Source organism: Podarcis liolepis (genome assembly GCF_965112155.1).
Source record: "Podarcis liolepis genome assembly, chromosome: Z".
NCBI lineage: Eukaryota > Metazoa > Chordata > Lepidosauria > Squamata > Lacertidae > Podarcis > Podarcis liolepis.
Window position 1 is genome coordinate 21,986,041 of NC_139570.1, and position 72,089 is coordinate 22,058,129.

Sequence of the window (72,089 nt, forward strand, 5' to 3'; positions counted from 1 at the left end):
AGATGTTGAGAAGACACATACCCCAAAGAGGGCTGTAAAATTTTGCATGCTGGGGAAAACAGATAAAAGACAATAGATAAAAGGTAAAAGTAGATTGCATAAAAAAATAAATCTTATAATACTAGGGTAAGGTAAAAGAAAAAGGACCCCTAGACAGTTAAGTCCAGTCAAATTCAACTACAGTGGACCCTCGGGTTACATTACCTTTGGGTTTCGCCACGTGCGCATGCACAGGAGTGCTCTGCACACCACGCACATGCGCAGAAGGGCACCTCTGGTTACGATGATTTTGGGATATGGCCAGGCCTCTGGAAGAGATCCCGTTATTAACCGGAGGTACCACTGTATGGGGTGCAGTGCTCATCTCGCTATCAGGCCAAGGTAGCCAGCGTTTGTCCACAGCCAGTTTTCCGGATCATGTGGCCAGCATGACTAAACTGCTTCTGGTGCAACGGGACATCATGATGGAAGCCAGAGCGCACAGAAATGCCATTTAGCTTCCCACCACAGCAGTACCTATTTTTCTACTTGTGCTGGTATGCTTTCATACTGCTGGTTGGCAGGAGCTGGGACAAAGCAACAGGAGCTGATTCGAACTGCCGACCTAATGATTAGCAAGCCCAAAAGGCTCAGTGGTTCAGACCACAGTGCCACCTGCGTCCCTTTCTATAATACTAAGGCCGTCCAGTGAAGCTGAATGTTGGAAGATTTAGCAGAGTGTGTTGTGAAACTATGGGTTTTGTTCTCTCAGAGCTGTGGTGCTTTTCCCCTGGTGAGCTATGATTCTCTTTACCAGGAAAAGCTATAAAGTCTTCCTGTTCAGGCTGGGATTTCATCTGGTCAGCAAAAGTCTCTCCTGCCTCTCTCTCTCTCTCTCTCTCTCTCTCTCTCTCTCTCTCTCTCTTTCTCATTCTGACTCTTAGCATGGTCCATGGGTCAACCTCTTGGCTCTGATCCCTGGTGTGCCTCTAGCATTCTTACTCCTTGCTCCCCCTCAGTCACGCCCAGACACTTAATGCTTTCATTTGACTTCCTTCTTTCATCCCTGCTGCTATTTTTCCACCCTTATTTTCCTACTCACCTGACATCCCGTCCTGTTTCCTTCTGTATTTGCCTGGTGTTGTATGATTGACCCTCTTTTGAAACGGCCTGGGGAATTTGGGGAATTAGGCAGAGTTCCACAAGCATCAGCCTGGCACCTACTCAACGGCACATTGAAACAATGGCCCTGCCTAAGTCAGAAAATTGCAGGGCAGAGAGAAAATTGTCGAGTAGAGTGCAAATTGTGGATCCACAATCCTACTGCACCTGCAATTTCCTGTCGGCAGCAAGGCTTATGACTGACAGCAGTTGAGTGAGGCACAGACATTGAAGAGTGTGAGCTGAACCTGAAGGCCACCAATTCTGCTCAACAGCAGGCTTCCCTGAAGAAAATGCCTCTACTGCTCATGCTCACCAGCTTAACACCTCATATTAGAGTAAAACGCACTTCAGAGTTACATGAGAACCTGTGTAATGTAGTGGTTAGAGTGCTACTGGGCTGGAAAGAACTGGGCTGAAATTCAGGAACTTAAAGGAATAAGCCATAGCTCAGTAGGAGGGAATATGCTTTGAATGCAGAGGATCTCAGGTTCAATCCAGAACATTACCAGGTAGGTCTGACAAAGCCTCCTATCTGAAACCCTGGAAAGCTACTGGCAGTCAGTGTAGATCTGGAGTAAGGAACCTATTTCTGCTTGAGGGCTTCATTCCCTCGTGGCCAAGCTTCCCGAGTTTACATACTGGTGGTGGGCAGCATGAGAAAAAAGTAGGCAATGGAACGACTTAGTACCATTGTAGAGGAGGGTACATTGTAGCCACAAAAAATATTTGTTGTGAGGGTTTGGGGGGGTAGGCTGTATGCCTGAGTCCCTTCTAATTTGTGGATCCAGGAGGCATTCAATTGCTGAATTAGCCAGGCAAGGGCCATAGTGGCCCCCAAAGTATGAGTTGCTAAGGTTACAAAGGAAGTGTCTCTATGCCAGAGAACAAATGGGTGGACCTCCTTCCTTCAACTGTCAGTTAGAAAGAAAAGCCAGAACTCAGGTGAGTGAGCTGGAAGCAAGCTGGGCACCTGAAAGTCAGAATCATGCCTGATTTCTGCTGGAATCCAAGGTTGTGGCTATGGGAGAAGCAAGACCATATTGGGAGTGTTAAATGCTGGTGAGCCCCTCCATCGAAGGCTCAAGTTGTATATATGTGTAAATAAACCATATACCATAACGATACCACAGTCTCCATGGTCCCTCATTCCAAAGGAAGGCGGGAACGCTGAAGCTGCCCATCAATAGTTAGCACCTTGACAGTAGGCTGAGCAGGTCGATTTCCCCCACGTATTTAAATTATAGTAATTATTTCTATATTTGGAGTTGATCATATGCATCATATGCAAATCTGTGTCCTTTTTTCGTTCTTTTTTGTGATGTATGAGTAGTTATCCAAGTGGGCTACCCTAGACACTTCAGCAGTAGGGCTAGTCTCTGCATACATTGCTGCCTGTGTTGTTTTCTCCTCCCCCCTGAATATGGAAATCCTTGTTGGTTTCAGTACTGGAGTTCTCATATCCTGCAAGGAACTGCTGAATCATGTTGAGCAAACCAAGACCCTGACTCAGCAGATCATTAAGGGTCAAATAGTACCATTTGATACCACCCTTTCCACGTCTCATTTCTGCCCAAATGCTGCACGATTCTCAGGAGGAGGAAGGTGAGGAAGGTGATGGAAAGGAAAATGCCACATTCCTGTAAATGAAGGGATGAGAAATGCCCCACTCATTGATGCAAAATTGCCGTTATTCTTCCTCCTCCTCCTTCTACTTCACACAGCTTTATACAATGTGCACCACAGAGGAAGGGAGGGGGTGGGGGACGCAACCAAACAAGTGACACATTAGTTAAGAGACCTTCCATTTTACGTTGACAGTTCACGATAATGGAATTTAATTGTGGGAAAAAAGCTGAATAATTTTCGCTGAATGTCATTCAGTTCATTCAAACTGGGAATCAGGGACATTTCTAACAAAGGTTTTCAAACTTCTTTTGAAATCAGGAAGCTGCTGCACACAGATAAGAGGAGAGGTTTGAGGATTCTCTATCGGAAATTTCAAGGTTTTCTTCCCCCCCATCTGCTTTTTCACATTAACTGGTAATTATCCAGAAAGGCACATAATAGTGCTGAAATGACAGAAGCTGACAAAGGTTTTCCTAAGATATGTAAATTGTCAGTGATAGGCAAGGTGCAACAGAAAGGCTTTCTACAGCACAATTATTTATGCCAGTTTCATTTGCTTTTTAGGTAGAAATGATGGCACACAGCTTCAGGAGCGTCTTATCACATGCGCTGCACATTAGCTTCATAACCATGTGCTAAGGACATGTGGCAAAAGAAACTTAGCTTTAAGATAGGGGTCTCCTCCACTTCTTCTATAGCTATGCGCCATATATATATATATATATATATATATATATATATGAGAATGATTTTAAAAGGAAAACTCATGTTGGGGTTAAAATAAGAAAGTGACCAACCATATTATAAACTAACCCATATTTGCCATATGAACCTGCACTTCCCAAAGCTGGATTATTGTGTGATGGTTGATTTCCTGATGGCTTTCAGACAGGCAATTGCTGGTGCTCAGCTGCTTGTATACAATTTTTCAGTGGCCTCGTGCTCTGATCTTAAAATTTCCTGCAAATAGCAGGGTCTGTTACAGACGCTAAGCTAGGAAATGAGGGACACCATCTAGATAGCAAAGCTTCTGATGCATGGTTTTAATCTGGCGTGTGTGTGTGTTAGTGCATCAGGAACCGCTAGATAAATGATTCTGCTACTGCACTCGTTCTTAATATGTAATGTTTATTGCATATCTTTGCCCAGTAAAATCATTTTGGATCCATGTGCTTAGAGAGAAGAAACTGCTTAATATTTTTTTTTGGGGGGGGGAATATCTAAGTGGTGTACAATATAAAAACAATATAATTAAAACAAAATCTCACCATAAAACCAATAAAGCAGTAACATAAAGCTTATGCAAACAAATGAACCAGGGATTGAAAACATGGAAAACAGAATCCAATCTCATGAACCAGGGGAAGACTGAGGGAGAATCTAAGAGTTTTATCCAGAGGTGGTGCTACTCCAAGCAGACACAGTGAGATTAATGGTGCACTGATTTTATTTCTTTTTAAATAGTTGTTATTAATTTTCAATTCCAAAATATCCAATATATGCCACATTGTATAGGTGCACTGATTTCAATGGGTTCACTCTGAGTAAAATTTAGTTGGATAAATCTTTGCATAAGAAGGACATGGACAGCACTGGGGGTGGGGGCAAGTGCACCCCCCAAACAAGGATACTTTCCACTTGCCCCACCCCCCATTTCTAGACTTAAAGGTAAAGGTAAAGGGACCCCTGACCATTAGGTCCAGTCTTGGCTGACTCTGGGGTTGCGGCGCTCATCTCACTTTATTGGCCAAGGGAGCCGGCGTACAGCTTCCGGGTCATGTGGCCAGCATGACTAAGCCGCTTCTGGCGAACCAGCGCAGCGCACGGAAACGGCGTTTACCTTCCCGCCGGAGCGGTACCTATTTATCTACTTGCACTTTGACATGCTTTCGAACTGCTAGGTGGGCTGGAGCAGAGACTGAGCAACGGGAGCTCACCCCGTCGCGGGGATTCGAACAGCCGACCTTCTGATGGGCAAGTCCTAGGCTCTGTGGTTTAACCCACAGTGATACTATTATTTTTCTATCTCTTACCCACCTAGAAATATACTTTGCCCAGTGCTATTTTTCTAGAAAAGAGGTGCCAGAACTCACCACGAACACCTCCTTCCTTCTCCTAGATGGCAATGTTGCCCACTCAAGAGGTGCCAGAACGGAGTTCCAGAGAGTTCTGGCTCAGGGAGGGGGAAGCCCTGACTTTGCCTGTTATGTGCCCCCCTCCAGAATGTGTTTGTGTGTGTGTGTGTGTGTGTGTGTGTGTGTGTTGTGCATGCACAGTGCCCCTGAAAAAGTGCCTGCTGGTTCAAGCCAGTGGCTCATCTTGTCCAGCATCCTGTTCCCACAGTGGCCAACCAGATGCCCGTGGGAAACCTGTAAACAGGGAACGTGCCTCTGTTTACAATACAGCGGTACCTCCGGTTGCGGACAGGATGCCTTTTGGAGGTCTGGTCGGATCCTGAGGTTTCCGCAACCTGAGGGCCACTTCTGCGCATGCGCGCATGGTGAAACCTGGTCAAATACTTCTGGGTTTGCTGCTTTTGCATCCTGAAGTTTACGTTACTACTGTATGTCTGAAGCAACCGGTTTGCTGCTTCACATTTGGCAAAGAGCAGGGCATTCAATGGTACAGGGGCAATAGCAGGGGGGAAAGCCCAGTAACAGAAATAACTCAGAGGCACCAATAGAGCACATAGCTTGCATGCAGAAAGCCCCAAGATCTTTAATATAGGGTGTCCACTTATGCATCTCCAAAGAAAAAGAGGATTCTCCTCACATTTCCATGTTTACCTATGAATTGGCACATGCAACTTTAGTGCCTTATTTCTCGGTGGTGCATGTGCTAATTCATAGGTAAACATGGAAATGTGGGGAGAATTGCTTTAAACAAGTAAAAGGCCTCTCCCCATAGAGGGGAAGACTGTGACCAGGTAAACTCTGTGCCTGCTCAGTCTGTTGTCCAGTTGCACACAGTTGATGGGCAACCTCAAGTGTCCTGGGGGGGGAGCGGTCTGTCTCTACTTAGAGAACTTTGGCTTTAAAGAAGAGAAGAAGAGTTTGGATTTGATATCCCGCCTTTCACTCCCTTTAAGGAGTCTCAAAGCGGTTAACATTCTCCTTTCCCTTCCTCCCCCACAACAAACACTCTGTGAGGTGAGTGGGGCTGAGAGACTTCAAAGAAGGGTAACTGGCCCAAGGTCACCCAGCAGCTGCATGTGGAGGAGTGGAGACACGAACCCGGTTCCCCAGATTACAAGACTACCGCTCTTAACCACTACACCACACTGGCTCTATTTAAAGTAGTCTTAGACCAGACAGCTCTTCACAAAGAAGTCACCTTCAAATAGGTCTCACCTCTGCAAAGTAGGACACAGGGCACTGGTTGTCAGTTCATTTCTGGGCCCAGTTCAAGGTGCTCTCGTTGGTGTTGAAAGCCCTAAGTGGCTTAGACCCCAAATATATTTCCATGCCTATCAATCTACTTGGGGATTAAGATTTGCAGAGGCGGCTCTCTTGCTAGTTCCTCCAACTTTTAGATGTGTGGAGAATGACAATCCAGGAAAGAGCTAATTTTTTTCCTGTGCAAGCCCCACTAAATTGTGGAACTCCCGCATCATGGAGGTGTGTCTAACCCTATACAGCTTGGGACAAGGAAAAACTAACTAATCACTGCATCCAGCAGCAGAGGGCATCCTTCAGATACCATCCTATCAGGAAGTCTGGTTCTGCACAATGTTTGAAACAGGCCTTTAGTGTGGTGGCACGTACCCTTTGGAACTCCCTCCCAGTATATATCAGTCTCGTGCCTCCTCTGTTGTCTTTTCCACAGCTTCTAAAGATATCCCTCTTTCAGCAAGCTTTCTAAATGGATGTTTTTATCCCATCTGGTATCTGTCTTAGATTTGAATTGATTTTATATATGCGCTGCTGTAGTGAAAATAATAGTAATAATAATCTTCATTGTTTTATTTGCTTTTATTTGCCTGTATGCTGTTGTTTTATTGGTTTAGTGGTTCTGTTTTTGTTTTGGTGGATACTGTTTTTTCATAATACATAGCATCACCACTTAGAGATTTTTGAAACAGCAATTGGTTTAGAAGCTCTTTAAAATAAATTTAAAACATGAAGCAGGTGCAGAATTTAAAGTTCAGCTCACTTGTTACTTTCTAAATATGAACCTAGCAGGTGCTTTTAGTGCAGCGGCACCAGTATGCTGAAACTCTCTTCCCCTAGATGTGAAGCAAGGCTCCCCGCCTCCTCAATTCCAGTGTTTTTGACTTCTGTTGAAAACCTTTTTTTCTTCCCCAAGACTTCCTGAATCGATTCATTTTATTATTTTATTTATTTTAAAATTTATTATAGCAGATACCCCACCCAGGCAATAGGAGAAGGGGAGATATGGGGCTGCCAGGCCTCTCCACCAGCTCTGTTGAAAGACCAGCCTCTTTTGGCTCTTCTAAGTTTTCATTTCTGAATCTCACTACAAAACCTCTGTATTTAAGAATTAGTGCTGCTGCTGCTGCTTCCTCCCTCCCACTCCTATTTCCTTTTGTGTCCTCTTAGTGGTGCAGCAATAAAACTCATAGCACATGTGCAAAGCTAAGCAAGGTCTGCTATGGTTTCAAATTGGATGGGGGACCGTATGCTGAGACTCCTGGAAGTTGGAATAGAAGACCCTCAGGGTCTCTTCCAAGTCTACAATTCTATGACTCTCAGGGTCTGTCTTTTCACTAATATTTGTAAACTGAACTGTAAACCAAAAAGAAGAGCACCCTATCTCTGCTGGGAATGTGTTCCACAGCATGGGACTGACAACATTACATGCCTGTCTTCTAGCTGAGGCCAGCCGGGCCTCTGTAATGCAGGGAACAACTAACAACTTTGCAAGACATACCCTTCAACATTAATCCAATGAAGAGCGGGACATTCGATTCCATAATAATATTTTTAGTATTTATACCCCACACATCTTACTGGATTACCCCAGCCACTCTGGGCAGCTTCTAACATATATAAAAACATAGTAAAACACTAAACATTTAAAAACTTCCCTATACAGAATTGCCTTCAGATGGCTCAGGGGTCAAATAACTCCATATCCCCCAACCTTTCTCCAACAAAAATAGGGACATCCTGCCATACTCGCCAACATTTCTCCAATGAAAACAGAGACATTCTAAGGAAAAGTGGGACATTCTGGGATAAAATCAGAAACTGGGATGGCTTCTCTAAATCAGGGACGTCCCTGGAAAATAGGGACACTTGGAGGATCTGGAATGATCTCAGTGTCATCACTTCTTGTCCATGTCATCCATTTAACCATCAGACTAAAGGCTCATCTGGCCCAACAGCAAGTTCTTGCAATGACTGACCAATTGCCTATGACAAGTCCACTAGCAGGACGTGTGCAGCATAAGAATATCTTACCCATAAAAATACGGAAAAATACATTGTTTGTAAGAATGTCTTAAATCACTTTAATAACTTTTTAATGACTATAGAGTTTTGCTTGATGTAATCCACCTGCAGTTAATTACAGGAATGGCAAGTTAGCAGCTATAATCTGAAATGCTATCTAATATCCTCAGAACACTCAACAAAACACACAAGCTCCATTTTCATAGACTGAAGAAAAACAGCCCCTTTGGTCAGGGACATTTTTGGTCAAGGGTCTGAACATTTTGCTGGAACCATCAAGGAAATCTTTCATCACTTCATCTACCCAGGTGCAAAGGTGTCCCGTGGCTCTGGGGGTTTCTCAAAAAAAGTCATTGAAATAACAGCATTGATATTCCAATAGTAATATTTCAAAGCTCAGGTTCTGTTATTTATTTTCTTTCTCTTCAAAATATTATATACCCTGCCTTGTTTGCAGTAAGTCTAGGCAGCTTACCAAAATCACACACAAGTAAAGTCATAATCCTCCCCCTCTTCAAAAGCAAGCAAACAGAAACCCACATTAAATTCAAATCAGAACCAACGGCCATATAAGAAAATTCAGCACCCCATATTAAAACAAGGTCTTCTACCTCTTTCTGGCCGGTTGTAAAGCTGGGATCACACAGCAGGCATAAATCAACATGTCAATGGCTGTATACCATTTTATACCAGCAGAGTATTTGTTCTGCAGTACATTATCCTTTAGCTATACATTCCTAGAATTGCACATTATCTTCATTACCAAGAACATCCCACAACGGGATGAAGGGGACCAACATTAGTTCGGTATGCTGTTGCTGTCACAAATTCATTGTTAGCAATTTGGCTGAAAAATAAAAACAGGTTTATAATGTCGTCATATACTGTAAGTCTATGGTACAACCATATTTATAATGTTATGGAGTTGGGGCTATGTTTTCGGGATTCCCTCTAATTTTGCAATTCTGTATCTGGATCATGAAGGTCACAGCCCAGGCCTAGGTTGTTAGATATTCACTTTTATAAGGTAACCTAAGATAATATGTTGCCGCAGGAAAGAAGTATGTCCAGACAGTTCAAGTAAGGCAATAGGAGCACAATGCAAATAGGGAAAGACCTGAATCAATTATGGATCATTTGCAGACAAACAGTGGATACTGATTGTATTCGCTGGATTGATTAGCGTTCTGGATATGGGATGAATAACAGAATGTCAACAATTTCTGCTGCTGTTTCTGAATTGTCGAACATTCCTAACTCCAAACTAACCAGCTCCTGCAACTTCCTAAAACAGACACCTGATGTACCATAAAACATCAGGTAGTACGGTAATCTAGCACCATTCAATATGATGGATGCATATAGCTTTGAGTGATCTCACTTACAAGCAACGTGACCAGCCAATCACAATACAAAACAATAAGGCTGCTTGAGGGCAGGAACTTGCTGAGTTCTGCGTAAACTGCACTTGGATGGCAAGACCATTCTCTTTGGCCTGCCAAGCTTGCAGGACCTGCTTTGGGTTATTATTGTTATTGTTATTAATATAATTACAATCCCAGGATCCACCAGTCAGAGCCTGATGCAAAAGACATGCAGTTTAAACTGAAGCGCATTCTGAGCCTCAGAATTTGGTTTTAGTACCAGAACTGAACTGATATCACTTTTGGTTACCCCAAACTTCCTTCATTTCTACAGCAAATTAAGAGGGGGGTATTGCCATAGCTAAGGAACTGGAAATCAGAAATGTCTGGCAATCAACCAGAAATTTCCAGATCAGTAATTTTAAAATAATAATAAATAATACATATAATATAAATGTTGTAATATTGCACCTGCTATGAGCCATTCTTTGTAAACAAACACACACGCAAATACACACGCTGTCTTTACATTGACCCCATCCACCAAATGCTAGATAGCATAAAACTTACACCTTGTGCAAACTGGGCTCTGTGAAGTTTAGCATCTAATTGTCCTCTAATCTGCTTGTATCCTACAGTGTCACCAGTGACGTCAAATATATGCCGGTATTGCTTCTCTTCCTTGCAGTAAAGCAGACTGTCAGTGAGGGGGAAAGGGGGGGGGAGAGAATTTTCAATTACGCCAACCTCTTTCAACTTGGCACAATGATACATCAAGCATTTTATTTTATTTTTTGTCCTTGAGTGCTTAGGAAATAAAATGTGTCGATATTTGTTGTTGCTGCTGACAAACCTGGCAGCCCTCCACGTTAAATGCTCCTATCTACCTAAACGTCAGTGACATCTCCTAACAGAGGCTGGATTTTATACAAATTTGACTCGTGATCTCAGTAGATGGATAGCAGGAGATGCGTGTTTAGCATTTCCCTGGCCCTCTTCCCCATCTTGTTGATATTTAATTCATTTGGCAATTGTTTTTAAGCCTTTTTTGGGGGGGAGTGCACACTTGTGTGTAGAATCACAGTTTCGAATCTAGGAATGCTGTAGCGAAAGGGTCACAAAAGTAGAGCGGATGCATTGTACAGCCTATCACTTGAAAAGAAAAGGCAAGGAACTTCTAGCAACAGCAAACTGCAATTGTCATTGCTAAATTGACAGTCATCCTGCCTGGTTCAGCATCAGCACCTGGCACCCTCAGGCAGTTGCCAGCATTCTACCACTCTGACAGGGCCCATCAACACTTCTGATTGTCTTGGGAGCCCAGCTCCATGAGGAGCCATTTTCATTTACCAAGATGCCCCCAAAGTAGCATTGCTCTGGGGCATTGTCAGAAATCAAAATGGATATTTGGCCTGTGATGTTTTGTTCACACAGAGGCACACACCCACACCACGTCTTGCTGCAGTGATGAACAGGCATATGGCGAGAGCTAGCTTTTAGACAGCAAGCTGGCAACTCAGCACCAAGTGTATATAACCATGAAAGGAACCAATAATTTCATACTGCTTGCCCACATGACAAGGAGAATACAGACACATACATTTCCCTGTGTTACAAAGAGCTGTATTTCATACAGATAGTGGGGCCATGCATTGATTTCATAACAAATGAAACACTGGAATAAATGGGCCCCATTTGGTAGTTCTCTGCCACAACCTCCTCCTCCTATTTTAGGAAACTGTCTCTATTGTCTTTACATTCCAACACCTCTTAGGATATCAAAACCAAATATGACAGACATCCTCACTTAGGATGGGTACTGGGCCTAGGAGCCAACTCCTAGGGGCCAAAGTCCCTTTGCCTCCCCCCAATAAAATATTTGAGGGAGCTGCCCGCCCCACCCCAAAGATGATGAGCATTGCCATTCAGATGGTGGGTGGGTGTCACGTCATGTGATCGATTTTGCAGGGTGGGGCTTACCTCCCCCCAACACACACACACAATATTTTATTCAAGTTGGCACCCCTGGTACTGGGTAACGTGGCATCTCTTTAGGGTATCTCCACAGCATGGATAGAATTCCCAGACAACAATGGTTGTATTTTATTGTGAAAGCCCATACAGCTGCTGGTAACCAGCAAGGCCCATTGCTGCCATATTAATTTCCCACAATACCCTTCATGTAGTGTCATTCCAAGGGCATTGTAGTGTTCCTTGCAGGGCTGCTCAAAGTGCTTCCGCCTGTCTGCCAACACTAGGTAAGAGATAGCAGCCCACCAAAGGCCTCATTCAAACCTAGAGCTATCCCTGAATGAATGGAAATGAATTGGGTTGATGTCTGTTGTCCTGTTCATGACTCATTCAGAGCTAGATGGCATGCCTTCTTCAGCAGCAGTAGTACTGGTCCTCTGAGGACAGGTGAATATGCCAATTTTGCTTTCTCTTCGTTTGTCATTCTTCCAATCTTAAATTCAGCTCTCCAGATTGCCACACCAGTTTACAGGCGGATGATGAGGATGTTGTTGGGTTGTTCTTGGGGGGGGGGGTTAAAAAGCCCTTTTGAAAATTCATCAGGATTTTCATGCAAATTTCTCCTAATATACATGATTTTGCACGCAGTTTGGCCTAACATATTGTCTTTCTGTAGGTTATTTTCATCAAGATATGCCTCTATAAATGCACTCTGCCCTAGCAGATGCATTCGTGTACACATTACTTGGCAGAAGAACTGCATTTCAATATTCAGAGAAGTGTGAATTTTGAAGAATAGCTGTTTTGCCATTCTTGGTTCATGGTTCATGCATTGTTTTAGAAAGTGTAAATTAAGCAGTTTGCCTTTAAACACAAACTGAACAGAATTTCTCCCCTATCACTACCTCTTGGTGGTTGCCTTATTTCCAGAGGGAACCCAGTTTGTATCATATATTTTTAAAGCATTTTGGAGGGATAATGGCAACCACCGTGTGTGTGTGTGTGAGAGAGAGAGAGAGAGAGAGAGCGCGCACCACCATTTTCTCCTGCTCCAAGAACTCCCCCAGAATGGCACTACTCCCACAGCATTTTGGGCAAATAAAATGGCAGCCATCAGGAAGCCACGTGGAATTATGCTGCTGCGACAGAACCAGCAGCAAACCCCCCCGGGGGGGGCAGGGGAGAATACAATGAAAGCTGGCATGAGCAACAAAATGAATGAAGTCTTCAATAATGAAAATAAATGCAACTGCAAAATGAAAACAAAAGGTCCCAAGTTCACTTCCCGGCACTTCTAGGCAGGGTTGGGGAAAGACCTAGGAAAACCACTGCTGCCAGTCAGTGCAGACAACGCTAAGCTATAACCTGCCTCAGTTTAAGTCAGCTTCCTGTTTCATGGTGGTGGTGGGGTGTCATATATCGTATCCTGCCACAAGCAACGCTGCCAGGCCCCTGTTCCTGTTAAGATAGGCTAGGCTGGATGGTTCAGTCGGTAAAGCACAACTCTTAATCTCAGGGTTGTGGGTTCAAGCCCCATGCTGGGTGAAAAAGTCCTGCTTTGAAGGGGGTTGGACTAAATGACCCCCAAGTCGCCTTCCAATTCTATGATTCTATGGAATACACTCCACTTTTGACACCTCTGCCACAAAGTGGCCTTCCACAAGTTAGAATTCTCCATCTGGGTTGTTCTCTAAAGAGTAAAGTTCCTGGATAGGCTCTTTTTCCCACTTTCCTTTCCTTTTCTTTTTTGACTAAGTTTTGCAATATGAATAACAAGGCTTAACAGAATGAAACATACTTCAGAATTCAGGGAACTGCATTCCTATTCATCTTAAGTTAGGGGGGAAATATGTTTTTAATTAAATGACCATCCCTTGCTTGTAGCTGCAAGGTACTTGTGCATGATATAAAACTCAATTTTAATAATATGCCCACAAACTAACATTTCTCCGCCTCCCTCTTCCTTCTTTCTTAGGTTAAACAAACAGAACTGTAAAAAAAAAAAAAAGAACCCGCTAAGGACAGTGTGTAGATAGGTTTGTTCTGATAAGAAACGTTAAGATCCAGGTGCGCCCCCTGGTGTTAGAAACAGAGTCTCTGTAAAAACAGTCTTCTGTGGAGATTTGCTACAGCTTCTAAACAATTTGCTTTTGCCATACCTATCGTTTATCACGCCCAATAGGGAATACAGTGGTGCCCCGCAAGAAGAATGCCTCGCAAGACAAAAAACTCGCTAGACAAAAGGTTTTTCCGTTCGCGATTTGCCTCGCAAGACGAATTTCCCCTATGGGCTTGCTTCGCAAGACGAAAACGTCTCGCGACTTTTTTTTCTTTGACTAAAAACAAAGACATGTTTTGTTTATAAAGTTAATTTATTTTCCCTTCAATTTTTGAACTGCTCTTTACAGTATGTGTGACTTTAAAGAGCAGTTAATAAACTGTTGTTGTACCAAATTTGGCTTTGTTTGGACTTTTTTTGACCATAGGAACGCATTAATTGATTTTCAATGCATTCCTATGGGATTTCGTGCTTCGCAAGACGAAAAATTCGCTAGACAACAAAAATTGCGGAACGAATTAATTTCGTCTTGCGGGGCACCACTGTATATATTTCTTAAACACACACACACGTGAGTTGAAGCACGCTGGGAATGCAAATGACACCTAGCATTTCGCACGATTCGTGGCGAATGCAATTATAATTAAGATTATGATAAAATATTAAGTCAAGATCATAAAGTGTTGATTGGCCCTGATTAGCTGTATTATCTGTAATTAGAAATCACACCATCCTTCAACAGTTAGTGGCATGTTTTGCTTATGATGCTGCAGCATGAAAAGGGGAAGGCATGAGTCAGCTTTTGTGATGGGCTTTCATTATGGGTTTAATTGAGGCAAGGGACAGCTGTAAATAAAGGCAGAGCAGGGTGACATGGCGATTATACTGTAAGATTGGGAAAATTGCATATAGGCTTTGCTTGAGGTAATTTGTGAGTCTGGTAAACAAAGTATTTTTGCCCCAGGCTTGTTCACACATTACATTACACCGAGCACAGGTATGAACTCTTTTTACCCTGGCCTTTATTTGTTGTTTGTTTGTTTGTTTGTTTGTTTGCATTTCTTGAATTTATATCTCCACAAAAGCACAGTTTAAAAATGCAAGCAAAGCAAAAGCATTCTAAAACAGTCTATAAACATTTTTGTTGTTGTTGTTGTTTAGTCGTTTAGTTGTGTCTGACTCTTTGTGACCCCATGAACCAGAGCATGCCAGGCACTCCTGTCTTCCACTGCCTCCCGCAGTTTGGTCAGACTCATGTTTGTATAAACATTTTAAAAACAACTAAAATTGAAAACATCTAAAAGCAATTAATATTCTTCCATCCAATGATATTGGGGTTGCCTTTGAAAGTGAAGGCATTTTGTTTTGTGGGACTGATCTATTTTGCCGAATTTATAAGGTCCTGTTCTGTCTGCAGTAATTTTGCTTGGTTTTGGTTTTTTTTATTGTAACGGTTTCATCTGTTCTATATTGCTGTAACACCCTGGAACGTTATAGTGACATGCAAGTAAGAAATCTTATTAACAAACAAGTGTTTGTGTGAAAGAGCAGGGCACCTGTTCAACTATTGTGTACCTTCATGGGACCTGAAATTCTGCACCTTCTCTCCTCACCCTAGACTTCAGGCAAGGAGAGGGCTATTACAACAACTCGCCCTTGCTGAGCACATGTCCCTAATTTTGGTAGGAGAAAACTGTGCCAGGATGCAGAGTGGATGCCATGGTAAAACACCAAATCGTTGAATCACCAAGAGGATGAGGAACATTCACTTGCACTTTTTAAGAATATTGAAGGAGTCCTGATGAATCAGATCAAAGGACAATGTACTCCTACAACTTACTTCCTAAAGTAACCAATCAGATGCCTCTGGGAAGCCCACAAACCCAGGGCATGGAAGCAGTAGCCTTTCCCTGTGGTTGCCTCGCCGCCACCCCCAGCAGCTGGTATTCTATGGCATGCTGCCTTTCAGCCTGGAGATCCCACAATGGCTAACAACTGCTTATAGAACTCTCCTCCATCAGTTTATCTAATTGTCTTTCTAAAGCCATCTGGGCTGGAGATCACTGTAAGGATAGATTTGATTATACCTTTAAGAACCCAACCCATATCTTGTTTAGGATGTCAGGCCCAAGGAAATGTGTTACCTTGCCCCCACCAAGAAAGAGGGGGCCCGGGGCCTCATGGCATGTGTGCAATGCATGCATGCCCTGGGCCATGCTGATGTTGCACATGGATGCTGACGTCATGTGTGCACACCCAGTGGTGTGCAACCACTGCCACCACAGAAGTTGGGGTGGCCCTCTGATTTAGAATTTTGTGGGGGGGCTTGTCTCCCACAGCCCCCTATACTTGGCTCCCCTGGGCCTAAACAGAAGGTAGAGCTAGAAGCCAGAGTGAGAAAGTAGTTAAATGAAAGAAGGCCTTGTTATACACAGTTCTTTAATAAAACTATTGCTTCTTCAACTCCTCTGCTTATTATTAAACAGAGAACATTACAACCATTGTTGCATCTGGTGAGAGTGAGTTCCACAGGAATACAGAAAGCTGTCTCATGTCAAGTTCAGTCGGGTAAGGGGAGAAATGAATACAACTTGCATCTTAAAAGTGAACCTGTCTCATTTGCCCTCTCCAAATCAATACGCAACTACCATTCAAAATTCATGTACAAAAATTCACATACTAAAATGCATATATGTTTAGGGAAAGTGCACACAACAAATGGTTATATTAGTGAAAACAATATTTTTTTAAAAATGCACTATATTGCTGATTTCCCCCCCCCCCACAAAAATGCACATGGGAGGCAAATTTCCAGTCAAAATGTGTATTTAGGAGAAATGCACACAAAAAAAGTTATTGGAGACTTTTTTCTTTTTTAAAAAAATCCATAAACGGATATAGAAATAGCATGAACTGAACTTAATGTTGAAAAAATTGGAAGCCAAGAAAAATGGACTTTGGCAGGTGAGTAGCTCATTTGGTTAGAGCATGGTGCTGTTAACACCAAGGTTGCAGGTTTGAGCCCCATATGGGACAGCTGCATATTCCTGCATTGCAGGGGGTTGGACTAGATCAGGGGTGGTCAACCTGGTCCCTACCGCCCACTAGTGGGTGTTACAGGATTCTAGGTGGGTGGTAGGGGGTTCTATGGCACAAGCTGAATCCACCTTCCACCGAGTACGGGTGGGTGGAAAGAAAATTTTACCATCAAGAAAGATGCATTAGTGGGCGGTAGGTATAAAAAGGTTGACTACCCCTGGACTAGATGATCCTCAGGGTACCTTCCAATTCTACAATTCTATGATTCTGTGATTCTATGAATTGTCCATGCATAGGTTATATATAGCCCATTATTTGGTCAATATCAGAAAAATCCCTGTTGTATCATCCCAAAAACCCATCCAACACAGCATCCTATTTTCATCGCAACCAACCAGACACCTACAGGAAACCTGCGAACAGGACCTGAGTGAAGCAACAACTGTCTCCAAAATTGTGTTACTCTGATTATTTTGACTTGTAGCAGCTCTCCAAGATCTCAGAAAGGTCTCCATCACCTTCTATGTGATCTTTCCCTCGAAAGATTCCAGGGAATTGATATGAAGGCTTTATGCATGCAAATCATGTGCTTTGCCTCTGCGCTATTGTCCTTCCTCATAATTTAATCATTCTCTATGTGAAAATGTCCATCCCTTTCTATACCCTGTATCTCCTAATAATCAGCATCATTGAACTACCGCAGATATTAGGAGGTGGGAGAGATTGGCCCACTCTTCAATAATCTTTTTCCTAACCTTCTTTGGCTCGTGAGTGTGATCCTGGCTTTTGATTTTCAGTATGAAGCCCTGCATTGATTTATTTTGATGCAGATTCTTTAATTGACAGGTGTGCAAGCTGAGTTGCAAGAAAGGAGGTACAGTAAGGTTAAGGTGTGAGTGGAAACTAAATGGCTCTGTTTGAAACCCATAGGAGCCAACCAGAGTGCAATTTAACAATTTCTCTTGCAGTGTATTAGGACTTGGACTTTGTGTGTGGTCCATTGTTCAGTTTATAATGGATGCGCTGTTGGCTTGCAGAGTTACTGAACTACCCAGGTTTTTTTGCTCCGTTTCTTTGAGGGGGGATAAAGTGCTTTGAGGTACTCTATGAATGAACGTCGTACTGAGAAACCCTAATCTATTCCATATTGCACAATGAAAAGCAACTCCACTGAGCCCTGAAGAATTGTAGTACTTTCCCCTCTTTTGCTCTGAGTACATGGCAAATCTGAAGGGACTCTGCAAGGTGTGTCTGGAACCCTTTTCTTTCGTTGAAGCCCTTCTTCGTGTCCCCCCACCATGAGAGTCCAGGAGGGCAGCAACACAAGAACGGGCTCTCTGTTTTTGGAATGCTTTCCCTAGGGAGGCTTGCCTGGCCCCTTCGCTAGGTGCCAGGTGAAAACGTTTCTGTTTAACCAGGCCTTTGGCTGATTAAACATTCTGTAGCCTACTAAATGTGTTTGTGAGAAATGGGGTTATTGTTTTTTTGTGGGGGTTATTATTATGTATTTTATGTTCTCATTTTGTACTTTTATGTTGTGAATTGCCCTGTGATCTTTGGATGAAGGGTGGTATGCAAATTCAATAAATATAAATAAATAAGTAACCTATCCACCCCAAAAAAGTAAAGAAAGAGATTAACAAGTGGGACATGCAACAAAATATTGCAGCATGGAGTAGTCCTGCTGTTCAGCTGTGAATATTCCATTCTGTTTTCACTTTCCAGTAGTTTCCTGTTTTTCCCACTACCAACCTCAACAGCCAGCCAGCATCCCATGCCCAGCCTCAGTTGTGTTTGACTACATAAGCAGTAGCAGTGGCGTAGCGTGGGGGGTGCAGGCAAATTACTTGCCTTGCCCCGGGTGCTGACAACCCACGCTACGCCACTGAGCAGTAGAACTTAGAGAACTGGGATTTCAAGGAGGATGCACCCAACACCCACAATGTTGAACAGATCCTGGCGCAGAGAAGACCAGTAGGAGGTCCAACAATTCCTAAGTGATTCTGCATGTAGTGAGGGAAGTGAGGGGTAAGGGGGGCTCGTCAGCCTGCAGAGCTGCCCCATCTACGACAAGGAAAACTCTGATCCTAAGCCTCTGCTACCTTGTGGGATATCTTTGGGAGAAGAAAAGGCTAAGGAGTAAATCCTGCACAAATACAGAGTGGGGTCCCTAAGATGGTTGTACACCTCCTCCCAGCAACTCCTGCAGTCAAGCTGGTGCCAAATGCATTGCACTGTTGTCTTTTGGACCACATCAGCAAGGCTGAGAGGGGAGTCTTATCATCTGGGCAGCCAAGGACCTCCATACGCACTGCTGAGGCTAACACGCCAGGGAAGTCACTTCACTGCTGCTTCACCCCCAGAGGCACACTCCATTGTCTCTTGAAACAGACAGAGGCCAACACACAAGACACATCTGTTTCCCACCAGCTTTTGCCTCTGATCTAGGTCCTGAGGAATAGGGTCCTCAGTTTCCAGGGGGGGCCCCCTCTACACCTCTGCTTGAAAGGAAGGTTGCAAACTTCCCCTGTTGAAATGGCTGCAAGCAGTGGGTTTGTCGCCACTTTAAAAACTCTAAATATTTTTCGTGTTTTTTTTTAAAAAAGTCTATTTAAACAGCGTGGGGTTATTTTAATCTCAAATTGGCATTTTCAAGAGAAAGAACTTTTAAAAGAAAAAGGAATCTTGAGCTATTTTTTCTTCGTCCATGTTTTCTCACTTTAATTAATTTAAAATGAATGAAAAGTGCTTCATGCTCTAAGATGCTGAAACTGTCGGCATCAGCTGACTCCAGCACTCTCAGCCTCATCTTCAGACTGAGCTGTGGGTAATTCTTGTCTTTGATGTCTTTTGAAGTGTTTGTGGCTTAGGCTGAGGCAGTTTTACATGGCAAAGCCAATGGCTTTTAAATATTTGAGGTCGAATCCTCAGGATTAGGAAGAGCCACTGCTGCAAGAAATGTGCTCCCAGTCAGAGACCTCAAAGAAGGCCCTGTAGCTTCTGAGGCCTTGTAGGTGGTGGGATCATGGGATCAGTTCCCACCCCCTTAAAAAAAAAAAACCCGCAGCCCTCCAGGAGGAGAATTAGTTAGAATGTATCTAAATGCACATACTTGGATTTTGCTGGTCTTTTCGAAACTCTCTTTTCGCTTCTCTGAAGTAAGAATTCCAAATGCACTTTTGAAAATACCTAAAGAATAAATAACCATGCAGTTTGTGAAAATTATCCTAGTGTATTAATTTGCTGTGTATTACTTTGTCATGTTACCTTATTTTTGCAAACTTCCCTGTCACCATTTCTGGTGAAGGGCAGTGCAGAAATCTCAAAAGAAAAAGTAAGAAATCTCACTTGGTGGCATTGTACCTTTCTGAGGTTGGTCTGAAGGCTGCAGCCACACCACACGGGCTCTTGTTATTTAACAAAGTAGTAGTTCGAAAGCACGTCAAATTGCAAGTAGATAAATAGGTACTGCTCCAGCAGGAAGGTAAACGGCGTTTCCATGCACTGCTCTGATTTCGCCAGAAGCGGCTTAGTCATGCTGGCCACATGACCCAGAAGCTGTCTGCGGACAAACGCCGGCTCACTTGGCCACTAAAGCGAGATGAGCACTGCAACCCCAGAGTCGTTCGCGACTGGACTTAACTGTCAGGGGTCCTTTACCTTTACTTTTAGTTCAGTGTAAACTCAGACAATTTATGGGGCACTACTTCCACAGAGGAAATATTTTTATTCAAAGGCCACTGTTGGCTCCAAAAGGAGATAGCAGAAGCAGGACTATTACTGGCTAATGCAGGTTTTCCCAAACTTGGGTTTCCAACTGTTTTTGGACTACAACTCCCATCATCCCTAGCCAGCAGGACCAGTGGTCAGGGATGGTGGGAACTGTCGTCCAAAAACAGCTGGAGACCCAAGTTTGGAAAACCCTGGGCTAAGCGGTAGGTACAACCTAACCCCCTTTTCTGCTGCATCTGGAGAACAGCACCTTGTTGGAGGAGCCAGTAGTTAGCCCCATTCATGAAGAGCAGGAACTCAGCTGTGGCTGATTTCCCATGGGGAAGCATGTTTATTTTGAGACCACCATTAATGATGAATCACTAGCAGTGCATCAGCCCAGGTGGGGTAGTGCCAAAGGGGCACATGCCAAAAACTAATTGTGTGGTATGTGGTAAGGGTACTCCCAATGAGCAATTGATTGACTTGCTCCTTGGAGCAGCTGGGGGGGGGATGAATGTGAAATAACTTGGCGTCTAAGTGAGAGATGGAATGCAAATGAATCATGTGTATAGTGAGAGCATGCAATTCACAAATGCATATCCAGTGTTATTGGTTGGTATTTCATTATTTTGTTGTTTTATATTGTTTTGATACATTGATTCTCCTTTTATTGCATCTTTTATCCTGTTCATATGCTGTTTGCTGCTTTTGAGTCCTTTGGGTCAAAAACTGTGTACAAATAAACCATAACATACTTAGGCCTATGCAATTTTAGGCCAGGCAGTGCAGGAGAGATTTCAGCTCAGGGGATTCAAGCAGGTTGAAAAGTCTTCTTTGGATGATAACCTGTGTGGTGGTAGTTGTAGTTAAAGTGTTGGGCAAGCACTGGAGAGACCCCAGTTTAAATCCCCACTAAACCATGAAATGTACAGGCTGGCCTAAGTCTAATCACCTGCCTCCTTCCCTAACTTACCTCACAGGGTTGTTGTAGGATGAAATGCAAGGGAAGAACAGTGTATATACCATCCCCAGAGGAAAGATGTGGATGTTAAATAAATCAATATATTCAATGTTACATTGCAGGGTGGAATTATTTGTTTTAATAGCATTTGCCATGGTTTAGAGAAAGGTCATAGCTGAGTGGTTCAACTCTGATGGCTATCATTTCTAATTTCTAACTATGTCATCATAGTTCAATGGGTGGAATTCAACTGAATTTTACTCACTGAGGTTATTATACCTAGCTTAGTCATGCGCATTAATTTCAGTGGGTCTATGCTGAGTAAAACGTGGTAAAATCCTGGTGTTTCCTACTTCCTTGCTCTGAGTATAAGTGATGCAAATGAACAAAAAAATACATCAGGGTTTTTCCCCCTCCATTATTAATTCTGATTGCTTGTATAATAAAGGTAAAGGGACCCCTGACCATTAGGTCTAGTCGGGGCCGACTCTGGGGTTGCGGCACTCATCTCGCTTTATTGGCCAAGGGAGCCGGTGTACAGCTTCCCGGTCATATGGCCAGCATGACTAAGCCGCTTCTGGCGAACCAGAGCAGTGCATGGAAACGCCATTTACCTTCCCACAGGAGCTGGTACCTATTTATCTACTTGCACTTTGCAGTGCTTTTGAACTGCTAGGTTGGCAGGAGCAGGGACCGAGCAACGGGAGCTCACCCCGTCGCAGGAATTCAAACCGCCAACCTTCTGATCAGCAAGTCCTAGGCTCTGTGGTTTGACCCACAACACCACCCATGTCCCAATTGCTTGTATACCACCCACAAAAAAAAAAAAATGTCAGAAAGCTTTAGCAAAGGCTTTTGTAGGTAGAGTGTAAGGTAGGAACATGCTTGTCAGCTGTGGGGGGGGGGGAGTCATCATTTTATTATTTACCTTGCCATGCAATTTATTAGCAGGAAATCTAAGCACAATTGGTTTCTATAATACTTTTTTACAAGTCAGCATATTTAGATTTGTTGCCATAAGCCTTCCTGTACACCAAGCCATCTTTCTCTTGCAAAAGCACCAACAGAATCCTTGTAAATGAGATGAATATCAGAGCACAAGATTGTTGTTAGTCTCTGGGCCATTTATTTACACGGCCACTTTCCATGAGAGATCATTTTAATCAGGCCACATAACAGAGGGAAAGTGTTCTCTATTGTGGATGGGTGGGGCTTAAGCAAACTAAGCCTCAGCGTAAAAAGCTGTAATCAGATGTGAAATTTACTGGCAGCCAAATTAGCATCTAATTGCCGATTTCCCATCTGATCTACAAACCCAGTTAAGTCCAAGGGCTTTGATTGTATCTGATTTTATTCCGATGAAGTCGATAGAACATCCTTGGCTTATATCCATTCACTCTGGCTTAACTGCATTGCTCCTGAATGACTATATTTTCCCCGGCTTCGGGCCATGTTGCAAGAACTGTTCCATCTGCATTTGGAAATGGAGACATTTGTATGACCTCCAAAAATGACTGATAAAATTGGGACACTTAACAGCATGCAAGAACACTTGTTTTCACATCCATATCATCTGAACTGCTATCTCTCTAGCCCTTTCTCTCTCTCTTGTACGTGTGCACAAACAAATGCCAAATATTGTTAATAGGCAAGGGCCAAATTGATTCAGGTGAAATGACTTGAACTTCAAAATGGTGCCAAAATGTGGATAAAGTTTTTTAAGGAAATAAGACCACCTCCCTCCACGCCTGACAAGGGACACTGACATGGTTTTACTGGACCAATGTCTTCCAGTAGTTAGGACACCATTTCCAGCCCAGGGGCCACATTTCAAACCTTCTGAGGGCCTCATTCCAGTGGCGTAGCATGGGTTGTCAGCACCCAGGGCAAGGCAAGTAATTTGCGCCCCCTAACCCGTGGATTTGCGCCCCCTAACCCTAACCCCCAGATGTTGTGCCCGGTGCGGCCAGCCCCCCCTGCACCCCCCACGCTACACCACTGCCTCTTTCCAATGGTAGGTGGGCAGAGAGGCAAAAAGTGCCTGGAGAAACTCATGAGACTCTTTACTTTTGCACTGTAGGCTACTTTCCAGCTACAGAGAAATCTCTCTCAATTCTCTAGCCAGATAGAAACACTCAAGGAAGTTGCAAGGCAGGGCTGATTGGAGGTGTGGCCTGTGGAGTTGGGGCGTGGCCTAGTTCACTGGTTCGCAAACTCTCTCATCCACCCACTCTCAAAACTACCTGAAAATGGTTGCTGGCACTGGTGAACCGCTTAATGATTTCTCTGCCTATTATGGTGATTATAATGCACTGGAGGCAATAGGTGATGTGCAGTTATTAATTGCATTTTTCCTGCTTTTTTATTTCTTATTTGTTGTGCTTCATTGTATCACAATTTGAATTCCCCAGAATTCAGTATTAGAAATAAAAGAAGGAATAAAATATAATAAAAATATATGTGTGAAATATTTGATATGCTGAATGTGCTGCAGATCCACATCCATCTGCATGAAGACTGCAGACCACAGTTTGGATAGAGAGTTATGGGGGCTGCATTTGCCCCCCTAGCCTGAGCTTTCCACCCCTTGTTTAAAGCTTTTCAAGTTGCCTTTACCCAAATGTCCTAATTTGAAAGCTCTCGAGTCTTTCTCTTTTTTACCTTGGTTCCTGCCTGTGATCAAGTGGATGGAATTTTTTATTTTTTACACTCAGGGCTCATTAGCATTTCTTGCAGACTGTTGAGTGGATAGCAAATAAAGCAGGAAGTGTCCCAGCTGTTGGCAAGAAAAAAATGGAATTATTCATTGCTTACTAATGTCAAATGCTAATGGGAGAAAAGTATCCTTGAAGAGAACCTTGACTAAAATTCATTAGAGGGAGATCAAATCACTGTTTTAATTATGCATTTTTGAAAAGGTGTATTTATTAGAACCAATTCCGACCTGCCATGCACCAGCTTCTGATACTGGCGAGATGCCACTGACTTTGACAAAGTTGACTCCAGCATACAGAAAATGAACTCTGAATCCAGTAGTACTGTAATCCATCTTGCCACTTTCCTGTTCCTTCATGCCTCACTATTCATCCATAACAGGAATCTGCTTTTCCAGCTAAGTCACTTAGGGAGCAATCCTATGAGCCCTGGAAGAGTGTCCAAGAGACTATAAAGTTGGGGTGTATGAAGGCACAGTTTTCCACTCTGCCATGTCAGTATTCATTGCATGCAGTGCTGTTTCTCTTCCACTGCAGTTCATCCTCTGCCAAAAAAAACCATTATTTGGATCACTGTCCACTGTTCTTTGAAATTCATACTTCTCTGAATTTTGCATTGTAGTTCTCCAGCCAAGTAATGTGATCAAGAATGCACATACTGACCTAAAGTGCATAAAGATGCATATGTTAATGAAAACAATATTTTAAAAATGCATTATATTTGGAAAAATTGCATACAAAAATGTGTATATTAGAATAAATTTGCACTGAAATGCTTATGAATTTTATATAAATGTGTCAGTATCTAGATATATGGATATATGATGTGGAAATGTGGAGAACTGAATTTAAAACTATAAATGAGAAACTGAGAAAAACCAAAGGGCCTGGGTTGGCCCCCTTTCTCTTAAGTTTCATTTGAGCTTATGAGACATTTTTGATTCTGCTGAGACTTTAACATGGGCTAAAGTTTTGCCCACTTGTATTTATGCTGAACTGGTTGATTCTCCTTTTTTATTAATTGGTTTTAGTAACTTGAAGTTGGTTTGTTTTTAATTGTGGTTTATATCTATATCAATCATTTTATTCATAAGCAACTTTACATTTGTCTCATGAAGCGAGGCATGCATTTTTTTAAAAAAAAACTTTGTCTGAAATTTGTCCACATTTAAAATCCCCTACATTGTGTAAAGCCACAAGGAAATTCTGAGCATCTTCTAATGTGTGCCATGGATCCATTTTCACAGCTTGCTGATGTGCCGAACAAGGGGGGCTATTTTAAATGCAGTTCCAAATAAGTTCTTGAACAGATCCTGGGAGCCTCAAAGGAAAACCTTTTCCCAATGGCATGAATGGGTGGTTAAATTAAATATATTTCACAAATGACTTGATGACATGAAACTTAAAAAAAAAAAGAACAGATGGGGAAAGTTAATAAATATTTCATTTTATAATATAAAATTCATTTCCATATTCACAACTTTGGGGATCCTCTGCTTTGCAGGTATCAATAAGTCTGATGGATTTCCCATTCCATTCTCATGCTCCTGCCCAGGCGACTCTTACAAGATCATCATTTGTACATGCTTGGGTTGTTTTATGGGATCGATGAAAGGCAAATGACTGTAAATCTTCCTCTGCTCCTGGATTCTCATCTTTTATTCTGTGTGACCCATAAGTGTCCGTCCTGACATCAGATGGGTTATTAAAATGACAAAAAAATTATCCAAAAAGAGAATTTATAAAGCAAAATTATCACTCGGGGATCTGAAGGGGAACCAGCGTAATCCTAAAGGTCATAATGGTAAAATGCTTCAGATTAAGAAATGAAAATACCTATCTGCGGGCTGGAAAGGAGAGAGGTGTGACTTTCCTTTTGCTTCAGGGAAGCGTGAAATAAAAGCATAGCCAGTGGTCAGAGCTGATAGGAGGTGTAGCCCAAAAGTATCTCCATAGGATCCCCAACTCTGTTTTAGTTCTTTTTTAAATATAAATAAGATCCTTCATATTGGAAAGCTTCAGAGTTTTGAGCTCTCAGAGCCCGCCTTACCTGTTGCTACTTTTCCCATAACGTAGCAGTTGCAGTTTAAGACTGGAAGGATAGTATTTTAGAAACATGAAGAAACATGGGGGGTGGGTGCCTTGGAAATCCCAGGTAATATTTGAATGCCACTACATCAGTCACTTTCCTGTTTTCACAGGGGTGAACCAGGTGCCCATGGGAAACCTGCAAGCGGGACCTTAGTACAACAGCACTCTGTACAATAGCCAGTTTGCAGCAACTGGCACTCAGAGGCATATTGCCTCTGACAAAAGAGGCAGAAGATAGCCATCAGGGTTAATAGTTATTGGTAGCCTTAAAAAGGTAAAGGTAAAGGGTCCCCCGATCATTAGGTCCAGTCGTGGCCGACTCTGGGGTTGCAGCGCTCATCTCACTTTACTGGCCGAGGGAGTCGGCGTACAGCTTCTGGGACATGTGGCCAGCCTGACTAAGCCGCTTCTGGCGAATCAGAGCAGCGCACGGAAACGCCGTTTACATTCCCGCCAGAGCGGTACCTATTTATCTACTTGCACTTTGACGTGCTTTTGAACTGCTAGGTTGGCAGGAGCAAGGACTGAGCAACGGAAGCTCACCCCGTCGCAGGGATTCAAACCACTGACCTTCTGATCGGCAAGTCCTAGGCTCTGTGGTTTAACCCACAGCACCACCCGCATCCCTATTGGTAGCCTTACTCTCCATTAATTTCTATAATTCTCTTCTAAAGCCATCCAAGCTGGTAGCCACCGCTGACTCTAAAGTAAGGTTGCCATATTTTGAAGAGCAAAAAATGATGACGCATTGGCCAACTTCTATGGCGACTCTACCCATGAAAAAGAGGGCATGTCCTGGAAAAAGAGGTATGGCAACCCTATGAAAGGCTTGGTTTTCATGTTGATGTCAAGCGAGCCTCATCCAGCAAAATTCCTGCAGTTTACCTCAGTGGCTGGGGTGGGATATAAGGGTTCAGGTGGTCCCTAGGTTGCCCTGGACCTAAGTTGTCCTGGACTTTGTAAGTTAATACAAGGAGCTTCAACCTGGCTCAGTGTTCCTACCTGAAACCCTAGAGAGCTGCTGCAAGCCAGTGTAGACAGTACTGAGCTAGGTGAGTCAAATACCTGGTATGGCAGCTTCTCATATTGAACTGAGCACTGCAGTACAAACCAGATTGCATACAGTGCTAAGATTAGCAGGCTTTGACAGAACTGAAGGTTCTGTGCAACAGAATACAAAGGTAACTTAATACACAAACAGTACATTTAATCATATGGTGACTGCCAAGCCTTCTGAAGTCAGTGGGTCCACTCAAGTTTGGGATTCAATGTCTTCATCAAGGGTTGCAAAGACTCAAAGAATTATTTTGCCCAAAATATAAATGCAAACAAAATACATGTTCTAAAACCAACATAGTTCCCCTGTTTCATCTTCTCAGCATAACGTTACGTTAAAATATTTAAAAGACATGTTAACAGTCACCCTTTTATGTCAGTTGAAGTATTTTTTTCCCTTTTAAAAACATATATATTTAATTAGCATTTACAAATAGAGCTAATAGTATACATGATGTCAGCCAGATTTGATTGCATTCAACAAGAAATAAGGTCAATTGGGACTTAACGCTGAATATTTATAACTGTGGTTGATATAAATATTGAAGAGACAGCCAGCATTTCACCAGGCTCACTTAAGTGCAAACTGCATCCCATTGAGGACAATTGCACGCACGCACGCGCACACACACACACACACACACACACACATGCACTCATTCTTCATCGTTGCTCAAATTTAGGGACAAAGATTACAAACTTTGATTTGCAACAATTTAGCCACTAGGGGGCATCTCTCAGAGGGCAGCTTCACCAAGGGCTCCCAAAATCTGTTGATCCATGTCACTCAATATTTCTCCGCTGTTTTGAGGTTTAAGATTTGAACAGTTTAAGCCACTGTGCATACAGGCATGCACATAAATTTACTGTGTATCACATGTTATTTTAACACAGTGATGGGGAGTGGTGTGCTTCTATTAGTCCACTGTGGTAACAGGTTCTCCAGACCAGGTAAGCATTTGAAGACGCTGGTGACTATTCAAGCTTGCAGAGGGATCTTGATAAATGTGCTGTTCCCTATTTATTTCAGTGGAAGGACCCATCCTGCATGCACCCAGCAATACACGCATGGACTAAGTGGCTCGATTTACATGATTGGGGGTGCTGTTCTGGGTATGGGATTTCCATGGGGGACACTGGGCTGGGATGGAGGGGGGGGAGTCCCTGGATTTGTTGTGCAAAACCAGGATCTGGCAGGTAGGGTTACATATGCCCGGAATTTCCCTGACACAGCCGGTATTCAGCCCTCACATACAGTGTCCATGCAGAAATCGCTGGAATGTCTTCAACAACTTTTGTGCCCAGATTTTCATTTTTTGAAATATGGCAACCCTAAGGTCTTGCATAATTTGATAAATATTTCTCTCCTTCAGTTGTTTAAAAGCTAATATTTAGCTCCTATAGATGTAGAAGTGAGGGTAAACTCTCACACCTGGGCAAAGCCCAGTGAAATTCTTAGAGCAATAGATGGGGATTTTATTAGCTCTCTGGGGTACCTCTGGAATATTAGTGAATGGGAAAAGGCTTTAGGGCCTTACACAGCTTCTTCTGCAATGTGTCTCCAGTAGGGATGGTTGGTGGTGGATTTTATTCAGTTGTCACTTAAAGAAAAACCTGCTTAAACTGCACACTGCACTTTCCCAAAAAATGAGCAAACTGAAGCACAGCCATACTCTGACACCTGCCCTTATCTGAAATTTGCTGGGCAGATCTGCAGCCAAGTAATATGTACAGAAATGCATATACTGAGGGTAAAGCATGCATAAAAATGTATATATTAATACAGCTTACAAAAACGCATTATCCTCAGGGATAACCCATTTGCAAAAGTGGGTATATCGCACAAAATTACATAGATACATGTGCATATTAGGAAAAATCAGCATTAAAATTATGGTTAATTTTCAGGAGTAATTTTTAATATGGGGGGGATACAAACTGGTATACAAATGTGGAGAACTTAACTTGAGATTGAAAAATGATAGAAATTATAATTGGCAGGTCCAGACATCACTAGGTCTACATTACAAATGCATACCAGTTTCAAGCCTATTTACATTTCATGACTCTCAAATGAGCAAATCATTCTGTGGAAGAAGCTAGGATGCGTTGGGATCAATGAGATGTGATAGAAAAAGGTGTTGCTCCCATTGGGTTCCTGGAAATGTAGCTGGTGAGGAGGCTGCACAGGGAGCCATTCTGGGGAGGCTTCAACAAACAAACAAACAAACAAACAAACAAACAAACAAACAAACAAATGAAGAAAGAACCAGAAACCCTTGGCCATGTCATATGGATACATATGACAAGTGACAACCCCCTTCCTAAAATTTTGGAGAGTTCTCCTCCCTCTCCTTACACCCACCCAATGCTGGCTAGAGGTAGTAGAAGCTGTGGACCGAAACAAGAGGGAGGGGGACACCAGGTTGGCAAATGTTGAGGCATTAGGGCATGCTGAATTTTTCAACTTTCATATTCCCCAAATGAGGGGTGCTAAAAAGCTGTAACTTGACTTGGGAATCCAAAGCATATTTTGGGTAAATTAATATGATTTCATTTTGTTTGGTAAATAACTGCATAACAATACTGACGTACGTGTGTGTGTGTGTGTGTGTGTGTGTGTTGCATTTCTAATCATTTTAAACTTGCCTCATTAAAAAAATATTGTGAAACAAATGTGTGGAAAATTGCATGAAAATAATTAAAAATGATTGCTAAGTACTTGCAGTTATATTACTTGTCCATCAGTGCTGCTACTACTACCATCCCAACCATTGGGAATTGACCTACAGCGACTTCTAAACAGAGAACAAGACTGGGGACATTCGTGCATATGAGCAACCTAATTGGAACTGGCAGAGAGTTGTTGCCCTCTGAACTCCCAACTCTGCAAGGCGTCATGACATACGGGCTACTGCTAAGAGAACAAAGTGATGAGGATGTCAGAAACTACCCAGCAGCCAGTCTTGCAAAAGACATTCGCCCTAAAGTGGGAATAAGCAAAGAGTTCTTTTGCCACCCCCATTGTATATTCACAAGTCACAGTCTTAAAGAAGATTCAAGAGAGCTGGAGCAAGCCAAAAACATATCTCTTGGTAGAGAAATATTAGATGTCAAAGAGGCTTTCACTTCAAAACTCGACAAGCTTTTTGACATCCTCAATTGCAAGTGTAATTTTTTTCCTCTGCTCTGCATTTTGCTGCCCCGGTTGCCAAAAATCAAGTACACCTTCCACTTCTAATAAAAAGAGTACAAAACATCAGAAGTACACAATGTTGCTATGCAGAGCATTGGATATGGAGTTGGCCTGTGTGCTACAGCTGCCATCACCACTGCTGCCTTTATGGATGCTAGCTTGATCACTGGAGAAGACCAGAGACTTGCCATTGATCACAATAAAGTCAAGAGGGCCCAATAAAAGGTTATGAAATCTCTGGATTGGGAATTTGATGGTCTTTTTCAGAAGGGTGATATTGACTGCATCTTCTTTGACGGCTGTGAAGATACAACTAAAGTTATGCTGAAAGCAGTTCCACATCATTACAGGAAAGCATTATTCAGTGTGCAGTGAGCCTGACGGAAGATACCTCTACCACTTCACTCCAGACAAAAGCTCAAAGAGGGGGAAACAAACTAATAATCTTGTAGATTTCCTAAAGAAGAAGGGCATTGATCAGAGCCTGCAGGCCACTGCAGGTGATTCTACAAAAGTTAACACTGGCTGGGAGGGAGGTACCATGAATCGGGTAGAGGTCAAGCTTGGTTGTAAGCTGATGTCAGGGTAGGTTTCAGAAGGACGTCCGCAATAACTCACATGGTGTCAGTGAAGTTAATTCTCTTTATTCAAAGAAACAAAACAGCTCAGGAGGTCAGGCCTAGTGAGCCCTTCCCAGTAGATCTTGCCCCAATGAGGCTGTTGCGAGGACTGAAGGCCCCCACTGTCCCACAGATGTCTAAGTCTCTTCCTCTGCCAGGTCCTTCCCAAGCAATCTGAGACTCCAATGTTTTGTCTCCCTTTGCCCAGCCTCTTCATACCTCTTCTGGTTCTGGAAGACATGGGGAGGGGGAGACAGCTTGGCTTCCTCACAAGCCTGACTCATTGCTGCCTCTGGTTCTGGACTGCTCTCTACCAGACACTTCCTGCTCACTAAATAAATCCTGCTACCTCTTCAGCTTCCGACACCTCCTTCTCCCAGTCTTCTCCCTTTTCATCTTCTGACCACTCACTGTCCCACCACCAATCCCCTGGCTCTGAACCTTCTTTCCTTAGGGGCTCCTTTGGGTGTTCCCCAGTTGGTGCCTCCCACCACTTCTCTCGATCCAGCCAGTCCATAACAGTTGATCTGGTTGGTTTATACCCTCCACATCAACGAGTCCCCCGTGCAACACTTGACCACAGCACTGGATGGAAAGATCCTGTATAACAGCAGGTGGACAGTTGACATTGGCAAGATGCTAGACACTGCTACATAACGAAATTACCATGTTTTTCTGTGTATAAGACTAGGTTTTTTCCCTTAAAAATAATGTCAAAAATTAGGGGGGGTATACACAGGGCTATCTCCCTCCATTTTCTTAAATCTGAGTCCCCAAAAATAGGGAGCGTCTTATACATGTGGGTGTCTTATAGATGGAAAAATACAGTAGTCCTTCAGTCACCAAACTCTCAATTGGAGAGCCTCTTACTTCACTGAGTGACAATATTGTAACTAATCTTTCTACCGATCAAGTATATGGGTACTGGATCACACAGGCCATAATGATAGGAATACATGAAATGGTTCTGGACCTACTTGATATTGATCCAGAGAGCCATTCAATATGGTTAACAACAGCAAACAGGCTTTGCCAACAATTCAGTGCTCAGCATAGTATGCTTTCAGCAAAATAATAATCCAGACACCCTTGAACTCAGATGACAGTGAGAAGAGGAGAACTGGTGTCCAAAAGATTGTTGACTTGAGGAGCACTGGGAGAACCTTCTGTATGTCTGAGGAAGACACCTTCCATGAACCCCAGTGCTTTGTCCCTGTTTGAGCTGATCAATTAGTCTGATGGGATATATGAACCTCCTTTGACATGTCATCTTACTATGGTGGAAGTGAATAAGTTTATTGCTGAGCCCATGAAAGTTCCACAATGGCCCTGTTATGCTCAGTCTATAGAGAGGTGTGTGCAACAAATCACAGAGGCAGCAGGGCTACATCAGAGGCGAAGAAGCGGCTGATGGCCAAGGATGAAGCCAAGCAAGACGATGAAACTTGCTGTTTAAATTTCTTATGAACGGATGTCATTACTTTCTAATATTGCTGTATGTGTACAAGATAATGTTGTATGCTTAGTTGGATATGCTTTGTGCAGAGAAACTAACTTTTTTATAGCATTGCCCACATTTTCAGAAATTAAAATTAAAATTCTTTGGTTTTCGAAGAACAGTTTTTTTAATCAAACCTGGATTTACCAAGCTAAATGTTGTCCAGTCACAAAAATAATGGCTTGTTTGAATTCCTCACACCCAAAATAATATATATATATATATATATATATATATATATATATATATGCAGGTTTTGGTGTCTTCGGGTGTCTTCCCGTGTAAGAGTTGGGGTGTCTAGGCGACGTTTCGACGAGGTCTCACTCGTCATCTTCAGGCTGGTGCTTTCGGCTTCTTGTTGCTGGAACAGAGCAGGATCTCAGTGTTTGAGTTCCTATAAATACTGTTGAGGGGGTGTGGTGTATAGCCTCCAACGTTCTGGGCAGAGAGGAAGTTCCCAGGTTAGTGTGCCTTTTCTTCTTTTGTTCCTTAATTACTTGAGGGATATCTTGAGTGATTTCTTGAGTGATATTCTGAGTACCACTTAGGTGGGTCATTAAGTGTGGATTAGTTGCTAAAGCTTTCGTGTCTTGACCTCTTGAGCTTGTGAAGAGTTTTTCTGAGAAGATGGCTGTACTGCACTTAGTTGTGCTCTGGCTTGGCTTCGTGTATAGGGGCGAGCTGTGCAAAAGAAGAAAAGGCACACTAACCTGGGAACTTCCTCTCTGCCCAGAACGTTGGAGGCTATACACCACACCCCCTCAACAGTATTTATAGGAACTCAAACACTGAGATCCTGCTCTGTTCCAGCAACAAGAAGCCGAAAGCACCAGCCTGAAGATGACGAGTGAGACCTCGTCGAAACGTCGCCTAGACACCCCAACTCTTACACGGGAAGACACCCGAAGACACCAAAACCTGCATTCCTATACCCGTGAAAATCTACGAAAGCATATATATATATATATATATATATATATATATATATATATATATATATATATATATATATATATATAAAAGACCCCCCCCTTGCTGAGGAAATTTTCAAAAATTAAGTTTCACCCCCCCCCCAAAAAAAAAAAATGACATGCCCTGCGAGGTAGCAAATGACATATTTCCCACTAAGGCAGAGGTGGAGAACCTATTTCTGTCCAAGGACCACAATGGACAACCTTCTAGGAACCACATGCCAGTGGTGGGTGGAGCCAGTTGCAAAAGTGGGCAAAGCAACAAATATAAACTTTACCTTTGTCCAGTAATCTAGTTTCTAAACACACACACACACACACACACACACACACACACACACACACCTTTATCCTCTGTAACACAAGCAAGAGGCATTATCAGAATTCATAGACACTTTCCAGCCAGGCACAAAAGCACACAAGAAGGGTGCTAAGAAGGGCTAGTTAAGGAGCTGTGGCTGTGAAGGGTGTCCCAAGGTCCAGACATTTGGTCGCTGGGCCTGAGGTTCCCTACCTCTGTGCTAAAGTGATCCACCACCATTGTTTTAGAGTGCTTTGCCATCAAACACTTAAATGACACAAATATTTCCACAAACGCTTTCCCCAATGCCAAGACAGCATCAGATCATTCCCCTCCTGCACATCTCCCACAGAGGCCCAGCCCTTCCTTATTCCAGCTCCTTCGGGATACTGTAACCAACAAGGTAGAAAAGGATTCCAGAAATAAACACTAAGGGGACTCCCGCCGCTGCAAACATGAATGACCACCCGTAATAAACGTTCACAGGAGTATCGTCCAGGCATCTTTCGCTTCTTTCTAGAAGTATGTACTTCGGGAGATCGGCAGCAAATTCCTTCCACATTGCAAACATGAATATGAGCAGGGCAAATAAAGCACCTGAGGGAGAAGAAGAAGAGAGAGGCTTGGTTGGTTTGATTGGTGTTTATTTGTATTTCTGTGGCACTTCCTACTCGAATGAATCCCAAAGTAGCTTACAAACAGGGCCCCTGAAGATAGGTGTTTCGTGAGGGCAGGGTTGCGGTTGTATTCTGCAACATGTCATTGGTGCAGTAATCATGCATTAGTGGTGGACCTATGCTAGACCATCCACACACCATTCTGCACTATTAGTTTGTTCTACAATGCTTCCCCAATGTTACCACATTATTGGTGTCTGGAGGGGCAATATTGCTCTGTAGCACAACAAAATCAAGACAAAGAAACAAAGCAAACCCCTGGAACATCTGTGGTATGGAAAGTTACAGGATTTCAGCAGCAAGCTTTTAGGAGGGAGGATCTGTTGCAATGTTTTGTCACATGTTTTATGCATGCTATGCAAAGATATTGATATAATTCTAGGAAGTGTGACCAAATTGCATAAAAGATTACCTTGTTTCTATTCTCTTGAGCTGCAAAAGTCACGAATTCCTAGATTTGCATGAGGTGCCATTATCACCCTCCACATGTTGCTGAACTTGTTTCTTAGCCATTGGTTTCAGATTTCCAAGATACACTTTGCAGTGATTATGTTACATACCCTCTTGCAATGTTTGGGGAAAGACTGTTTATTTATTGGACTTCTCCAGATCAGAACACAGGGAGGGTAACATTTTTATACAATCCAAACAAGAGCAAAAGTTTATAAAAACTATATATATATATATATATACAGTAGTTTTGTGCTGTCTCTTCCTCATAAGGTGGAAAGTTCAGGGTGGCCTAAAAGGGCCGGTTTGCCACATAGGAGATGGGTACTGAGGAACTGAAGGTACATAGGGATGGGAGATGCATTCAGTTCAGTTTGCATTTTAATACAAAACTCTTTAACTCTTTAATTCACATTTCATGGAAAAAATATGCTAACCAAAATGCTTTTATCCTTCAAAATTTGCACTTGTCTGCAGTGCAGTTCTCTAACCAAATAATGTGTGCCCAAAGGTGTCTGTTGTGAGAACATATTATTTCCCTGAGAGGGAAATAATATGCAAAAATGCATATCATCTAAGGGGGAATTGCTTGCAAAAATGTATATATTACGGAAATTTGCATACAACAATTCACATACCAGGGGATATTTGCATTAAAATGCTGGTATGTGAGAGGTCTGTATGTGTGCTGCATATGTGGTGAGTGTGTGCATGAACACATGCAAGGAAATGGCCCTTGTCCACTTTGGCCGTGCCCACAACTAACATAATGTGGCCCTTGAAGGGTTTCCCAATTCTTGATGGGGCTTAAGCCAAAATAAAAGATTAGACGCCCCTGCTCTAACTGCTTATTTCCATGGGGCAGGACTGGTGGGAGATGTTTGCATTCGCAGAAGTAAGGTATAGTGGGAGTGAGTAGGAAAGATATGAAGGATGGGAAGCACACCCCCCCCACCTCTCTCTCTCTCTCTCTCTCTCTCTCTCTCTCTCTCTCTCTCACACACACACACACACACACACACACACACACACTTTTTTGAAGGCACCTTCTGGTTTCCAGGCCAGATAACAGCTCCTGGAATCCTGTGTTGGGACTGATCTAGTCTTTAGTTTTACTCATAGCACAATTGTATGCATTTGTTCAGCTTTGCTTTGTGGCATTGGCTGGCTGCATATATTGACAGAACTGATCCCTTCCTTTCTTTAAACGCTCTCTGCCTCCACGCATTAGGGCCTGCGATTAACTGAGAGTTTCCATTTCAATGTTGATTTAGGTCAATGGTATCTTCTGGGGAGGGGCTAATTGCAAGGGCGTTGAACCATGCTATGACACCTTTCGCCTTTAAATTCTTGCAACAATTGTCTAGGGGCTGACTGCAAGCCTTCCTAACTCCTCCTCCTCAGTCAAAGGATGGTAGCAACTTAATTTCAAGTAAATTGTTCACTAAACTCTGTGCCATCCTTTCTCGCTTCATAGCATCGTGAAACCTTGTTGGCTAATTGTAGAGACAAGTGGATGAACTCCAGACTCTCTTTAGAACTTCCGAAGCCTGTCTATAATTTGCTAATTACAGGGAAAGTGAACTTTCAAACTCCCCCTTTTTCTCACCTCCTTGCCTAGCAAAAACATCCAAAAAAACCTAAGAAAAAATAATGAGATGCTGATATCTTTATTGGCAATTCATAAGTGCAAATGCATATGATATATGAGGAGCTTATAGCAGCCACAATATGGAACTATTAATTCTGAGAGAACAACTTTGAATATAAAGTGTTGGCTATCTCTCCCCACCCCCCCTTTCTCTCTATTATTTTCTTTCTTTAAAAGGTTTGGTGGAACTCCGTCAAGGACTGGGAAGAATCCCTGTGAGCCAGGCCACTTGTTATACTCATCAGATGCAACTAGATCAAGTCAAAGGCCTATCTGGTCAGGCAACTTGTTCTACGGCAGCCAATCAGATGACTATGGGAAGTCCACCAGCAGAATATGACTGCAATGGCAACTCTCCTCACGTTGCTGTTACTGATTTCCATTAATTAATGGTTCCCATTAATTGGCTTTCAGAGGCATGTGGCCTCTTGGTTTTCAGAGGCATGTGGCATTGGAACATAGGCATCATCATGACTTAATAGCCTTAACCACCATGAATTTATCCAATCCACACCCAGCCTGGGGAGTGTCTCCAGGCTCTTGATTATTTTGGCTGCCCTTTTCTGCACCCTTGCTAGCTCCAGTATATCTTTTCTGAATGGAGAATGTTCAGAGTATTCCAAGTGTTGCTGCACCATAGATTTGCGTAAAGGAATTCTGATATTGGCAGTTTTATTTTTGATCCTTTCATGTGATAGGAGGTCTTTCAGGTGCATGTAGAGCATCCAGGTGGAAAAGAGGGCAGGACTCATGCTCTATCCATAATATTGTGTAGAAGCGGGGATTTAAGCAGGTGAGAAGGATCTTTTTCACTCTGAGAGCTGCTTTGCCTTCTGAGCAATTTTCCAAGGGCCACATGCCAGTTCTAGGCAGGACTAGATGTGAAGGTTGATGGAGCAATTGTTATAATTTTTGTCTGTGTACAGTAGGCTAGTTTCAACACACATTCACACACCCCACTCTAGTCTCCAAGAGAGAGGAAATACTGTAGTTAAAGTATGCATTCCACCCAGAGAAAAACATTCTCTGTGTGAAGCAGGGTCAATGAGGGGTGTGGCCCAGGAAGAGTTGTGGGGGCCAGCTGGGAAGATTTGAAGGACCACATTTGAGTTTTCCCACCCCTGTGACATGACATACATATTCATGGACTAAATTCCAGCTCTAATCCAATAAATCTGTTAGTCTTTAAAGTATACTTGGTTGGTTTTTGCTGCTGCAAGGCTACCCCACTGGAAACTGTTACATGAATTTGCAAAGAAAGCCTCTCTCAAGTTAACTGTCACATGTCAAACATGGTTAAGAACACCTCATGGCAAAGCAGTTCTCACAGAAAATGTGTTTCATTATCTGATAAAGCAGTTGGCAACACAGCCAGTAGCTTGGTAGGGATAAAGGTCTCCAAGAGAAGATAGCAATAAATATCAAAAAGCTTCCAGGTCCATCTGCTGAATAATCTTCTCAGCCTACAAGTGTAGATGAGCTGGTTCATTTTGAAAGGGTGCCTCCGGAAAAAAACCACCTAGAAAGATTTTGTTAAGGTAGCTGGCAGGTTACCAGGCAGATGCTCTAAAACATGGTCAATAATTGCCTGCCATTCTTAGAAAGAAAGAATGCAATGAGATGATCAAATCTTTCCCTACTGAAGCCCTGTTTGTAATTGGAAAAGGTCTCTGCTGGCACAGCATGCAGTCCTACCAACTTCTGTCACTTTGAACCTGAGATCCTGCTGGACACATTCCCCTTCTTCTGGCTTTGAAATCCCTAAACCTTGCCCACGTTTTAGTCACTGGGGGACATTTAGGGATAGGGAAGAAATTTGATTCAGTTTGCATTTATTTGTGAACCTACCTAATGCAAAAGTAACATACAATAAAGTGCATTATATTAAGGAGAAGTGCTTTAGAAAAATGTGTATATTAGGCAAGATTGCGTTCATAGAGTACATTAAGTGAAAATTGCACTAAAATGCTGGTGGGTTGTTTTTTTAAGCACACAAAATGATGTGAAGATGTGGAGAACTGTATTTAAGATTGGGAAAAATGAGAAACTGAGAGAAACTAACATTGGTGGATTTCCCCATCCCTAGAGGTGTAACACAGTGTCATTTCCTGATCACCATATGCAGACATACACTTCAGGTCTGATCCTAAACCTCTGCTGGCTTGCAGGACATCCTCAGGAGAAGAATAGGCTAAAGAGTAAACCCTACCCAAATCTGGAGTGAAGTCCCTGAAATGGTTGGATGGTGCCTTGTACACCTCCTTCCAGCAACTTCTGCAGCCCAGCTGGTGACAAATGTATTGTTCTGCTATCCTTTGCTCCACATCCGCGAGGCTGAGAGGGGAATCTTGTGGTCTGGGAAGCCCAGGACCTTTATGAACACTGTCCAGGCTTGCATCCCAGGGAGGTCACTTAGGTGCTGCTAATGCAGCCATTAGACTTCACCTCCAGAGGTGTACTCCATTGTCTCTTAGGGCAGATGGATGCCTCCAACTTTCAGGTGCATTTACAACTGCGGTGTTAAATGCATGAAAAGAGAGACCACTTGCAAGAAACTTCCAATAGCCTTCTAGAGTCTATTGTCACACACAGTCACTACATAATAAAGAAGCTGTTCGGTGGTAATTCAGCTACCACAGTGAACTACAATAAAATAGGCCAAAAGCTGAAAAGAGAAGGCACAGGAGACATGAAAAGCCTCAATAGCACTTAACAAGTTCATTCTAACATTACATTGCAGGGTTAGTGAGTGGAGCAACTAGGGGCAACAACACTTAGTTTACTTGTTTAAAATGAAAACCTAAAAAACACCCTTCATCAGTGGTCCCCAAGCATTTGTGGCCTGCGGACACACTTGAAAATTTTAGGAACTGTCACAGGCACACCATGATAGTGGCAGTGCTCAGAACTCCTATCTGTAATAAGCAACCTATACCTACCTCAAAACAAAACACAGACCAAAACCTCAGGCAACACCCCCGCAAAATCAGAATTAGGGGGTAGGGCGCCATGGCAAGTCCCAAGGGGGTTGTCTGAGGGCTTACAGGTAGTATGTTGGTGACCTCAGTCCTGAAATACTGTCATGACAGGGTCTTCTATGTAAAAAAGAAAGATGGCTAGCATGTATTTGAAAGTTCTTCTGATAGTGCTAGTGGATTTTGTTCCCACCACCACCATGAAGTTTCCTGTCCTTATTCCCCCCAAAAAATGCAAATAGGGTGGCAACTGGAGAATGGTGTATTTTCAATCAATCAATCAGATTATTATTTAGGAGCAGAGAAAGTCTCTACTTTAGGGTGTAGGCAGAATCCTGATTTCCCATCTCAGAACTTAATCCCAAGGCAAATTCCCCCTCCCTATAAATTACAATCACTTTCACTTTTCTCAAAGGAAAGATCTCCGGGACACGTAAGTTAATTAAGGATGATCTGCCATCCATATCAGATGACAATGACAGTTTCCCCCTTCTGTTGTCATCCCAAATCCTAAGGCTGTGAAAGAAATACTGTTGATGTTATTGAATGTTATAAGATGGCAATGGATTCTTATTTTATTCTTAGAGTGGATGGTGTATAAAATGATTTTGCAGTTCATTGATTGTGTATCTTGCTGTCAGAGCCTTTGCTGCTGCTTCTTTTATTAGTTATTATTATTTATTAAATTTGTATACCACCCTATAGCTGCAGGTCCCAGGGTAGTTACAGCATAAAGTCACAATGCACAAACGCAAAATAAAAGTAAAAACAAAAACAACCCAATAACCCCCCGCTCAGTCTATTTTACAGTTTATTTTATAACTCCTGTTGTAATTCGTTTTTGTTTTCCTGTTTTTATGATGTTTTATGTCTTTAAATTTGTAAGCCACCTTGAGACTCCTTATTTGTCAAGCAATTCATACATTGAATTATTATTGGGTGTGTATCCAGCTACAAATCCACTCAGAGTTGAGCCACTGAAATTAACGTCCCCTAGATTAGCCACATTCATTAATTTCAATCGATCCGCTCTGAGTATGACTAACAGAGGATACACAATAACAACAGAAGCAGCAGCAGCCAGTGTAGATAAACATTACAGAACTCTATTCAGAGATTCAGATGATGGTCCAGATTATCTCATACGAAGACCTTTGACTAAATATTACTGGAACAATCATAAGAACCAGTTTGGATTAAAGGAATTAGCGGACTCAGTGAGTTTTGTGGGCCTGCTGGGATTCAAATCTGAGTCTCAGGATCCAAATCCTGGATAGCTCAGTTGGATGGAACATACTGATAATGCCAAGGATGCTGGTTCGATCCCCCTTTGGGACAGCTACATTGCAGGGGACTGGACTAGATGATCCTTGGGGTCCCTTCCAACTCTACAAATCTATGATTCTATGAAATCCAACACTCCAACTACTGTGCCAGAAAGAAGGAAAGAGAAACTAACTAGTGGTCAATACATGCACCTTTCTCTTTATGAAATACTGTGTAATTTATTATGAGAGCACCATGTGTTTTTTTAAAAAAAAATTGCACACATTCAAATTCATTCTCAATCTCTCTCTCTTTCTCTTTTATGCGCATGCGCATGCAGGCACACACACACACACACAGGCTACACAAAGTGGGAATTAGCCTCAGCATCCCAGGCACCCATATATCCAATTATCATGAATTGGCAGCTTACCAGCCGTGATGAAGAATCCGCCTCCTACTTTATAGAACCGTGCACTGACAAAAGGCACACCACACACCAAGAGAAATCCTCCTACGAGGCTGGCGGTGACAGCCAGCACAATGAACGCTGTCCAGAAGCCCCTGTACACTGAGCAATCGGAAAGAAGAAAGTAGAGGGGAAGGCTGAGTAAACTCACATAATCGGATCTCCTTTCAGCAGAGGCTTGTAGCAAACCAATTTGTTCCAAGTTTCAAGTTTCTCCAGCAAACAATTTGGGGAAAGTCGGGAGGGAAGGGGGGGAGAGAATGAAACAAATCCCAGGATTATCACCAGTAATTCAGAATCAGGTTCTTGTCAGTTTTATGGAGCTGCTGCAATGGACTCAGCTGATCTCTGCACCCTAACTCGCAAGCATAACCAGGGTGCATCATGTGGTAGGTATCATACACAGAACACCAGTGGTGAATAGCCAAGTCCCTTCTATGTTTACAAACATGATAAATGGATGATCATATATCATGGGGGAGGGGTTGGAGGAGGTGATTACAATTGCAACCATGGTATGCAGAGAAAGGGCCACAGCCAGAGTCCATGGCACCCTACAGGTGATGTTGGACTACAATTCCCACCATCCTTAACAACTTGCTATGTTGGCTGGGGATAATGGGAACTGTAGTCCAACAACATCTGGAAGGCACTGCGTTGGCTACCTCTGCTGTAGCTCAGTAGTAAAAGCATCTACTTTGATTGCAGAAAGTCCCTGGATCAGTCCCCACCATCTCCAGGTAAGGCTGGAAATGTCCCAACACTGGACAGATGCTACCAGTCAGTGTAGGCAATATTGAGATATGAGCCAATAATCTGGTGTTCCATTGTTCATTAGGATTACAGTGCAAAGGCAAAGGGTTAAGCCGTCTTCCCAGCAGAACAATGGATCAACAATTCAGGGTTTCACACAGGAATCTTTCTCAGCCATTCCTTTGAGATAAGGGGGCTTTGAACCTTTTGCATGCAAAACATGTGCTTTACCCCTGTGCTACTATAGCCCTTCCCTGTTTACTTAGAAGTCAAATTGGGCCTATACATGCAATGGAAGAAGAAGAAGAGGAGGAGGAGGAGGAGAAGGAGGAGGAGGAGGAGGAATTTGAACTTGATATTCCGCCTTTCACTCCCCTTAAGGAGTTTCAAAGCGGCTAACATTCTCCTTTTCCCTTCCTCCCCCACAACAAACACTCTGTGAGGTAAGTGGGGCTGAGAGACTTCAAAGAAGTGTGACTAGCCCAATGTCACCCAGCAGCTGCATGTGGAGGAGCGGAGACGCGAACCCGGTTCACCTGATTACAAGTCCACCGTTCTTAACCACTGCACCCGAGGTGGTAGGATAACAGTAGACATAGTCTATGGGGTCAAATTTTTAATGGCTGGCTCAGCGAGTGAGTTTGCCAAGAAAAATTGCTGTCCACCCACTCTATGGTGATAGAGGCAGAGACAATAAATAAAAAGATGCCTCCCCATTCCCTCTGACTGATGCATGTAATCTGGCCGGACTAGCAGGTAAACCTTACTTCAACACAATGAGACAACATACTTTACAGTACCTGAGGGCTGTAGATCAGCTCAGGGGGAATGATAGGAGGGATGCTGCCATCCCAGACATCTGCTGCCTGCACCATCCATCTCATTTGGCCTGGGCACAGGGGTTTTCCCACCATTACCCCCCAGCCCTAAAACACAGTTGTAGAGGTGTTGCTGTTTGCTACATTTTTACTGCTCAACAAACACCTACAACAACAGCTGGCCTAATACATGTGTTATTTGGTTACCTCTTAACATGTGCATACCTGCAGTTGCATCGTAGGAGGGGTGAGGATGAGGTCCAAGTGCAATAGGCATAGGAAACAGGTAGCCATGCATGCAATGTTTTGGATGTGCTTGACTCGCTGGAAGAAAAAAATAGAAAACCGGACAGTTGTCTGCTGGATCTGTGGTTTAACAGTCACAGTAATCAGGTCTACAAGGTTTCTAATCATGCATCTGTAATGCAAGAATATCTAAAATATGCAAGCTGGCCGTTATCAAAGCAACTGTTTAAGAATTGGTGCCCAAGTTTACTTATTTCCTACCCACTCTGCCCTTTCCCCTTGTGAGTCTTTTTGTTTGTTTTTTAGATTGTAAGCCTGCAGGCAGGAGCTGTCTTGCTTTTAATTAGGGCTGCCGTACATCCGGGATTTCCCAGACATTACCAGGATTTCAAAGGTGGAAGTGACGTCCAGGGGGAATTTCCAGAAGGTGGCAGTTTATGCTAGATCTTCGACAAGTAAACCTAAAATTGCATTTTGGGGGGCCAGACGCTGTAGAACTTATTCTTTTCTACTGTCCATTGTACAACCAGCTAGGCAAACACGTAGTCTAACATCATGGCACAATGGAAATATCAGATTCTATCTGTCTGACATTAACACAAAAATTACTCCAAGGGTGGTTGAGTTTTTGTCAATAGTATCTCTTAGAGTGGTGAAGGGCACTATTTAGTGGGAAGAAATCCCAATGAAAATCCTCGTTACTATATATATTTTTACATGACTGTTTCTTTAGTAAATCATTATTCTCTCTGTTTACAATGTCAAGGCTGTTTGTGTCATTGCCGCCAACATGGCACCATCCACACGCAAGTAGAGGGTAGCAACAAGCTTGGGAAAATCTCTGTTTTTACAAAAGTACAAAAAATCTTTAGGGGAGGCACAGCGTGGGCGATTCCCAAGCAACCTAATGAGGATTGAGCATGTTCAGTGCCCCTAGAATACTGACTGATGGGAGGAGATAGAAAATCAGGTGGAAGTGGGAATGGAATGGAGGGTCCTCAACCCCAAGCAGATGCATTCCACACTACACCTTTGGGTCACATCCGCACCAAGCATTTAAAGCACATTCAATGCACATTTAAAGCATATAGCTTCCCTCATAGAATCTTAGGAAATATAGTTTTCCCCCTCACAGAACTACAACTACCAGCACCCTTAACAAACTACAGTGCTCAGGATTCTTTGGGAGAAGCTGTGGGTTAAACCACAGAGCCTAGGACTTGCCAATCAGAAGGTTGGCGGTTCGAATCCCTGTGACGGGGTGAGCTCCCCTTGCTCGGTCCCTGCTCCTGCCAACCTAGCAGTTCGAAAGCACGTTAAAGTGCAAGTAGATAAATAGATACCACTCTGGCGGGAAGGTAAACGGCATTTCCATGCGCTGCTCTGGTTCACCGGAAGCGGCTTAGTCATGCTGGCCACATTACCCGGAAGCTGTACTCCGGCTCTCTCGGCCAATAAAGCGAGATGAGCGCTGCAACCCCAGAGTCGGCCACGACTGGACTTAATGGTCAGGGGTCCTTTATATACTTTAAATGCGTGTTAAATGTGCTTTCAATGTATTGCGTTGGTGTGACCTTTGTTGCATTTCCTACTTTGTTCTAAGCTTGATGTGGTAGAAGCTATCATAATCTATGTTCTCCCCACCACCACTTTCAGGTAGCAGTTCACCTATTGATTGAATTCATCCTGCACTGCCTGGGAATTGACCTAGGAATAGTTACCATTTTTGAGTGCTGCAGTGCCTAAGGATGGCATACTTCCGAGGAAGTAGAGGGGCCATTACTGCAGAGGTGTCCCATCAATATTAATGTCACCAAGGCTTATCATGATGAACGATAATAGGATGAATGTTCAACAAATTAATTAATGATTATCCACTTTACTTAAAAATGCTTCCCACAAAATGGGGGGCACTTTATAATAAATGGACATTCGTTCGTGCTAAGTGACTAATGAAATTTCAACTGCATTAATTATTGCATCTGCAAAAAGCGGCAAAATGAATTTGCTGCGTTCGGTCTCATTAATGCAGACACAAAAAGTAATAAAAGATCTCCTGGTTATCAAGAATATCTTGCGCTATGGGAATGGGCTTCAAGTGATGTTTAATTTGATCATTTGACTTAAGGTAATATCATGTTATACAACGTATTATAATAATTAGGCTTGGATGGCCTCCATTATTACATTAACGTGGCAATCCAGAATTATCTATACTTTATCGATGAACGCTAGAAGTACAATATAAGGAAGGCTATTAGAAGACTCAGTTGGCAGTTCTGTGCACACATACTTGACATTGTGGGGCCAAGTGAGGTCTGCTTCCAAGTAAATATGCTTGGGATCAGAAGTCAGAATAAAATGCTGGTGAGTTTCTAGAATCAGGAATGTAGAAGCGCATACACAAAATTCCTGGATAACTATCATGCTTATTTATTAAACATATTTATCTACTCCCAAACCATAAACTATCAGGTCAGGGATTCATAATAAAAAAAAACACACACAGTTAAAAGCAATTCAAATAAAAGCAACTGACTAATTAAAACACCTGCAATGGCCTGCTGTAATTAAAAGGACTTCAAGAGGCACCTGAAAGACAGATGTGAGGGTGACTGCCTAATAATCCCTGCTGGAAGACTGGTCCACAGCATGTGACCATTGACACTCAATGTCCAACTTGCAGCTGAGGCCAGTCAGGCTTCTGTTACATGGGGGACAACAGCTTTCTTGGTGATTAAACCTGGATATAAGGGCTCAAGGGCTCAAAGTATGCTTTGTCCAAGTTATTCAGGGCTTTGTATATCAACACAAGAGCCTTGAACCTGGCTGGTTGCATATGGACAACCAGTGCAGGTGTCTTAGCAGATGCTATCAGTCACCTGCCCCCATCAGCAGACCAATTATTGCATTCTACACCAGCTGGAGCTTCCAGGCCAGGCACAAGGGCAGCCCCACATAGAGTGCAGTTCAGTAATGCAGTCTCAAGGTTACTATGCTTAAACCAAAGCTGCAGGCTGGATGGCAAACCAATCCAACAAATACGACTGCTGCTTTCAGTCTGCAAATGACACATAATTGATTACAGATCTCCCACCATTTGTACTAAGCTTCCTTTGCAGTGAAATGAATGGAGTAGAATAATGTAATCACAATGTACGTTACATAATTTTGCCACAGTGGACTGTGAGTTGAATAATGTCATTTTTGGTGGAAGGTGAACTGCAGTGGAATAGAAACAGTGACACATGTGATTAATAGAGGGCAGGATGAAAATCAATGCCTTCTTCTGGGTGGCTACAACCTCAACAGAAGCACTCTTGTTAGGTAGCTATTAAATACTGCAACACTGTGTTGCCGATTCCACTTGTACTCACTAAACCAGAAGTTCCATATGGTCTCCTTGTAATCTTCACCAAAGAACCAGCACCGCCAAAAGAAACCTTCATGGTGAAACGTAAGAATTCCTTTTGTCCAATTTCCCGTCCCAGCCTATTTTTAAAAAATGAAATGAAAATCCAGGAGTTCTATGGAAATTATTGCATTCCATTTAGCACAGAAGCATTTATTCATTTACAGTTACATTTGTACCCCACTTTTCTTGTAAGATACTGTATGGGGTACTGCCCACTTCATTTTATCATCACAACAACTCTTGTTAGATAGGTTATATTTTTAAACACGGTATTAATAGGCAGAGAGTGTTAAAATTGAGCTTGAATCCCTAATATACCAATCACTGCTTATATATACAAAGACAGAGCATACTAGCTAGCCAATGTGTTGTTGTTTATTAACTTAAATGCAAGTTTTGGACATCATTCTCCAAAACCCAAATGACTACTTTATGTACACCCAAGGACTGGAAACATTCACAGTGTGTTTTGCAGGTGTGTGGGTGCTGTTTTCTCATTTTTTAAAGCAGCAGTCCATTTCCCTAAGACTTGTCACAAAGTCAAACTGTTTCTGAAGGTCCTTCAGTTTCAAAAGTGGATTGTCATGCAGAAGGAGAGGTGGGGGAAACCATAGGAAAACATAAGCCTTAAAAGTCTGGTTGGTGGGCACAGAACAAGCAGCCTGGTTCTTTGGATCCCAGCCAATGTTTTAAAAGAATCTGGGTGTGGGGTTAATAATATCTCATTCCAGCAGTTGGAACAAATACACTGGGTAAAAGCATGTTTTGAACTAGACCTCTCCCCTGCTTCCTCCTCCACTTGGAAGAGTGAGTAACATGCCAAAGAAACTGGAGACACAATGGATGGAGTTGAGAGAATCCCCAAGGACATTTCCTACATTCACACAGTCAAGGTTTGCTATTTGGCATTTTACAGAATTTTACAAGCCTGGCTGGTTTTTGCCCTCTACTATTATGCATATTTACTTTGAAAGTAAGGCCCAGTGTGTACAATCAGATTACTCCCAGGTAAGGGTGAATAGGACTTTAGGCTTAGCCAGTTACCAGAACTAGAATATTTGCTACAATATGACCTTGTTTTTAAGCAGGGGTGACACCAGGTTAAATAAATATTAGCCAAGTCATTATATGAGTTTTACTGCACTAATTCATCCATTAGATCTGCATGTAAGGAGGGGGGACACATAATTCTAAGGACAACATTGTATTTTCTTTGCAGATGGCAGTCACTGATGATAGTCTGGTTGTTTAGAATTAATTTAATCTGAATATGCCAGGTGAAGAGAGAGCATGCACGAGAGTTTCTTATTTGAGATCAAAACTCTCAATCTCTTTCATTTTCCTCTCCTTTCCAAGAGCATTCTCTTTCCCCCTGGTAATGGTGCATTAAAGCTACAGAAGGTTCTTCACAAACTATTTCTCCAGGTTTACCTCCTCATTGTGATAGGTGCCGTTCTCAGGTATGAATCCTCCACACGTCTCTGTCGCCAGGAGCCAATAATCTGTCCCAAAGGCTACAAGAAAGAGAAGGACCCCAAGGACTCCAATGATCCCTGCTAAAAAGGCAGCTATTTTGATCTTCATGATAGAAAGACAAAGCAGGAGGGGGTGGGCAGCTCAAAACTCAGCAAAGGAGGAAGAGAGTGTTCTTGTTTTGGGGAGAGGGAAAGGGAGAGGGAGAGGAAGGGAGGCAGAGAGAGAGAGAGAGAGAGAGAGAGAGAGAGAGAGAGAGAGAGAGGAGCAGGGAGTAGAGAATGAAGAGAAGGGGTTCTATTTTAAGACACAGATCAGCATCATTTCATGACTGGTGTTCATTTCACAGGGCACTAAGGAGAGAGCTATGAAAAGCTGATGACTTGGGCCTACCAAGCAGCTAAGGCATTAAAGCACACCCATGTATGTATACTCTGAACTTTCAATCTGCATCAAGGTAACTGACATTCTGTCCGAAAAAGAGCTGCATGGTGTCACCTGCACATATTGCAACCAAATTCTCCCATAAAAATAGAGAAAGTGGAACCTGCAACAAAATGTTGGGAGTCCAAGATGTTGCTGTGTGGAATTCTCCTATTCAGGGTTCCAGGCAGGCAGATGCTCCAGTACTGAGCAATGGCTCTTCCACGAACCAAATTACTCAGAAACAAAATTAAGTCTGGGGATCCTGTGGGCAAAAAACACATCGGCTCAAAATCTCCTGCTCCAAGGAAAAGCAAATCTCATTTTACAGTCTCCCTACACCTGACATCTCAACCCAATCTACCTCAAACAAATCACATGGTGCCCAAGATTCATAAATCTATTTGATCCCCTAAAGCAAAAAGATTCCATAAAGGCCTCTCCTTGCCACTCCCCACTGGCAATGGAATTAAATAACTAACAGTTTTTCTAATAGTAGAGTTGACCCTGACTGAAGAAGAAAGGTGTTTTGGTCCGTCTGTCCCTCCCCCTCCCCCCCCCACACCTTGGTTTTATGGTGCTGGTGTGGGGTCCTTGTAGCACAGCTTCTCTTTCTACACATGAGAGGCCTTTGCACAAGTAAGAGGTGAAGAGGACTTTACTGCCATTGCATTAAGTGTCCCTAAGTGAACACCTATTTATTTTCTGCTTTTAAAAGTCAACCAACTAGAAGGGCCACTTTACACAGAATCATACAGTCGTACTTCAGAAGTCAAACAGAATCTGTTCTGGAAGTCCATTCGACTTCCGAAACGTTCGACTTCCAAAGCTTGGCTCCTTCAGCCAATCAGAAGCCGCAGAAACCCTGTCGGATGTTTGGCTTCCAAAAGAACATTCGAAAACCAGAACACTCACTTCCAGTTTTCGATCGTTCGAGAGCCAGAACATTTGACTCCCAAGGCATTTGGGAGCTGAGGTACAACTGTATGCCAGGGAAATTTTTAGGTGTACCCTTTAAAAAAAAAAGCCAAAAGGTACACAGCTAAAAGATGTCATTGCTATTCCAGTGAAAGAAGAAGACTGAGGATTTCGGAGCTGTGTGAGTGAAATGTGTGTGGATCAAATGGCAACAATTTATTTCCACACAGGCATGCAGTACTCAATGACACAGTGAATTTAAACACTTTTCATAAGCCTGAAACTCCACAGCGAATTAATTTGCCATGCATTGAGATCCCAACTTTTAAAGCATTTTCCACTTAACTGTGGAATTTCAAAATGCTGGATGTCAAAAGAGATCATTCTGAGATGGAATCGGTATTGCTTTCGGTGTGAAGGACCCAGAGTTGCAGGGCAAAACTCAGGGCCAGCACAAGACATTTTGCTTTGGGGTGGGTGGGTCACGTGCCATGGGTGGGTTGGAATGATGGGTGGGGCCACAGGTAAAGAGGAGTGGCCAGTAGCAAAAGTGGGTGGGTCAGTGACTATGACTCTTACCTCAGTGCAATAGCCTACTTTCCAGCCATGCAGAAGTCAGAGGTTTTACAGCACACAAATACGTCTTCCAGTCAACTAGAAGGCAATATCATCGTTCAAGAATACATAATTGTCTTCAAATATCTGAAGGACTGCCATGTTGAACAGTGCCCCCTCACACTCTTCTCCCTTGCTCCATCCTCTGCTGCCTTTTGATAGAGGGTGGTCTATAAAATGCAGCAATAATAATAATAATAATAATAATAATAATAATAATAGAAGGCATTCATGTCTCCCCTTAATCTTCTCTTCCCTGGACTAAAAATACCCCAGTTCTTCAAGCATTCATCATTGGAATCAGTTTCCAGTTCCCTCAGTGAGTCACCCTCTTATGGACATATGTAATATAACATGTTATATGGCACCCAGAACTAGGCATGCTATTCCTAGGGTTGCCATATTTCAAAAAGTGAAAATCTGGACGCTTTTTGAAATAGCTTTTGAGCTATTTCTAAGGAAATTCACCAAAATCTACTCTTCTGACAGTTTCCCAGACATTTAAGCAATTTCCGCCAGGATGCTGTCGCTGGCGACCGAATCCCAGCTATGTCCAGGAAATTCCGAACATATGGCAACCCTAGTTATTCCAGATGTTCCCTGACCAGTATAGAAGAGGATGGAACCATGTGCTCTGGACACTGGGATTCTGTTTATGCAGTCTAAGGTGGCATTTGCTTTTTTTAAAAAAAGCAGCTGCATCACACTGTTGGCCCATGTGCACATTGTGATCTACTAAGTCACCTAGATCATTTTCTTGTATGCTACTGCCAAACCAGACCTCCTCTGTCCTTTCTTCCCCCAATTGTTTTGAGTACCTAAATGCAGAACTTTACATCTCTGCTAAATTTCATCTTGTTGGTTTTAGTCCAGTGTTCTGTTCTGCCCAGTTTTTGTTCCATCCGCAGATTTGATGAACCACCTGCAGCAGCATCTAAATTATTTATATAAATGTTCAACTGCACAGGGCCATTCCACTTGAGATCTCTCTCCAGGTTTCTACAGAGCCTTTCATGAGCATATGTTGGGTATGGTTGCTCTACCAAGTTGTGAATCTATCCATAGCATCATCCAGCCCACAGGTCATCATCTACAGCTGAGATAAGGAACCTGTGGCCCTACATAGGTGGACTACAGCTCCTCTCATCTCTGGCCATTTCCTGTGCTCTCTGGAGTTGATGGGAGCTGGAATCTGATGAACTCTGGAGGACCATAGGTTCCCCATTCCTGATTTACAGCTTCAGTGGACTCAGCGGGATGGTGTATAGATACACACACACACACACACACACACACACACACACACACACACACACAAGTATCCTAATCAGAAGGAATAATAGTCATGAAAGTAATTGTAGTGACAGTAAAAATGTTATGACAACACTATTGTACTCCACATAGATGCAAACCTTCTCTCTTACACACACTGCATTTTTATTTCTGATGATAGCTAGTTAGATAGACAGACAAAATACAGAAATGTTTAATATATATTTTTCATTTAAAGCGAGTTTACATTAAATGGTCGCTGCCGTCAAGATAGTGCACTGCTAAAGTGCTCTTTTCCAAAGAATCTGGCCTGCAAGAGTCAGTCTATATGCTCAGGAAAAGAAGCAGACACAGTTCTGCCATTTTCTGGCCATTCTATTTCAGAAAGCAAGAGGTGTGATCAGACGTTTTATTGCTCCATCTCATAGAAAGCTCCCTAGACATAGGCAACTAAAACACTAGATTACAGGTGCAATCCTTATGCATACATCTGTGACAATGAGGCCCACTGAACTCAACAGAAGGTACTTCCAAGTAGACGTGCATAGGGTTGCAACACAGAACTCTTTTGTGACAGGAAACCCACCCACCTACCCCCTGCTTCTGAAAGGGTATTGTTCTGAAAGGGTTGTGCCACACAGTTTCTTTTTCCTGAATGTACTGTCTCAAGCAATCACTGTAAAATTCACTCATGTTGTATGACTGGTAAAGGTTGGTAAACAAAAAAATAAATAGCCCGTTGAAATTAGCCAGGAGTCTTTGCTGTAAAGGGGACCCCTGACCATTAGGTCCAGTCATGATCGACTCTGGGGTTGCTGCACTCATCTCGCTTTATTGGCCGAGGGAGCCAGCGTACAGCTTCCGGGTCATGTAGCCAGCATGACTAAGCCGCTTCTGGCGAACCAGAGCAGCGCATGGAAACACCGTTTACCTTCCCGCCGGAGCGGTATCTATTCATCTACTTGCACTTTGACGTGCTTTCAAACTGTTAGGTTGGCAGGAGCAGGGACCAAACAACGGGAGCTCACCCCGCTGCAGGGATTCGAACTGCCGAGCTTTTGATCGGCGAGTCCTAGGCTCTGTGGTTTAACCCACAGCGCCACCCACGTCCCTAATCTGTAATCTTAAATGTTGTTAAATAAAATAAATGATCATATGGATTCTTTTTAAGATTTCTGAGAATTCCTCATGAAACTGGATAAGTTTGAACATGCTTCTTTTATTTTATGGAGCTCCCTTCCATTTGAGACAGGCCCCATTTCTGTTGAGCTTCCAGGACCTCCTGAAACCTTTTTTTTTATTCCAGCAGGCATCTTAACTGATTTTATAGCTTTAGCTGATCCACACCTCCCACCAATGTAGTGCACTCTTTGTACATTGCATAGAGATGACTGTAATTAAGCAGTATATACATTGCCTAAATAAAATTAATTAAATAAATACAGTGTTTAACATAATCACAAACCAGTTCCAATGTACTGAAAGAGGAAATGTGATAACACAGGAGTGCATTTCAAGCACTTTCTATTGTTTTCTACAAAGTCAGGAAAAGAATACAGGTACAAAAGGAGTGCAGGGGGGAAGCCAAGACATGGTGTTACTTCTCCTCTGAAATTGGCCTTTTCCCAGTTTCTTCGTCATTAATCCAGCGGGTTGTACTTGGCTGCAGAGGTATAATAAAACCAACTGACTTTGATCTGTTAGATTTCACACTCGGAGCTTTTCTAGAATGCCTGGCTGTAGGAAAGAAGGAAAGATATGTGCCTGATTAGAAACACTACTACTACTACTACTACTACTACTACTACTACTACCACTACTACTTAATGCCAAAGTAGGCTTCTAAGTAGTAGTACAAAACCATTACACATGTATAAAAACCTGTTGCAATTATACTGTTATTAGGCAATGGAGGTGAAACAACATCAAAACACCATTGCATTGCCAAACTCACACACCAGCATCTGAACATAAGAACCTGAGAAGGGCCTGCTGGATCAAGAAGGCGATCTAGCTCACACAGCCTCCAACAAGATGCCTTTGGGAAACCCACAAGTAAGACCCAAGCAACAACAGCATTCTTCCCACCTGAAGTTTCCAGCAACTGCCCTTTTTCATTTTCAGCAAGAACGATTTTCCTGTCACTTACCAAAAATCATCTGGTGGCTAGGAGAAGGGTCAGGGTCAGCATGAAGGCCTATCAATGAATCTGAAATCTTCTCACTCAGAAAACATGTGGAGCTCAAACTGGACTAGTGTTGGGATAATTAGGCTCAGAGTTTTCCAACTTACCAGTAAGGGACCTGCACAACTTGGGTTTGGGGTTAGTCCCATCAGCCCCTTCTGATGAATAAGAATCATCTTTCTGCAATGAAGAAAGAACATAATTCACAGTCTGATCCTTTAACCATTTAGAAATAATAGACCCAAAATTATTGGAACTGAACATTGGAAAACACATTCAAAGTTTAAGAGAATAGGCTGAATATAGGGATGGATAAGCTCATCCTGTGTTAGGGGACTCAATTTTCCACCAGTCCCAACCAGTGTGACCAATAATAAGGGATGGTGGGAGTGTAATTCGGCAACATCTGAAGGGCCACAGGTTCCACATCCCCAGTGTAATATGCTTAAATGGGTCTGTTGTGCATCTACCTATACAGTTTTCATGCCTTCCTCTTAACCATACCCCACAGAAGACTCCAAGGGAACGTGCCAGCAATATGAAAGAACACATATTTGCATACCCATCAACATTTCTCCATCCTATTCCACCACCACCACCACCACCACCACCATCATATACCACCCATGAAACATTTTTTAAAAGTCCTATACAGGGCTGCCTTCAGATGTCTTCTAAAGGTTGTATAATTACTTATCTCCTTGGCTTGGGGGTCTCACAACTCCATACCCTCCACATTTCTCTGATGAAAATAGGGACGTCTGAAGGAAAAGCAGGACATTCTGGGATCAAATCAGAAACCAGGATGGTTTCTGTAAATCCAGGACTGTCCCTGGAAAATAGGGGTCCTTGGAAGGTCTGTATTTGCATAAAGAAACCCCTTTTAAAAAATCCAAACACCTTTTAATTGAAATGTACGCTGGGGACTTACTGTTGCAGGCTTTAAAACATTGTTTTTTTATTGCTTGTTTTATATGCTTTATGTGTATATTGTTTTATTCTGCTGATACTGCTTTTCCTGGTGATGTTAAAACTCTTCTAGATGTATTAAATGTGCGTGCACCCCAGGGAAGTCACTTTGGTGCTGCTAACACAGCAGTTTGACGTCACCCCCAGAGGCACACTCTGTTGTCTCTCGAGACAGATGGGTGTCCACAACAATAAATTTAGCATTATTAATTTCAATGCAAGACACACGGACTGTCTCAGGAGTGGGCCTGTTATTTCCATGGAGGCTGGCACCTCACACATTTTAGAACTCTAGAAAATCACCTCAGTCACTGAACCTGCATTGGACCAAAAGCCAATGTGCAGAGGCATACCTAGGGGTTAGCAAAACCAGCCCCTGCTGGAGACACAAGCCAAGGGGGACACACACAAAAATCAGCTATCAGACTAACAGTGTATGGCAAAAATGTGTGGCAACGAACTGCTGCCGTTGTGGCAAGATCAAACGTGACACAAAGGTGATGGGGGGCGGGGAGGTAATGCCAATACAGCTTCTTGCCAAGAGTGCAAGGGACCCTAGGTATGCCTCTGCCAATGTGTCAGGCATGACAACATGGGTACATCATCCAAACACTTTGCCCCATCCAGAATCTTAGCAGAGGTATGCACTGAAGTTTCAGTGTGTTTCCAAAGGCAGCCCTGTAAACAGCAAAATACAGTAGCCAAGTACGTCCATGGCTGGAAGTAAGGGTACACATGGATGGCTTTGGATTAGGTTCTAGCTTCCGGTAGGTTGGGGAGCTTGATTATCTATGGCAAGGATGGGGAACCTGTGTCCCTCCATAGGGCTGATGGGAGCAAAGTCCAATAAACATCTGGAGGCCCCTTCCAACTCCAGTATTCTACATTTGCCTGAAGATTACCATTAAGTTGGATCATACAAATAGCCATCTGTTACTCTCCCACCCAGCCTGTTTCCATTTATTTCCCTTTTTCGCCAAGATAAGGAAAGGACTTCTAAAAATACAGAAGACTCACAGTTTACGAGGAGTGATGTTTACAGATCATACATTTTTTAAGGTAATGCACAAAGTCCAATCTACCTTGGACACAGTTGTCCAACCTAATCTGGAAAGCAGCAGATTTGCCAATCCACACAAAATCGAACAGAAACTTGGCCTGTCTTTGCAGAGGTGTTCCTTGGCTCTGTGACGAGAAGCCGGTGGAGGGCTTGCTAGTCGAGAGACTCGTGCAAATGAGTGCCATGTCCTTTTGCTAAAGCACTAATCTGCATTCCTCAAGAACTATTGTTCCCACATTGAAAGCCTGAATATGCCTGCTATGTTTCTAAAGCAGAGTGTAAGCCTCTGATGGACGTGTGATCTGGCAGCTAGGCCCCAGAGTAAGGGCTGCCAAATAAGTCTGGATACTTCCCAATTCATTTTTTCCCCCATGTTGCTTTTGTTTCTTTTCACTTGTAAGAAGGGACCCTGTGCTCTTTGCCCATTGTTTTTCAATGTCTCTGCAATTGTAATTACAATAGGATTCATGGTTGTACAGAAGTTGAATGACTCCTGAGAAGGTCATCCAAATGAGGTCCCAAAAGGACTTTTATGGAGATACAATTGCAAAAAAATAAAACACACGCAAGGCACCATGCAGGGCAAAAGCCTTCCAAATCCTATTTTGATTGTTTCTGAGCAGCACACTCTGTGTATGTGTGTGCGTGTGTCTCTTCAAGCTGAAAAGGTCATCAAGGGTAGAAAGGATGTTCAAGCATTGGTCATTCTCCCCCTTCTTTCTTTAAGCTCCAGTTTGGGGAAGGACCATAGCTCAGTGGTAGAGTGCATGTTTTGCATGCAAAAGGTGCTATGTTCAATCTCCAGCATCTCCTACAAGGACTGTGACAGATCCCTGCCCAAAACCTTGGAGAGTCACTACTAGTCAGCATAGACAATACAAAGCTAGAGGGCCACTGGTGGGACCCAAAAAAGCAGCTTTATATATCCAGTGTAGATCTATTGGGAAACAGCCATAGCTCAGTGATAGAACCATTGCTGTGCACACAAGTTCCATCCTTGGCATCTTCAAGCAGAGCTGAAACCCTACAGAGTTGGCAATACTAGATGGACCAGTAGTCTGATTTAGTGTAAGGGGACCTTCCTATGCCTCTGTGTTTTCAATGGGCAAAATAATCAAACCTGAAGTTTATGGTGAAATGTATTTTATTTGTTGGATTTTTTATTTTTTTTAAAGCAACTGGTTTGCAGTGTTGGAGATTTCTAGCATTTGGATTCATTTGATGCAGTTTGACATAGTTAATGGCCTGCAAACTATTTGCTTGGTTATGTGATTCTTTTTAAAAACAACAACAACGCACACATTACTCCACTATATCATCCTTATCTTCAAGCTCTGTGGCAAAGGAAACAGGGACATTCCAGGATCAAATCAGAAGCAGGGATTGCTTTCATAATTCCGGGACTGTCACTGGAAAATCAGGACACTTGGAGGATATGTACTTTGGTTCCACACACCACCCCCGCTTCTTCTTCCTAGATACCTTTTTTTACTGACAAACTGGAACGTGTCCAGAGGAGGGCAACCAAAATGGTCAAAGGCCTGTAAACAATGCCTTATGAGGAACGGCTAAGGGAGCTGGGCATGTTTAGCCTGGAGAAGAGGAGGTTAAGGGGTGATATGATAGCCATGTTCAAATATATAAAAGGATGTCATATAGAGGAGGGAGAAAGGTTGTTTTCTGCTGCTCCAGAGAAGCGGACACGGAGCAATGGATCCAAACTACAAGAAAGAAGATTCCACCTAAACATTAGGAAGAACTTCCTGACAGTAAGAGCTGTTTGACAGTGGAATTTGCTGCCAAGGAGTGTGGTGGAGTCTCCTACTTTGGAGGTCTTTAAGCAGAGGCTTGACATCCATATGTCAGGAGTGCTCTGATGGTGTTTCCTGCTTGGCAGGGGGTTGGACTCGATGGCCCTTGTGGTCTCTTCCAACTCTATGATTCTATGATTCTATGTCCTTCAGCAAACGCTGGAGTTCCCACAATCCTGCTGATGCCTCCCTTTTGTTCATGGACCCTGCCACTTTGGTAACCTAAGCAGAAGCAGTCTTCTCTGAATATCAGAAATAGGATATCAAATAAACCTGTCCTATGTTATTTGTATGATTTCATTAAATTTGTATGTATAGATGGAATTGGTTTTGTGTGGTGGTAATAGTTTTAGCAATAAAAAAATGAATTATTCAACTTAGGACCCAAAAGCAGATATAATGCAGAAGGTGAGTCATTAGATCTCCTGGGCTTTACTGTTGTTGAGGGTTTTCTATAGATATACGGTAATTTAAAGGAGGAGGGAAACTCTGGTGTTGGTCAAAGAAGTGGCACTGGGAGAGTGATTGTTTTCTGTCATTTTCCTGACCTAAAGACCACACAGCTTCTGCAAACTTTCCTGGGGAGGGGGAATAGAGTTACCTTTTTGGCGCGTAATATATATTTTTTCCTAGTAGGAACAAAAGAAACATGAAGCCTTTGTTCAGTGGTGGAACACCTGCTCTGCATGCAGAAGGTTCAGTCCCTGACATCTCCAGGTAGAGCTGAGAATGGTTCCCTACCTGAAGCCCTGGAGAGCTACTACCAGTCAGTGTAGGCAATACTGACCTAGATGAACCAAGGGTTTAAGTCCTGGTTTAAGGCTTCCCATAGGCCTTTATTGGTTGTTCTCTGTGTGTTTTTTTCCTGGGGGGACGCAGGGGTACACGTACCCCTAAACATTTTGTGAATCTTTGTACTTTTGTCCATTTACAGTATTTATTTTTCCCAATTTGAACTATAAAATTGTGGTTTTTTATTTGAGTCAAAATGAGAGTACCCCTGAACATTTTTCTAGAAAAAAAGCACTGGTTGTTCTGCAATGTTTCCCAAAGTGAGAACATTATTGTTGTTTGGAAAGGCATTCTTGCACGACATCACAACCAAAGTGGACAAAAAATAAATAAATGGAAAATTTGCAGTACAGTCATACCTTGGGTTGAATATGCTTCATGTTGAGCGCGTTCGAGTTGCGCTCCATGGCAACCCGAAAGTAACGGAGCATGTTATTTTCGGGTTTCGCTGCTTGCGAATGCGCAGACGCTCAAAATGATGTCGCACGCATAAAATGTAGTAGTTTCACCAAGTCTGTCCACCCCCTTAAGCTTAAGTCCACACACGCACGCACACACATTTTAATAGGTTGGCCAGTCCTTTTAAATTTTTTATATAAAATAAGTATTGTTTCTTTATCTGTTCCATGTCCATGCACCATTCAGGGCAGCTTACAATAATTTAAAATCACAGTACAGCCAGAAATGACCGAGATAACAACTTCACAATAATTCACGATAAATAATTCACAAACACAAACCAAAATAAGGTGTTTCATTTCATTCTTCCAACTTTTTTTTAAACTACACATGACCCTCCTAACCATTATGTTTAATAGTTCACAATTTACAATTATTTCCCTATGGTTTTCCCAAGATTCTTTTTGTGTGTTTTTCTTCTTCTTGTAGACATAATAATTGTAATGGCACCATCTTGTGGTGAGAAGAAGACTAGCACCCCATGTGAAACAGGGCCTGGTTGTCACTGAAGAGTTATCATGGAGAGTTAGCCACACCGAAATATTGTGCTACATTCTCCTGAGACCAAATGAATAAACCTGTGTCTGGTTTGTATGACTGCAAACTACTGGTGAGTAGGGGGTGGGAAAAACATAACGGTATAGTCGTGTTATGAAAAGTAATATATCCCTGCACATACGAAAGAAGGTGTCAAGGCAAAGGCTTCTAGCCTAGCATTCATCCTTATGTGCCTAAGAGAACATGTTTTTCAGTACTAATTGTGTCAAGCAAATGCCTCATCAGCATGTGAGGTGGTTTGTGCTGGTTTGCCGCAAAGCTCACACAAGCCACTCTTGGGTTCCTATACCAATAATTAGGAACTACCACCACTTTGTAACTAAGCCAAGTTTTACTGCCTGTGCAATTTTCTGAAGCATATTAGTCTGACCTTTTGAGAAGTTTGTAAGTAAACTGTTTTTTTAACTTACCTGAGGTCTTTTCCTATGCTGATGAAAGAGGGGAACTTTGGAAAGAAATCTTTTAAGGGGATGCTTTGGGAGTCACTTTACTTCGCCGCATGTTTTTGTTACTACTATTTTAAATCTCTGCTGGAGAGCTTTATGCCTGTGTCTCTCTGTGGTCCTCAAGACTCTTCCCAGTCTACACAACCTACCCCCAGTCTGCACCCCTCAATGGCCCTTCTCCACGCCCTCCATAAGTGCCTTTGCTAAGCTCAAATGTGTCCCTGAACTGCAACAATGGCTTTTGCTTGCCTGTGTGGAGGACAGAGTACATGCAGAAACCTCTTGACTTTTGCATAGCTGCAATGTACAAAGGTAGGACGAACACTTGCTACTCTAGCTACTTTTGCCTCTGGCGCTGTGCACCACTGCCATGCAGCCCCTGTAAGGTTGTAAGGTGTCCATCAGGGCATGTGCCCCCCCCCCCGGATGAAAAAGGTTCCCCCACCTCTGCCATAAGGTCAGGAAGACTGAGAACTGTAACTGGAGTAAAAGCTTACTTTAAAAAGGTAAAGAGACCCCTGACCATTAGGTCCAGTCGTGGCCAACTCTGGGATTGGGGCACTCGCTTTACTGGCTGAGGGAGCTGGCGTACAGCTTCCGGGTCATGTGGCCAGCATGACTAAGCCGCATGACTAAGCCGCTTCTGGCGAACCAGAGCAGCCACGGAAATGCCGTTTACCTTCCCGCCAGAGTGGTACCTATTTATCTACTTGCACTTTGACATGCTTTCGAACTGCTAGGTTGGCAGAAGCAGGGACCGAGAAACAGGAGCTCACCCCGTTGTGGGGATTCGAACCGCCGACCTTCTGATCAGCAAGTCCTGGGCTCTGTGGTTTAACCCACAGCACCACCCACATCCCTTAAAGTTTACTTAATTTGAATCTGTTTCAATGCTCCACCCACCCCCAGTGCCCACCCTGGCTTGTACCTCTTTGCTCAAGCGGTCCGAGTCACTTCTGTTCATGTGGATCTGCCAGCTCTTGTGTCTGAGGATCAAGATCTCCTTTGCTTGCTCCACTGGTTCTGTTTCTCCAGGCAGAGTATGCCTGTTGTATGCCGGCACCTGGTAATATACAATGCAAGCAAGACATGTTAATTGTTAATGCTTCTTTCTTCTTTACCCAGCGGAGCCGACTCGTCTGTCCACTGTAGATTGGATCATTTATTATATGTTATATTTATATCCTGCTTTAGCTCTCCAAGAAGTTCAAGGCATGGCTGTCAGGACCCTTAGGCTATTTTCAGAGACCCTTTTCTGCAAGTCACTTCCAAGGGAGGTTCCAAAAGATTCCTGCATTGCAGGGGGTTGGACTAAATGACTCTTGTGGTCCCTTCCAGATCTATGATTCTATGCTGGTGCACCACAGTGGACAGCAACTGTGCTTGTGATAGTGGCAGCAGTAGATGCTGGTTCATTAATGTGAATGGAGCACTCCCCCCAAAACCTTAGTTTGCACTCTACCAGTCCCCACCTGTCTGCGTTCTTACTTACAACCTCTCCAGGGGGTGGCAACACTGCCTGTGACCCCTTTCTCCTCCTAGGTCTCAGTGTTAACCTTGGAGAACCCAGCAGGGAGGAGGATGAGGAGAAAACTGGAATTCATTGGCTCTGCCTATCAGTGGCTCTGGTGCCACCTACTGTTGGCTTCCCTGAATTCTACCCTACCAGTCCCAATGGGCACCAACCACCACTGAGCTGAAGTCAGCAGCAGCAGCTGTGGCGTCATTAGCATATGGTCGCATTATCTGAACCACCATTAAGTTTCTCACAGTTCCCTCAAATAATGCAACATTGGGGGGAAATGAATGGCACTTTAAGGCAATTATAGGAAATTAGCATTGGTGACTCAGACAGACCCAGCCACATTTTTGTTTACACAGCTATTGTTATCAACTAAAGAAAAAAAGCTCACGGTTCTCCTTGTTTTGTACAGGTTCCTTTCCAATATCTTCTGGATATCATCCACCACATCTAGATTGAGACTGTCCGAGTCATTGACTGTGGTGGGGTGTTTGTCATTGTTGCTACAGTGGGCGGGGAAGAGAGAAACAGAATATTATAAAGATGCTTTATATGAGGCAAGAGGGCAACCAGTTACTGACCTTCAAAATGGACATTAAAGCTGGAAGGAGAGAGCGAGTTCTGTTCTACTGCTGCATGATGCTTTGGAGGACACAGAGATAATACTCTTGTATTTCTGCACATACCCCTTTAAATTACATTTAAAGTGCATTCTTTTCCCCCACAGAATCCTGCGGGAACTACACCATTTATTAAAGTACAGTTCCCAGGGTTCTTTGGGGGAAGTAAAGGGGCCCCTGACCATTAGGTCCAGTCGTGGATGACTCTGGGGTTGCAGCGCTCATCTCGCTGTACTGGCCGAGAGTCAGCTTCCAGGTCGTGTAGCCAGCATGACTAAGCTGCTTCTGGCGAAACCAGAGCAGCGCACAGAAACGCTGTTTACCTTCCCGCCGGAGCAGTACCTATTTATCTACTTGCACTTTGGCGTGCTTTCGAACTGCTGGGTTGGCAGGAGCAGGGACCGAGCAACGGGAGCTCACCCCGTCGCGGGGATTCAAACCGCCGAACTTCTGATCAGCAAGCCCTAGGCTCTGTGGTTTAGCCTGCATTTAAATGCATGCTGTGTATATGCAGCCTTGCTACTGAAACAGGTTTTCTTTAAACATTGCACAGGAAGGTACTTTATACCAAGTCAGAGTTGTCGAGCACCTGTGAGTCTCCAACTGTAGCTCCTGTGGGTGTGATGCTATGCTTGGAAGTTCTCCTCTGGTGCCCACAAAGCCTCTAGAATTCCTTTCCCCGCATCATGAAGTGGTATGCCTTCTATTCCCTTGAGAAGTACACAGAGCTGAAGGAGGAAGCTGGAAAAGCAACACCCCTTCACAATCCTTCTTCAGCTCTGTGTATTTTTTTCAAAACTCAGGTTACTTCTACTGAAGTGTCCAGAGGGCATGGGGCTCATGACACCTGCTAACAAAATAATAAGCTGCTTGTTCCTTTTAACTGCAGGATTGAACCTCGGCTCATCCGCATTCAAGACATATTATCTACATCTAAACTGTGTTCTCTCCCCAACATTTCACACAGAAGGGATGCTTGAGGCATTCGATCTTTCTCAATTTCAACACAAACCAATCTGATTTGTACCTCTGGGACTCATGTGTGGGTTGCAACATAGCTGTCTATTGGCATTTGTACTTTGCCAAACACTGCAGCACAGTTCTCAACTCAAAACACATATCAAAGTACATTTTTTAATGCAGTGTTTTGAGAGAAAAGTAGGTATTTAAATATGAATTTCTCTCCAGAGTTATTTTCAATCACCCTTTAATGCAGAAACAGGACATTGGAACATGGGAAGCTGCCTTATACTGAGTCAGACCATTGGTCCATCTTGTCTATACTGACTGTTGTTGTTGTTGTTGTTAAAATCCACTTACAGCAATGAGCTATGGGTTGGACCACAAATGAGCTGCCCTGCTTCAGCTAGCTCAATGGCATGTTTCCTCTCCAGCTTCTCATATAGGAGCACAATGCTCGATTTGGGCTGCACATATTCCCGGAGCAAAAATTTCTGGAGATATTTGCTATTGAAGTATTCCAATCTGTCCAGGGAATTTGGGAGGGAGGGAAGGAGAGAGAGAGAGAGAGAGAGAGAGAGAGAGAGAGAGAGAGAGAATATTAAGCTTTATTTCTGTCCATACAATGATCTCAGCGAAGATTACCATGAAGGAACTGGAATTCGGGTCGCTAAAATACTTCTGAAAGCCCTGCTCCTGCACTCTTTATATGCGCACTAACGATGTACGATAATTAAGTGTCTGAGGCATAGAGACACTATATCAAAATCACAGAGCGAAATTGATTATAAATAATGAAATAACAAAGGTTTTAAAATAATGAAAGGGACTAGGGAAGGTTGCCCATTGTCATCTCTTCTGTTTATTATGGTGTTAGAATCACTGGCAATTGCAATAAGAAAAGACGCAGAAATAAAAGGAATAGTAGTAGGAAGTAAATCTTACAAAATAAAGGCCTTTGCGGATGAGCTTAGAATAACTACCGAAAACCCAACAGATAGTTTACCAAATTTTTTAGAAAGAATTTATGAATTTGGGAAGGTGGCGGGATTTAAAATAAATATAAATAAAAACAAAGTGTTGGCAAAAAATATGCAAGGACAGGTGAAAGAAGAATTGCAAATAATTCCGGGTCTGACAATAGTTAACGAGGTCAAATACTTGGGAATTTGGTTTACAATTAAAAATAGCAATTTATTCAACAATAATTATACAAAGATATGGAAGGAAATTAAAAAGGATTTAGAAATATGGAACAGGCTGAACCTGTCGCTTTGGTGGAGAGTATCCACAGTAAAAATGAATGTATTCCCAAAGATGATGTTCATGTTTCAGATGAACCCAGTGATAGGGGGAATGGGAAGCTTCAAGACATGGCAGAAAGACATATCAAGGTTTATCTGACAGTGCAAAAATCCTAGAATTAAACACAAATTATTAATAAACAATAAGAAGAGAGGGGGATTTACACTGCCACATCTGAAACTTTATTATGAATCAGCTTGCTTATGTTGGCTAAAAGAATGGATGACATTGCAGAACTCAGATTTACTAGATTTGGAAGGTTTTGATAATTGCTTTGGGTGGCATGCCTACCTGGGATATGAAAAAGTTAAAACTCATAGAGGCTTCCTGCATCATATCATAAGGAAGCCACTATATAAGGTATGGGGAAAGTATAAAGATTTATTGGAACCCAAAACTCCCTGGTGGCTATCCCCTTTGGAGGCCATTGCAGTGAAAAGGAAAAAAAAATGGAAACAAACTGGGCCACGTACCAAGACCTATTAAAAGAAGAAGATAACCAATTGAACATGAAAAAATTCGGAAAAATCAGACATCACCTAATGGACTGACTATAAACCAATTAAATGAGGTTTTTAAGACAGATAGAAAAAAAGGTTTGCAGCAGAAGAATCAAAATAAGATAAAGAATTAATACAAAATAAGAAAAGAGTAATATCTAGAATGTATAAGCTTCTTTTAGAGTGGAAGGTGAAAGATGAAGAGGTGAAGGAAGTAATGATGAAGTGGGCAAAAGAGTTTGGTAAGAATATCCAATTGTCGGCATGGAAAAGATTATGGAACAAAGAATGGAAATTTATGGCCTGTTACACACTAAAGGAAAATTTCTTGAAGATGTTCTGTAGGTGGTATATAACTCCCAGCAAACTGGCCAAAATGTATAAAATGAGAACTAATACTTGCTGGAGGTGTAAACAGGCAGAAGGGACATTGTTTCATATGTGGTGGGGCTGCAAAAAAATAAGCATTTCTGGGATATTATTTATGAGGAATTGGAAAAAATGTTTAAGCAAAATTTTATAAATAAACCAGAGGCCTTCCTCTTGGGCATTTTAGATTCAGATATTCCAAATGAAAAAAGGAGAATATCTGAATATATATGCTACAACAGCAGCGAGAATACTGATTGCCCAAAAATGGAAAGGAGAATTGGTACCAAAAAAAGAGGAATGACAGGATAAATTATTGGAATATCTAGAATTGGCTAGAAAGGGACGCAGGTGGCGCTGTAGGTTAAACCACTGAGCCTAGGACTTGCTGATCAGAAGGTCGGTGGTTCAAATCCCCACAACAGGGTGAGCTCCCATTGCTCGGTCCCTGCTCCTGCCAACCTAGCAGTTCGAAAGCACGTCAAAGTGCAAGTAGATAAATAGGTAGGAAGGTAAACGGTGTTTCCGTGCGCTGCTCTGGTTCACCAGAAGCGGCTTAGTCATGCTGGCCACATGACCCGGAAGCTGTACACCAGCTCCCTCAGCCAATAAAGTGAGATGAGAACCGCAACCCCAGAGTCGTCTGCGACTGCACCTAATGGTCAACGGTCCCTTTACCAAGAATTGGCTAAAATGACAGAGACAATTAGGAGACAGCCAAACCAAAAGTTCAAAAAGGAGTGGGAAACTTATAGAGAATATTTTTTAAAAAGCATTATCCCCATGTCAAAATCTGGACGTTTGATTAAATTTCACAAATTACAAGACAGATTCTAAGTATAGCATACAGATAACAGAGGAAATGGGGAAATGACCAAAGAAGCAGATTAACAAAAAGATAAGACAGACCCACATTGAGGAAGACGGAAGTCTGTTGGGAAAGCTAAGTAATTGGAAATCAAGAATATGGTGGCATAAGCACATGATTTTATGCAGCTATTTGGATGTGATTGTTTTGTGTCTGTTTTGGAACAAGTTCTGTAAGTAAAGCTTATGGATAGGAGGTGTACCTGGGAATGCCCAAGACCCGGAAGTCTTTGGCAGGCAGGTTAGTTACTCTAGAACAGTGTTTCCCAACCTTTTTTGGGCAAAGGCACACTTGTTTCATGAAAAAAATCTCGAGGCACACCACCATGCCAGATGGGGAAAGGTCACTTTTTACTTATGTAAAAAAAAATTAAAAAATAGTAACAGCATAGAAGGTAATGGTTAGGCTAGCATCCCTCTTCCAAATATGCTAGGTTTTTATTTGCAGGGACTGTTCTACATGGGAAAGCATTCAGCACTGTCATTCTCCCATCTGCCATCTGAATTGGTACTATTCTGGGTCAACTTACTCTGCTGCATGTGTAGATGAAAATGGCACCAAGTGTGGGGGAGGGGGCAGAACAGGTTTCAGATACAGGATATTAAGCATACACGTACTTCAGATTGAACTGGTTGCTTGCTTTGCAAGTTTTCATTTCCCAAATGACTGCCTTGGCAAGCGCAATACCTACCAGGCTCAACGCCAGTCTCGCGCTGCCGCTTCCCACACTCTCAAGGACCCGGGAGGAGGAAGGCGTGAAGGCAATCCCGAAGGCCTGAAAACCTCGCGCATGCGCAGGCCTTCCGCCTGCGACAGCCCAGTAGGCCGGCCGAAGCGAGCGGCGATGGGATGTGGGAGGGAGCTCGCTCGCCGCCCCGCGTGTGCCTATGTGGGGCACGTTACAGCCCCGTGACGTCAGCGCCACGCAGGCAGCCAGGCAGGCAGACGGCGAGAGCCCCACGCTGGGCGGCCTCTCCTCGCCGCCGCCGCCCCACCTCTCGCCGCCCGACTCACCCGCCTCCCTCCCACGGCACACCAGGCAACGTCTCGCGGCACACTAGTGTGCCGCGGAACACCGGTTGGGAAACACTGCTCTAGAACATGCATGGCAAAACCTAGCCCTCCAGATGTTTTGGGACTACAACTCCCACCATCCCTAGCTAACAGGACCAGTGGTCAGGGATGATGGGAACTGTAGTCCCAAAACAGCTGGAGGGCCAAGTTTGGCCATGCCTGCTGCAGAAGGTGCTGGAGGAACAGTTGGTTTCCACTTGAACCCAAGCCCTTCCCTCCCTCCCAGGCTCAAGAAACCAAAGTGGCAAGGAGCAACACAGGCTGGCAAGCTGCATTCCTTTTTGGGCAACCTTCCAAGGGCCACATGCCAGTGTTGGGTGCGACCAGAGGCAAAGAGTGGACAGAGCAAAAAATGAGAATTTCACCTATGTGCAGAAGGCTAATTTCTTTGTCCATACATTCCTCTATACCCTCCATTCAGGCCAGCAAGAAGTGTTACCAGAATTCAATGACACATCCCAGCCAGGCAAAAACACTCAGGGAGGTGGACCTGAAGGACAGCTCAGGCTCTTAATCTCAGGGTTGTGGGTTCAAGCCTCACATTAGGCAAAAGATTCCTGCATTGCAGGGGGGTGGGCTAGATGTCCCTCATGGTCCCTTCCAACTCTATAAAACTGTGATTCTGTGATTAAGTAGGCCTGGTGAGGGGCATGGTCTAGGAAAGAGGGTGTGGCTGAAAATAGGGTGTGGCCAAGGGAGGTTCACATGGGGTCAAACAGAGAGAAACCTGGAGGGACATATTTGATCCCCATGCATGCAGTCCTCCTCCCTTGTTTAAAAGGAATTAGTTCTCCTAAACCCAGTGAAGGAAATTGGTATTTTATCCTGAAAGTGTGGCAGAAACCCATCTGCAATAACCATCTTGGCTTTGAAGAATCTTCTTTACTGACTCTTTGATGGTGCCACTGTGAAAAATGTTCTAATGCTCAGAGGGTGAGCAACACCTAGCAATGGGGAAACTCTTTTCTTTTGTAAAGAAACTTATCTTCCAAACAATCGAGTCTTGTGTTTCATGTTGAAAGAAAAAGAGGAAGAAAAGGGAAAAGCTGTCCCATTTTGTGGTGCAGCCATCAAGCAGTGCTGAGCCACCCCTAGTAGGGACTTTGTGAAAACAGAAATCAGGCTTGTGAGTTTTATTTCTTACACTTACACATGTAGAGACTTGTATTGTTATCAAATCCTTACTTGTCTTTCCAATAATACTGTCCCCAGTGTCCTGATATATCTTCTATGCCAGCCAACAAATGATCCAAGAACTAAATGAGAGAGAGAGAGAAAGAATTTTGCTACATAAACTGTGTTGCTGTTGCATAAAGTATGCACTCTAAGAGACAGCAAGAAAACATCAGCCCACAGACAAAACAACACCACATTTTTGGCAAAGGAGACAACTGCAATTTTAAAAAAAGGAAAATTGTCTATATCGTTTCCCATTTAATCTTCCACTGGTAGATATCTTCTCAACTGCCTTTCCTTAAAATGCTCAATTTTGTGCACTTATTAAATATATAAAAAACTGGTGGTGGGAGAGGGAAACAAACATAACAAAAAGCACTACATCAGTTAGAGTGTTGTAAACATCCTGTTCTGGAATGTCATACCATAATCACCAGTTAAGACCTTGAATTAAGAGTTTACTTTGAATGTGACACATACTCAGCTGCCATGTATGCAGGGTCCCCACCCCACCCTCAGGAAATGCCAGGGATGGGCTCCGGTGGAACAGCAGCTGCTATGCATGCAGAAGGTCCCAGGTTAAATCCCTGGCATCTCCAGGTGAGGCAACCACCCCAGGTGGCAGGATCCACAGGGGCAGCATATCCTGATGCTGATTTTTAGTCCCGTTCCACCCCTTGTTTCTCGTGTAGATATTAACTCGGCCCTTCTTCCCTGGAGGTAGGGGGGCCACCATTTTGGGGTTAACCTCAGGCACCAAAAACTATTGGGCAGGTCCTGTCACTGCCTCTCAGCCTAACCTATTTCACAGGGTTGGTGTGAGGATTAAATTAGGAGGCTGAGAACCATGTACTCCACCTTGAGCTCCTTCTGGGGAAAGGGTGGGATAAAAATGCAATACATAAATAAAAATTACTATTACACGTACATTTACTATTATACAGTGGTGCCCCGCAAGATGAATGCCTCGCAAGACGGAAAACTCGCTAGACAAAAGTTTTACGTTTTGGAGGTGCTTTGCAAAACGAATCTCCTATGGGCTTGCTTCGCAAGACGAAAATGTCTTGCGAGTTCCTGCGGGGTTTTTTCCCTCCCCCCCTTTTCTAAGCCGCTAAGCCGCTTATCCGCTAAGCCGCTAATAGCGCTAATAGCGCTAATCTGCTAATCCGCCAATGGGCTTGCTTTGCAAGATGAAAAAACCTCTAGACGAAGAGACTCTCATAACGGATTCTTTTCGTCTTGCGAGGCACCACTGTATTTTCTTTCAAGGAGCTCAATGTGGCATAAATACATAAAGCCTTGCTGGAGCAGACTAAACACCTATTTAGTCCAGGTTCTGGTTCTCACAGTAGAAGCCTGATACCTGGAACACGAGCACAACAGCACTCTTTCCCAACTTATGCACCCCATTCATTAATATCCAGAGGCATACTGTCTCCAGGAGTGGGGAGAGTACTCAGCTATCATGACTGGTAGCCACTAGCCCTCTTCCAAACATCCTTGCTTTCCCAGAGAGGAGAACTTACCCGAATATGAATTTGTTCTCCCACGGTGGGAGCACTTTCTTGCTCTCTGGTGACGTCTAACAAGTCAACGAGAGGACGGATGGTCATGCCCTGCCGTAGAGTACAAGAATGAGAAAGAGAGAGAGAGAGAGAGAATTTGCAGATTTCATTCAAAATCTGTATCAATCACAGGGCAAATCATTCTCTCTGTTTGATGTTCAGGTGTGTGTGCTGTTGCTTATGGAGCCAACTGACACCATCCACAAGAGGAACCTGTCAGTGGGCTCTGAAAACTACAATGTTTACAAGTAATATAGAAGATCTTGTGGTGGGGATGGAATCCTAAGGTGTGGAAGAAACACAAAAACAGGCAAATGAGTGAAGTGATGGACATGAGGCAGAAGTTGATAATGCAGGTGAGCTGCGCACAGGTGAGCTGAAAGCGAGCTGCTGGCCAGCCCTGTGGAGCCTCCTTTTATTGAGACAAATATGCAAACCAGGCAGATACATTTTGGGCTGTGACCTTTACACATCTTCTGGTCCCGAGATCGTGGGGTGGTACAAAGTTATTTTGGCACCTGTTTCCACTGCGTCATTTTCCCCTTGCACAGTGTATGACAGAGACAAAAGGTATCAGAGACAAAGGTTACAGACAGGACATCGCAGACTACTGAAACCGCAAAAGGTTACACAGAGGCAACAATGTTCAGACAGCTGTGGCTTTGTCTGTGAGGGGTGTGAGTGCTCCGCACCCCAAGGTCACGCTGAGGCTGCCTGCAGGTGGGGAGTGTGCTCCCTCTGGACCCCACTCCCCACTCCGCGATCATCCCTACAAATGAGGGCTGACCATGCTTGGTTATAGAATGCAGCTGACTTCGGGGAAGGAGGGCAGAAAGCCCGAGGTTTAGGGGTTTGGAATGGAGCATTCAGTAAGGAGGCATGGCTGGTTGGCAGGCACACCAAGCAGGAGAATTTAACACTACAACGTTTTGTTGCAGGTTCCACTTAATGGCTTTCTAGTCATCTTTTGGAGGTTTTGACCACTAAAGGAGGTCATGAGGTTCAACAAGGAATGAAACTGTGGGCCAAATCTAGATGCAACACGAATGCGTCTTTACATTTAACGTGCAGGATTCAGTAATGTAAACTGAACCATCTGGGATGGTGAACTTTATTGGCAATGTAGCAGGTACAGAGATGGGGTTTAAGACTTCTCACTCCTGCTATAGTCATGAGGAGATATTTGCACTTGGAAGAAAACCCTGCTCTCACCAGCTAAAGAATGAGGTTTTTCCCCCCTAGGATCACAGCAGGGAAGGAGAGCTTTTGGGGGTTCTCCTCTCAATATAATAAAATGAATTTATTAGAGCAAAATTACATTTTTTCTTTACAAACCGCAGGTGCCCTTTTGAGATGCTGAAGGAGGCAGAATATTTAACAAACAAAATTGATCACTCATAGTCAGAAGGTAAGGCCAGCCTTCATATTTTCTTCCTGCTTTCTTAAAGGTAAAGGTAAAGGAACCCCTGACCATTAGATCCAGTCGCAGACGACTCTGGGGTTGCAGTTCTCATCTCACTTTATTGGCTGAGGGAGCTGGTGTACAGCTTCCGGGTCATGTGGCCAGCATGACTAAGCCGCTTCTGGTGAACCAGAGCAGCACACGGAAACACCGTTTACCTTCCTACCTATTTATCTACTTGCACTTTGACGTGCTTAATATGCCAGAACTAAAATAGCCTCAAAAAAAATAAACACGTCTATCCTTAATTTGCACCCTCATCAGTTAAAATGGGCTGCTACTATTTTTCTTTTACTGTTTTTATTTATTTTGAGAAATGGTAAAGAAGTGATCTCGAACACTTTGGCCTATGGACACTGAATTTAAGTCAGATTCCTCCCCCCCCCCTCCAAGAAGTGTGATTTGCCAAATCTTGGAATACCAATAGAATGTAGGGTTTCCATTTATTATGTTCACAAGCGAAGAGTCATCACTGTATGGCCCATTTTACAGTGATTTATTACACATGACATTAATGTGAATTCAAATTTAACATGCAGGTTTCAAACAGCATTAGCTTGGGCTGGGGATGGTAGCCATTGGGATTTCAGCAGGCAGGAATCCGCCCAGCACTCATGGGAAATTGTTGCATGATAAAAGTCTGTAATTTTATCAGGACAAGTTATTTGTTATTTACCGTTGTAACAATTGTTTTCTCAAAATTTGCTTTGCTTTAATTTTAAATTTTATACAAACACTTTGGCTCAGGAGCATTAGGTACCACAGCTCTGGGCGCCTGTCTGGTTTTAGTACAGCTTTTGCATTCTTTTTTGAAGTGAATTTTTTAAAAATAGTTTTGCTTTAGACCATGGAACCCTTTGTAATTGTACGCCACACATTCCTATGTTTAAAATTACATAGTTGCATCCTATATTTCTTTATTGACAGCTGTGACAACTAATCTTATTTATTTATTTATTTAAAAAACCTATTTTTTCCTTTCATTTCTTTGTTCTGTACCTGCCTGTCATTATTGAAACTCAGTAGAATAAAGTACAGTAAAATAGGAATATGTGCATAGCTTCACAAACTTAAGCTTAACTGGAAATGCAGCTCATCCCATAAGGGATATCCATATTAATGGTGGTGCTGTTGCTGTTGTTGCATAGATTTATAACAAGTCTATATAACAGTAACAGCATCATTGTCTGGAATGAATTTCTGATGTCTATGGCCCCCTTTTTGTTTCT

At 43.0% G+C, this 72,089-nt stretch overlaps 2 protein-coding genes and 2 long non-coding RNA genes across 4 annotated transcripts in view; 1 reads left to right on the plus strand and 3 right to left on the minus strand.

Moving 5' to 3' along the window:
* Nucleotides 1-15,948: 15,948 nt before the first annotated feature.
* LOC310698948 lies at nucleotides 15,949-19,994 on the plus strand. The gene is made up of 3 exons (XR_014521850.1): nucleotides 15,949-16,145; nucleotides 18,342-18,436; nucleotides 18,520-19,994. It is a non-coding gene; the product is annotated as an uncharacterized lncRNA (long non-coding RNA).
* Nucleotides 19,995-25,431: 5,437 nt separating this feature from the next.
* LOC310698134 lies at nucleotides 25,432-33,036 on the minus strand. Its single transcript, XR_014521354.1, has 2 exons — nucleotides 28,382-33,036; nucleotides 25,432-28,293 (listed from the first exon to the last, which is right to left on the minus strand). It is a non-coding gene; the product is annotated as an uncharacterized lncRNA (long non-coding RNA).
* A 460-nt stretch (nucleotides 33,037-33,496) lies between these two features.
* Nucleotides 33,497-48,167, minus strand: LOC310698717 (transmembrane protein 182-like). Its single transcript, XM_083486122.1, has 5 exons — nucleotides 47,890-48,167; nucleotides 46,421-46,535; nucleotides 43,023-43,121; nucleotides 41,191-41,328; nucleotides 33,497-34,335 (listed from the first exon to the last, which is right to left on the minus strand). The coding sequence occupies exons 1-5, from the start codon at nucleotides 48,040-48,042 to the stop codon at nucleotides 34,106-34,108; spliced, it is 735 nt and encodes a 244-aa protein (XP_083342248.1). The 5' UTR covers nucleotides 48,043-48,167; the 3' UTR covers nucleotides 33,497-34,105.
* Nucleotides 48,168-52,243: 4,076 nt separating this feature from the next.
* LOC310698028 (sodium/hydrogen exchanger 2-like) overlaps nucleotides 52,244-72,089 on the minus strand; it is a 31,028-nt gene continuing 11,182 nt past the window's right edge. The window contains exons 6-12 of the mRNA XM_083484739.1: nucleotides 69,360-69,449; nucleotides 67,843-67,913; nucleotides 62,902-63,066; nucleotides 61,353-61,464; nucleotides 60,368-60,502; nucleotides 53,452-53,524; nucleotides 52,244-52,896 (exon numbers count right to left, since the gene is read on the minus strand). Coding sequence (XP_083340865.1) covers nucleotides 52,757-52,896; nucleotides 53,452-53,524; nucleotides 60,368-60,502; nucleotides 61,353-61,464; nucleotides 62,902-63,066; nucleotides 67,843-67,913; nucleotides 69,360-69,449 — 786 coding nt within the window. The 3' untranslated portion in view covers nucleotides 52,244-52,756. The remainder of the gene's footprint in view (nucleotides 52,897-53,451; nucleotides 53,525-60,367; nucleotides 60,503-61,352; nucleotides 61,465-62,901; nucleotides 63,067-67,842; nucleotides 67,914-69,359; nucleotides 69,450-72,089) is intronic.

Excerpts from the sequence above, each read along its gene's own strand:
- LOC310698717 (XM_083486122.1), bottom strand. The coding sequence starts at position 48,042 with ATGAAGATCAAAATAGCTGCCTTTTTAGCAGGGATCATTGGAGTCCTT. Across the intron at positions 41,329-43,022 it reads CTCCTACGATGCAACTGCAG|TGTACAGGGGCTTCTGGACA; the intron begins GTATGCACATGT and ends CCGATTGCTCAG. Across the intron at positions 34,336-41,190 it reads CGGATTCTTCATCACGGCTG|GTGCTTTATTTGCCCTGCTC; the intron begins GTAAGCTGCCAA and ends CTTCTCCCTCAG.